The sequence below is a fragment of the Urocitellus parryii genome, chromosome 7, assembly GCF_045843805.1.
Source record: "Urocitellus parryii isolate mUroPar1 chromosome 7, mUroPar1.hap1, whole genome shotgun sequence".
NCBI classification, from domain to species: Eukaryota; Metazoa; Chordata; class Mammalia; order Rodentia; family Sciuridae; genus Urocitellus; species Urocitellus parryii.
Genome location: NC_135537.1, coordinates 138,730,576 through 138,791,090, shown reverse-complemented (window position 1 = coordinate 138,791,090; position 60,515 = coordinate 138,730,576). Strand labels below are relative to the sequence as shown.

Below are 60,515 nucleotides of genomic sequence, written 5' to 3'. Positions count from 1 at the left end.
TAATCCCAGCAGTTTGGGAGGCTGAGCCAGGAGGACCTCAAGTTCAAGGTGAGCCTCAGCAATTTAGGGAGGCCCTAAGCAACTGAGACCCTGTCTCAAAAACAAGAGAGGAGGGCTGGGCCTGTAAGTCAGTGGTAGAGCACTTGCCTACCACAGATGTGGCACTGGGTTAATCTTCAGCAACACACACAAAATAAATACATACATAAATGCTAAATTCTTAAAAAAAAAAAATCCCAGAGGCTCAGGAGGCTAAGGTAGGAGGATCTCCAGTTCAAACCAGCCTAGGCAACTTAGCAAGGCACTACGCAACTCAGTGAAACTGTCTCAATAAAATATAAAAAGCAGTTGGGGATGTGGTTCAGCACCCCTGGGTTCAATCACAGTACCAAAAAACAAACAAACAAACAAGTTCTTTCTCATCTTCCTATAAGCAACAAAATATAACCCTAGAAATCTGCTTTCCAAGCCACACAACACAAGCAAGGGTATCACTCATTTATTAGTACACCTAATATTTTAGAAAATTTCGGGGTTAAAACTTCATTTTAAGACAAAATACCACAGGACCTGTAATTAACACAAACTAGTTGCATTCAAATTATGACTGTAGGAAGTTTTTACTTAAATGATCCTGAAAGATGACTAAATCAAGCACTTAAACTTCAAGGGAAACTCCCAAACTTTCCAGCCCACAATTCTAGGCCATGGAAGGGACTAGGCACTTTCTGCAGTCTTCCCTGGTTGCCTACCTTACAAATTTTGATAGGGATCTAAACACCTGCTGGGTAAGGTAGACCACACCTGTGGTCCCAGCTACTCAAAAGGCTTGAGTTTTGAGTTCTAAACCACCCTGGATAACAGTGAGACCCTACACAAAAATAAAACAAAAAAGCCTGTACCTACCTCCTCTTCCATGCATTATTACCTTTATTGGTTTCTTTCTCCTTAACTAAAATTGCCACTTCTTAAAAATGCTAGAGGATTCCTCAGTTTTCTGACTACATAAAGGCTACACAGCCAACTAAATTAATCCTTTCACAAAGCAAACTCACTTGACAAGCCAACCTGACAAGATATGAGTACATAAGAGACTCTTCTGTTAAAAACAAAAATTAAAATCACTAATTCTGTTTACTTGGTCCCTTTATGTCCATGAATCAGGCATTAGTTTCAGTGTGGAGACAGTCTACAAAACCTGCATGCTATGAATGGTTTAAGAACTTGCAACAGAATTTTATGAATTCCTATTTTGGCCTTCAATGTAACAGTATCTGGCCATCTTGTGTTGGAAACAGAACAAATCAAATTGAAAACCTCCCAGGCTGCTCTAAATGGGTAGTAGAGAATGATTTGTATACAAACGTCTCCAACCATTTGATGAGAAAAGCAATTCATAAAATATTTTCTAACTGCTGGCAGATGATTAAGATAAAAACTACTAGAATGTTACCCATCTTTTTAATATCCCAAAACTTGGCTACTAAGAATTGAGGCCTGGAGTATACTTATGTCAATGTGTCATTTTAGGAAAAAAAGTCAAATGTGGTTAAGAATACATGTACCAAATAAAAAATGTTTTCTAGGACACAGGAAAGCTAGAAATGCATCTTACAGATGCAAATACTTAAGCAGAAACTATTTCAAGGGTATTTACTGCAGTACCTTTCATAATAGCAAGGTTGGAAATAACTTGTCCAAAAGTAAACTTTAAAAATACAGTTCAGGTGTACAGCAATGTTAAAATGAAGAGATCTAACTGCCCAATGTAAAATGACCAATATAATGTGAACACTGATGCATAAACTACCTCTGTAAGAAACTACTTACGAGTCTTTCTGGTAAGGGATAACAGAGAAAATGAATTTTTTTTTCACCTGCCACTGACCTTTTCAGGGAGGAGTATATAGTATATGTCATCCCAATGAGAACTATTTTGACACATTCAACCTTGTTTGGTTGTACACAACCCAACCTTCCATCATAGAAAATGATTGATAATTACACCTTGTGTTAAATACTCATGTTGTACTTTAATGATCAACATACTGGGTTGCTAACTGGTTTGGAAGACAGGACATGTAATCAATTGACTTAAAAGATTATTTAGTGTTCTTCACAACCAGATTACAGGCAGTATTTCTTTTTCCAAAATATACATCTTTGGGTGACAGATAAATAATTTATGGAAGAAAAAAGGAGAAATTTTTTCACATTCAGGCAAATGTAATACTGTCAATGTGTTTGAACTAGAGATTTTATTTTAGAAGTATAAAGGATGGAGGCGCAGTATATTTGGCATTTTTAATTTAGGTTTGTTTTATTTAAGTTTAATGTTAATTCCATGCTGTGTTTCAGTAAGAACAATACAGATTCTGTATCTGTGGCTCCAGTCAGATATCCAGTAGTACAAATTAGCTTCAAGTTACACATACTGAACAAAAGAGGTTGAGCGAGCGAAGGAGGGTAGGGGAGGCAGGGGAAAAGGGAAGGAGAAGAAACAAAGAATTGAACACGCATGCAGGCTTCTCCATACCACCTTCAATGCTAACCTGCTTCAGAGGGAGAGTAAAAAGTAGGCAAGAATGAGCAGCCACGGATTGTTGAACTGTTACCAGCACCACGCTTTTCAGCAACATTTCAGCACAATTTGAAACACTTTTTACAGCAAAACCATAACAACAAACCTCCCCCAAAACAACCTTTTAACCACCTCAAGCTAACACCCAATTAAGTTTAAACATTGGTATAAAATTCAAACAATTAGAAAAAGGAAAAAAAATGATACCACATATGCCTCTAAAGTGTGATCAATCTCTCTCTCAGATGCATCACCTAGAAGTCTAATGGCTTTCAAATATAATTTCCATTTCTAATGGTGATCTTGCCACTTCTGGCACGGAGACAATACAGTAATGCTGAAAAAGCCTCTATGCAGTCCTGTTAGTGTCTTAAAGAACCTAAAAGCTGGGACCAGTAAATCCACAGAAATTCACTCTTGCCTTTAAGAACTTTTGGAAACGGTTTAAAAAAAAAAGGAAAAAAAAAAAAAACAACCAAAAACAAAAAAGAAAAAAAAAATCAAAACAAAACAAAAACAAAACAAAACAAAAAATACAGGAGGGAAAAAAAAAACCAGGGCAGGAACCTAAATTCTGAGACCAAATGTAAAAGTCAGATTTGGTGGTTCTCAGTGACAATGGGGAACTTCCAAGGGGTGGGGCAGGGAGGAGTGGGGTGGTCAGAGATGGTTTCTCTTGTTGGCTTTTATGTCTCACTGATTTTCATCTTCCACATCCTGCAGCGCTTCTTTATTCTGCTCTTCACCTGTAAAGAAGAAAGACAATATTTCATGAAGCTACAATATTCATAAAGTTGTTGTTCCAACTCAAAAGACACATATTTGATACCATCAGTATTGAACACAGACAGGCAAAGGACTTCTATCATCCTTGATACCTGAGTGATGTCTAAATTAAGAAGGGCTGCTAATCACGGTCCTGAAATGGTCAATAGTCATAAAAAAGAAACTGATGCACAAATCAATGATTTTATGTTTAAAAGAAGCTCTTAAAAGTACACAGCCAAAGTAATCATAGTCTTAAAATAATTTTCAAGCTTTTATGTATATCTTGGGTCAAAATACTCTTTCTCAATAACCTCACCCCTTTTAAACCAAGAGTATTTTGCTTTTTTTTAGAGGGGAGGGGTGCAAAATCTAATTTACCCAGAAACTCATATCAGAAATGTCTCAAAAACTGAACTGAGTAATAAAATGCTCCAAAGGAGTTCTATGGTGTTTGGTGGGGGATATTCTGTTGTTGTAAATGAACACTTAACAATTTTTCTCTTGGCCAGATACATCAATCTATCATCAGATTCCTCACATCAGAGTGAAACAGCATGCTCCAAGTAAACCAGACCATTGAGGTTATTAAAGAAGGGCATTTGGACCAGTTTTCTCATGCTATTCTCTTCTTTTTGAACATGACAATTAGCCTGAGGAGTTCAACTGCACCATGACATGCAACACAAAGCCAGTCTTATTCACTAGAGGAACATCTTCCTATTAATAAGCATTAAACAAATCAGGCATAATAAAGAAACATGCAGAGGCTTTTGCTTAACAATAATAAAAGGAACAAACAGGTAAAATTACATTCTTTTGTACTTTAAACAAATCACTTATAACTTCTACAGACTTACTAGTTTCAATCAAACTAAATTTTCAAAAAAAAAAAATCAATTAACCAGAGGTCAGGAGGCAGAGCTCAGAGGCAGAACATGTGCTTTTAACACATGCAAGGCGGAGTTTGAACCCCAGTATCACATAAAAATAAATTTAAACACACACACACACTCTAAACATCTGAGGGTGGTCAGGTTGGGAGTAGTTAGGATTGAACCCAGGACCCTGCACAAGCTAGGCAAGTATTTTATTAAATTACATCCTTTAGTCCTTTTTATTTTATTTATTTTGGGACAGGCTCTCACTAAATTGCCCCAGCTGGCTTTGAACTTTGTGATCCATACCTCAGCTTCCCAAGTAGCTGGGATGTGTGCCACCACAGAGTTAATATTTTTTAAATCAATCAATCAATAATCATAAAATGTTCAGATCACAACCTACTCATTCATAATGCTCATTATTTAATTAGAATGGACAAATTAATACTGGATGTCTATAAATATGAAGTATTTATACTGAGAACATCTCAATCTTTTTAAAGACCTCTGTGATAAGCAATAAGTGCTATTATAGTATTATGAGTTAAGTAATGGTAGTTTTCAAATCTCCTGTGAAAAAACATCTGGCTTGATAATGTGGCTCTCAAGTTACCTCAAGAACATCAAAACTTTTTGACTTGTAATACAGAAAAAAATATGCAAAGAAAGAAAAAAGAACTCAAAAGACACCCAGCTGTTCCCCCAAAGATTCATTCTACAAATTGTTCCTGTGTTCAAAATTCAGGAAACATCACGGGAGCATTCACATTCACTCTCATTTCTAACAGAAATATATTGCCAATATAAGTTAACCCTAGGACATACTCTAATTACTCATAAGCAATCATTAGATTTGCCAAAAGTTCCAAATAACTTTGGCAGAAAAGTCCTACACATATATAAATCACATCATCGTGTAAGTCACACCCAGACATAGGCAGGGGTAGCAGGCCGATGACGTCTTAGAAAGTTTAGCACCTTGAAATGTAGAACAGGCAGTTTGTAAGCAACAAGATGATAAATATGCAGGCATGATTAGTGAAGAACCCAAACTGAAAGCAAAATTCACTGTGCCATGATAATGACTTACAAAGTAGAGTTTTTAGGAAAGGAAGAGTTGGATTTTCCTTTAGGAATCTATATTGCAAGGAGAGAGGGAGGGAGACAATCATATGAAAGCAACATTACAAGAAAAATAAACCAAGAGAGCAGGACAAAGGAAAACATCAATGATACAAGGGGAGTCAGATTTTGATCTTTCACTTTGTATATACTGCCCTCTAAAAAATAATCTAATCCTTCCTTTTACTTCTAAGAAAATAATATCCTTTTATAAAGTACACAGAAAAGTGACAGGTATTTCTGTGCCTATTCCTTCTAGATTTTGGAGGAACAGATAGCACACACATATTCTTTTGTATGAAACAGTCCTCTTAGAGAAAACGACTGAAATCACCCCGAGAGGAAAGCGCAGTGATCCCTTTAAAGAACTATGTTCCAAAACACTGGGACAGACATTAACATACACTGTAGTAACAAGACATAAAAGCATGTAAGTAAACTGCATACATTTCTTCCTTTAGAAACGCTCAATTCAAATCCTTCATGACACTACCTTGCACAGCCAGAAATAAAGGAGAAAACCACCTAAATAATACTTATAAACTAAATGCAAGTAACATTCTGGAAAATCACAAATTTCATGATAGTAATTCTATATTTAGCATGGAATCTATTAAAAATCACCTAAGAGAACATACAGTACTATATTTTTTTAAAGCAAAAGTGGTAAAAAATTTCCTAATGCCCTTAATAATTTAAACTTACTACAATATTAATGATCTTTTTTCATTATTAATATTATCATGCTCCTTAACTATAAGCATTTTTAAACAAAAAAATTTAATAACTAATGAAAATACTGTTTTTACTAAATTTGATCAACTGTTCAAATTATACTGAATAAGGGAACTGAAACAACTGAATTTCTCCAGTTTAAAAATAACTTTCACTCTCTGATTTCTGATCATCATATGAGCTCCTTCCTCTCTGCCATGATGTTCAGCCTCACTTTGAGCCCAGTCTGCTTTCTATGGATTGAGACGTCTGAAACCATAAGCCCCCAGATAAAACTCTCCCTCCTCTATAGTTGTTCTGGTTTCGTCTCAGAGGGAAAAAAGCTAACTAAAACAGAAGTTGGTACCAGCAGTGGGGATTACTGTTGACAAACCTGACCACGTGGGTTCACAACTTCTGGAACTTTTTGGAATTGGTTGGAGAAATTTTGAAATGTGTAGCGGTACAAGTTGGCCAATTCCAGTGGGAGCTCAGAAGACCAGAATGCCAACAGGACTATGGACAGTGAAAACAGGGCTCGAGGGGGTTTAGAGGAAGGGGAGAACACTAAAACTAACTTTCAGGATTAAAGAAAAACCTATGCTAAAATGTCACAAGCAATCTTTGTACAAAGAATCTTTCCTATCATGAAAATAGTTTAAAGAAAATATTCCAATTTTAAGATGGTCCACTTCATAAAACCATACTCAATAACCCAAATATGACAGTTAACGTTCTGTATAAAAATGGAATGATGACATATAGTCTACTTTTGACTAATCAACTCTTAATTATCTGCGAGAATGAGCTATAGGTGTATTAGAGAATATAAATTTAATTTATATTTAACTGGAAAATCTAGCAACTTAGATACTGTAAGGTCTGGCATCAAATGTCTTTAAAAAGGCATTTCAACCCAGGTCACCTCTGTTACTTTCAGCCTTAAAAACATGTCCCGAGATTGGAGGAGTAGAGTTTACTTAAAGGAAAGCAGCAATTGTTCCTGCTTACCAAACTCTCCACATGCTTTCCTTTTCATTTTGCTTTCCCTTTTATTCCCTCAAACAGGCACAGAAATACTAATTCACCGAGCTGCGGGCAACTGGCCATTCTTTCTAACGGTTATTGTCAAAAAATCATAGAATTTTAAAGCTAGATGGAACCTGAAGTCATTGTAGTTTAGATATGGGAAACTAGTTTTGTGTTCCAAAGAACTAATAGTGGTTTTCTGAAGTTTTGTTTGGAAAAGCACCCTTGGCTTCCTCTGAATTTGTTCTAGTCAGTTACATTTCAAATCTTATTAATTCAGACCTAGTCAAACACATGAAAACTTCATAAACACAGGAGCTTTAGAATTTAGAAGCTAAATCACCTCATTCTCATGTTAGTACCATAACCTAAGTCAGAAATTTAATTCAATCTTTGCAGAGTAAACAAACTGACTATATATATATAATACCCCAATACATAAGTATATTTCAGACATCACAGCATGTGGGTTTGGCCAACGGGACGATATAGCCATCCTCAAGCAACATAACATATACTTCAATTTGGATACTTTAGAAACTGCAGCTAAAACTGTCAACACACTTTCTGTTCTAACCCTTTACCACCATCACCAGCAACCATACAACTGTCTCATAATGGTCATATCACACTGTCCTCTCTCCAGCCCACCTTCAATAGGGGGAGAGGGTTGTAACACAGTGGTAGAGCATGAGTTTCAATTGCCAGCAAAATAAACATTATAAATTTGGATCTCCACGTTTAAAGTAAAGATTTGTACACATTCCCTCAATCGAAATTAAATTTTATAAAACACTAAGAGTGTTTTTTCTTAGTAACTGTGTGGAACTAAAAACCTTTCCAAGTAAAACTCCATCAGACCCCTTAAATATAAAATACCCAAGGACAAAACATTTCATTTCTCTACAGACTTCAGGAGGAAAATAAGTCCCTTTTTAGATGAAAGATTTCCAAACAAAGGTACATCAAAAATAGCTACCAATACCATCTAGTTTGAAATACAATTAACTTCTACCTCCCCAAACTGAATCTGAGAAGATGAAATTGTCTGTTCTCCCATCCCTCTTTCCCTCAGCCTTCAAAGAACTGTGAAAGAGGTAAACTAAGTTTAACAAAACATTTTTAATTAGAGGCAAAACTTTAAAATCTTTAAATATTAACATAAGATCCCCCTATTCTAAATATGTCTTTTATCTCTATGCTTTTCTTTGGTACCATTTCCTATGAAGGAAGTAATTGATATTTGGTAGCAGACAGGCTCTGAATTTATGTTGTATTTTAATGTTAAAAAAACAAGAAATTTAAAAAATGAGTAAAATGATCCAGCAACTCAGATATAATTTACTACAGAAAGTTTACTTACCATCACCCTGCATGTCTGAAGTCCATAGTGTCAGGTTATCACGTAACAATTGCATGATAAGTGTAGAGTCCTTATAGCTTTCTTCACTCAGTGTATCCAGTTCTGCAATTGCATCATCAAAAGCTGCTTTTGCCAACCTAAAATTAAATAAATGTATTACAAAAATTAACAGTGCAAAAATAATGAGATATCAATCTTACCCTTCCAGTTGAATAATGGTAACAATGAATTTTTTAAAAAGAATTATTTGGGGGGCTAGGGTTGTGGCCCAGCTGTAGAGCTCTCACCTAGCATGCTCGAGGTGATGGGTTTGATCCTCAGCACCACCTAAATAAAGAGGTGGAGTTCTGATACATTCTATAACGCGAATGGATGTTGAAAACATTATTTTAAAAAAGAAGAATTAATTTGGAATAAATATATTTTGAGCACTACTTTTTACTATGCTTTCTGCAAGCATCTTACCTCTGGCTACAATATACAGACCTAATTCTATATAGGCTAACAACATGTACAAATTCCAAGGGAAACCACCATCAAAATATATGCAAAATAATAAAAGCATTTTTGCAAGTTCTAGTTAATGGTTCAATTACTTAAGTTTTATAGCAACAGAAAGTCTCAAGACAATACCCAGGAACTTTGTAGTAAAACTGTACACTAGCATAAAGGGAACTTTAGGCTTAATGTTTTCCTATAAATCTCACACACACACACACAAATCACTTCTAAAAGTTAAATTTAATTGCTCTCTCCATTCCTTATTCTTTAAATCACTTCCATTGAAAAGAGGAAAAAAAAGGATTTTTACTGCTATAATATTTATTATGAAAGCTTTTATAAAATAAATAAATAGGAAGCTGAGGGTGGAAGCGTATGCCTGTAATTCTACTAACTCCAGAGGGTGACGCAGCAGATCACAAAGTTCAAGGCCAGCCTCAGCAACTTAAGGGAACTGTTCTCAAAAAATAAAAAGGACTGAGTACCACTGGATTCAATCACCAATATCACAAAAAACTGAGGAAGCCAGGCAGGATGACACATGCCTACAATTCCAGTGACTGGAGAGACTGGGGCAGTAAGATCACAAGTTTTAGACCAGCCTCAGTAATTTATTGAGGCCTTAAGCAATTTAATGAGACCCTGTCTCATTAGGACTGAGGAGTAAGCTCAGTGGTACAATGCCCCTGGGTTCAAGAACAAAAAAGTGGGAGAGGCTGTGGTAGAATAACTACCATGTATGAGGTTGTGTGTGTTCTCCAGCACCACCACCAATAATAAAATTTCCTATGACATATAATCAAAAAGACTTTACAATTTGTAATATAACAAACTATTCTTGGGCTGGGGATGTGGCTCAAGCGGTAGCGCGCTCGCCTGGTATGTGTGCGACCCGGGTTCGATCCTCAGCACCACATACAAATAAAGATGTGCCCGCCGAAAACTAAAAAAAAATAAATATTAAAAAAATTCTCGGGGGGCTGGGGATGTGGCTCAAGCGGTAGCACGCTCGCCTGGCATGCGTGCGGCCCGGGTTCGATCCTCAGCACCACAAACAAACAAAGATGTTGTGTCCGCCAAGAACTAAAAATAAATAAATATTTAAAAAAAAAAAAAAAAAAAGAGTCTCCTCTACAAACTTCAAAAATAAAAAATAAAAAAAAAATTCTCGGGCTGGAGATGTGGCTCAAACGGTAGCGTGCTCGCCTGGCATGCGTGCGACCCGGGTTCGATCCTCAGCACCACATACAAACAAAGATGTTGTGTCCGCCGAAAACTAAACAATAAATATTAAAATTTTTAAAAAAAATTCTCAATAAATAAATAAAACCTTAAAAAAACTATTCTTAAAATGCATGCAAAGAAGCTAACAAAAATAAGCTATAAACAATAGAACTGAGCCCAGAAGAAAACTGTCATATACATAACTGTCAGTTAACTTCATAAATTAGGGTACCAAAATCATTCAATAACAAAAAGCAACTTCAACAAAATGTTATTAAGAAAACTAGATATTCACATGCATGACAATGAACTCTTGCATTATTACAAAAATTTTTAAATTAAAAAAAAAATGATCAAAGGGCTGGGGATGTACAAGAGTACTTGCCTGGCCCACATTAAGGCCCTGAGTTGGACCACCAGCAGCAGCACAAGTATGTATATACACACATACACACACACACACACACACACACACACACACACACACCCCAAAGACCTAGAAACTTACAATCTAAAACTATGAAATGCTGGAAGAGAAAAAAGCAAAACAGGATAAAAACATTCATGGCACTGGATCTGAACATGGCTTTTTGTTTCTTTTTTTTTTGGATGGGCAGGGGTGCGGAGAGTACTGGGAATTAAACACCAGGGCACTTAACCACAGCCCCAGAAGTTTTCATTTTGAGAAAAGGTCTTGCTAAGGTACTGAGGATTGGCTTAGAACTTTGCATTCCTCCTGGCTCAGCCTCAATAGTCACTGGGATTACAGACATGCGCCACCATACTTGGTGTATTTTTTTTTTTTAGTGCTGTGGATTGAACCCAGGGCCTTGTGCATGCAAGGCAAGCACTTTACCAACTGAGCTGTATCACCAGCCCTGGATTTTATTTTCTTACATGACAAAGCATGGGAAATTTTTCAAAAATTGATAAATTTGATTTCATCAGATTAAAAACATTTAAACGTCAAAAAGTAATATCAAGCTGGGCATAGTCGTACAAAAGTATAATTCTACCTACATAAGAGACTAAAGCAGAGAGATTCTTTTTTTAGTTGTAGATGGACACAATATCTTTATTTTATTTATTTTTATGTGGTGCTTAGGATCAAACCTAGTGCCTCACATATGCAAGGCAAGTGTTCTACCACTCAACTACAACCCCAGCCCAAAGCAGAGGGATTCTTAAGTTGAAGCCAGCATGGACACCTTAGGGAGACCCTGTCTCAACAAATAAAAAATTTTAAAAAGCCAGGGTATAGTTCAACGATAGATAGAGCACCTTAGGTTCAAAATTCATAGTACCAAAACAATAAAAGTAAAATAAAAAAACAGCAGGTATTAGTAAAAACATGGAGAAAATAGAACTCTCAAATTTTGCTGATGGGAATGAAAAATGATTCACTTTCTGTAGAAGAGGTCGGACTCCTCAAAAAGTTGAAGCAGCATTACCATGCCCATCAATTCTAATTCTAGGGAGGATTAAAAACAGGGATTCAAACAGATACTTGTTATGCTGATTATTTAAAAAGACAAAAACCAAAAAACAAAACACAACTAGTCATCAAAAGATAAACTAAATGTGTTATAAATGGAACATTCAGCCTCAAAAAGGACTTCAGGGGTACCCTTCAAACCCCTGAAGTCCTTTGTAGCTCAGTGGTAAAGCACCAGCCCAGCATGCCCAAAGCCCTGGCTTCAAAAAAAAACATAGACAACTTTAGTAGAGATATATGCTATAATGTGAATAAATCTTGAAAATATGCTTATAAAATAAGCCATACAGAAAAGAACAAATATTATGATTCCAAGTATTGGAGGTAGGTAGAACAGGCAAATTCAGAAGCAGAAAATAAAATAGATAGGTGTGTAGTATACACCTATAATCCCTGCCCCTCAGGAGGCTGAAACAGGAGGATAACCAAGTTCAAGGCAAGCCTGGGCAATTGGAACTGGGTTAGAAGAGAAACTGGAGCAGAGTGCTGATGAAAAGTCTTGAAACAGAAAGTCAGTTACACAACACTGTGGCTATACTTAATGTCACTGAACTGCACACTTAAAAATGGTTACAAATTATAAAAACTCATGTGATGTGTACTTAACCACAATTTTTGAAATCTGTGTCTATAATAACTAAAAACACTAAAATTTATATCTACAATATCAAAAACTAGGAACAACCTAAAGTAAAAACAAGAGAATAGCTTACATTAATGACACTGAAAATTGTTTTTATTAAGACAAAAAATACTAGTAATATATTCAATAAGAGAATAATAATTCTTTCCCAGAGGTGCTGGGAATCAAACTCCAGGCCTTATGTCTGCTAGACAAGTGCCCTACATCCCCAATCCCAGAAAATAACTAATTAAAAGCATGCCCATAAAGACTAAAAGGTGACATACAAAAAAATTTTATTATGGTAATTCCTCATTCCTTTCCCACACACATTATGTTAAAATCTTTTGAATCTACAATTCAGATCTACAGAACTGAAACAATCAACACAATGATTATTAACTGCTATATGTCTATCTGTTACCCCAACAGTTTCAGCAAGAACCAAAAGAATTCATGTGACTAAGACTACAAAGATGGTTCCAATGAACAAAATAAGTATCTATCTCTTCCTCCAGAACCTTTTCACTTCACATTGAGGAGCTTCTGTTCTCCTCCATGACTTACCTGCAGGCACGGTCAGGGGAATTAAGAATTTCATAGTAGAATACAGAAAAGTTGAGAGCAAGACCTAAACGAATGGGGTGCGTTGGTGGAAGTTCTGTCATTGCAATATCACTAGCAGCTTTATAAGCCACTAGGCTGTTCTCTGCAGCCTCCTTCCTGTCATTTCCTGTGGCAAACTCGGCCAGATACCTGTGGTAGTCCCCTTTCCTACAACAAAACAAAACCAAAATTAGGAATGCATTTGAAATAGAAAAACTTTAAACTTTTTATAATATATAAAATAAAATATATAGCCCAATTAAAAAAAAAGCATTTAAAAACCCAGGAATGAGGAACTAGAGATCTGTCTCCTTGATCATGAAATAAATGCCTTTTTTTCCCCCCCATGCGGTACTGGGTTTGCACTAAGACCTTGAGCATGTGCTCTACTATTGACATCCCCAGCCCTCAAAAAAAAAACGTTTCTATATAATGGTTAAAACTGCTCCGTGGGCTGGGCGTGGTGGACCCTACATATAATCCCAGCTACTCAGGAGGCTGAAGCAGAAGGATAGCAGGTTTGGAGCCAGTCTAAGCAATTTAGTAAGACTCCTTCTTAAAATAAAGGGCTGGGGATATAGCTCAGTGCTAGAGCACTTGACTTGCATGTGAGACACGCCCCCACACACATTTGATTCCAGGAGTGTGGGGGGGTGTGGGTGGATGGATAGATAGTGAAGTGTAATCTATAGATGGGAGAAGAATCCCAAAGCAAAAGAAGGTAAATAAAGCAAAAGCCAATATATTTTTTATAATAGACTGATCATCTTAAAATCAATTCTATAATACCAGTGAAATCTGCAAATGAATACCAAGCTATTTAAGTTTTAAGAATCACTCCTCCCATATAACCTTCTAACATTAAATAATTTATTAAAACAAAAGCTGAAAACCTATGTAGAAAAAAATGTCATGATTCTAAGGCCAACTTTTAATCTTACATTTTCCCTTCTAGTATGGAACCTACATTTTATAATAGAAAACCTTGGACTCGCCAGTGTTAGCTGCTGGAATGAGGTGTTTGTCCAGTACATCCAGAATGTCACAACAGATTAACTTTAGCTCGGTCTCAACCTGGAAGGGTGGGGGGAAAAAAATCAGATTAGGTCTAGAAATTCTATAAAGTATTACACATTTGACCACCTACCTCTGACTTTAAGAAAGGAAAATCTAGGCCGGGCATGGCATATGCCTGTAATCCCAGCGCCTCAGGAGACTGAGGCAGGAGGATCACAAGTTCAAAGCCAGCCTTAGCAAAAGCAAGATGCTAAGCAACTCAGTTGAGACCCTGTCTCTACATAAAATACAAAAAAATAGGGCTGGGGATGTGGTCAATGGTTGAGTGTCCCTGAGTTCAATGCCCAGTACAAAAAAAAAAAAAAAAAAAAAAAGGAAGGAAAGTCTAGTATAAAGTAGAACACACCCCTCTCTTAAACCTCCTCCTTTCTTGACCCAAAATTACAGAAAGTCTCCAGATTATTAACTGTAACTTTTCCTCTCTGAATGCTATTCCTTAAGGGTGTACTTACACACGCCACACCTCTCAGTTCAGCAACAGAATTGCCAGTAATAATGTAACACCCGTTGCTTGCTTTTAAATGCTGGGCATTTACATGAACTACCAACTATTACCTCCATTTACAGAGGAAAAAAAGAAGTTAAGGTTCCTTACTTATCCTAAAGTCCAACAACAAAAACTCAAGTGGGCTGCAATTTGCCTCGTCCATCAAAACCTGGATTTAATTCCCCTCATATATGAACCCAGACGGGTACAAAGAAAAAAAAAATCAACAGTTTATCTTCAATACTCACATTCCTAACTATATTCCAAGAACCAATCACTTTAGTGGAAGTGATTCACAAACAGTTATGGCACCAAAAATCTGCAGGCCAAAGTAAACACTGCCACTCATTTCTTATCAATTTATAATGCCAAAAATACACAGTACCCCCCAAATATACATGATCACCTTGTCATCAATTTCCTATTAATTCTCAGTAATACTGTTAAACCTTCCTAGTTTGATCTCCTTTGCATTAATAAAGAATTCTCCCTCTTTCTCTTCTCCTAGTCTTAACCTTAACCTAAGTAAAACTAGCTGTCTTCTGAATAAAGTACCTGCCTGATAATTTTCAAGTAGAGAATGCCCTAGGAGTATGAAGACTTCTAAGTTCTCTTAAATCCTCGCCTATTGGATATGACTGCTTTTATTACTCCAAAGCAAATCTCCAGGCCCTTTCCCACATTCATGAAATATATATAGCCTACTTCTCCAATAACTGATACTGCACCAAGGTATTATCTTCCATGTTCCATTCAGCACAGCCTTTTTTTTTTTTCCTTGCTTGTGGTAATGGGGATTGAATCCAGGGATGCTCTACCACTGAGCTACAGCCTCAGCCCTTTTTGAGATACTATCTAAGTGACTGAGGTTGGCCTTGCATTCCTCCTACTTCAACCTCTAGGAATAACTGGAATTAAAGGCATGCACCACCAAGCCCAGAATAAACAATTCATTGATCTCTATCTATGACCTTAACTTCAACTGTGTTGCTGTATCCTAAATTCTAATATTCCAACTCTTAGCCTATAACTTCTTCTTTTGCTTTTTTTTTAACTCATTATTCCTATTTAGAGAGTGGGCAAACCTCCAGTCTATTGATTTCATATTCTCAAGTTATCAGTTATTGTGCTCAATTCATGCTTCCCTTCACTCATTAGACAAAATCCCACAACTAGCTCATAGTATTTTTCTTCATCATCTTTTCTCATTTCCTCAGCCCTCTGGTTCAAACTTGTCTACTGCCAACCCATATTATTTGTTTCACCATATTTGAGGGTGGGGGTAATGCCAATCCTAACTCACTACATTCTATGTTACCTCAATATGTTATTTAACACTTAGAACCTGTTTTTGCCATCTATACATTGAGATAATATCTGCCTTTTCAGGGTTATTTATTTATTTTGGTGACACTGAACCTAGGAACCTAAAGCATACTAGGCAAATTTCTTACCACTGATACATCCCAAGCCCCACCTTTATATGCATGTATAAAACGAACATGATCTAAAATAACCTCATGAAACAATTCTTAATCCAAAACCCTCTGATAATTTCTACTGTTTAAAAAACAATAACTAGAGGCTGGGGTTGTGGCTCAGCGGTAGAGCACTCGCCTTGCAGACCCTAGGTCCTGGGTTCAATTCTCAGCACCTTAAAAAAATAAAGGTATTGTGTCCAATTACCACTAAAAAAATATATATTTTTAAAAAATGACTAGATTAAGACTCCATATGGAGAGTGACAGTATGTTTCAAATTGTGTGGCACACAAGAAACATACAAAATTGCCCCTAAATGTTGTCAATGATGTTTTAATACTTATAATAAAAGCAACAATTAAATTTGTTCTCTAGTTGTGCTCTGATCAAAACTATACACAGCCAGACCAGGGCACATGCTTTTAGTCCTGAAATACTCTGTAGCTGTAATTTCTAATTCAGGTGAATAAAAAGATGAATATTCAATGTGTGCTACAGGATGACCTAAAACATTCAATGTCTAAGGCCAAATTACTTACAGCCATAAGCCTGAGACTTAAGCCACTTAAAAAAAAAACAAGCCTCCTTTCTCTTGGAGAATTTTTTTTTAAACAATAAACACAAACATAAAAGGCAAAAGTCAGGACACATTTAATCCCACACGCTTACCAGAGGGCCTGGGTCCTCCTGATCATGGACTGGAACCTCTAAAACTATGAGCCAAAATAACCTTTTTATAATTTAATTACCTAAAATATTTTGTTACAGTAAAAGAAGCTGACTAATTCAAGTAAGACTTTCAATAGAAGAATGCAACAAAATTCTACAAATTAACCCAACGACAACTTCTACATGTAAGAAATAACAATCATTTTCCTTGAAAAATGCAACCATCTCACCATTTGCCGATATTCCCGAATCATTTTTAGTTTGTCTTCTCCTCCCTTGTTTTCTTCTTTCTGTTCAATGCTGCTGATTATTCTCCAAGAAGCTCTTCTAGCTCCAATCACATTTTTATATGCAACAGATAGGAGGTTTCTTTCTTCAACTGTCAGCTCCACATCCATCCCTGCTACTTTCTTCATTGATTCCACCATTTCTAAATGGGAGAAAAAAAAAAATCAGTCCATACAAACTTAAAAATCTTTGTTAACATCCCTTTCACAGTGTCTACTCCCTTCGCCAAGTTAACAGAAAGCAAGAGCTAAAATATTTAACAAAAATAGGGGCTATGTGTATAGATCAACAGAAGAGCACATGGACCCTGTGGATCAATCATGGATCAATCAACAGCACCTCCTTGATGTTAACAAAAAAGAAATTTTAACAAAAATAACCTCATAATCATAAAAACTAATGGGACAGCAGGACCAGGAAAAAGCCACCTATAATCTTATCTACTGAGATTGACTGAAGTCAATCTCAGTCAAGCTCAAAGTAAGCCTTGGCAACTTAGCAAGATCCTGTCTCCATAAATAAATAAATATATAAATAATAATGATGATGATAAAATAATAATATACTGGGGATGTAGCTTAGTGGCAGAGCACACCTGGGTTCAATTCTTAGTGCTGTGGAAATAATAAAAAATTAGAAGAGGGCTGGGGATGTGGCTCAAGCAGTAGCGCGCTCGCCTGGCATGTGCAGGGCACTGGGTTTGATCCTCAGCACCACATAAAAATAAAGATGTTGGGTCCACCAAAAACTAAAAAATAAAGAATATTAAAAAATTCTCTCTCTAAAAAAAAAAAAAAATAGAAGAGCCAACAAGAGAATATAGAGCGTAAGTTATATGGAATCAGGAAAACTTCATGCAATGTCTTGTATGATTTATATTACGATTTGGAGGCATCTCAGATTAAATAAGAATACACACCTATCCATTCTCCAGTCAAAGTAATCAGGCTGGCAGTTTGAGAAAAAGATTAAAAATTTACAGGCTCTAGCCAAGCATAGTGGCACACATCTGAAATCCCAACAACAGAAGGATCACCAAAGTTCGAGGTCCCAAGCAAATTAGCAAGACTCTGTCTCAAAAATAAACGGGGTAGGGTTGTGGCTCAGAGGTAGAACACTTGCCTAGCATGCGTGAGGCATTGGGTTTGATCCTCAGCACCATATAAATATAAGATAAAGGTATTGTGTCCACCTTTAAATAAAAAAATAAATATTAAAAAAATATATAAAATAAATAAAGAGATCTGGGGATGTAGCTTGTGTAAAGTACCTCTGAGTTCAATTCCCAGTACCCCATTAAAAAAAAAAAAAGTTTACATGTTCTAAAACATGTTGCCTTACAAGTAACTACAAATTGAACTGTATTTCAAAAAAACCTACCAAAATCTCAAGAGGAAGGGAGGATTCAAAACAACAAAAGTATACTGAGCACATGAGTCACAAGTACAAACCTGTGATTGGGGTGGGGGTAGGGGATTTAAGTCAGGAGTACTTTACCACTGAACTATAATCCAATTCTTTTTTTCTTCCTTTTCTTTTAAGACATGGGTCTCACTAAGTCACTTAGAGCCTCACTAAATTGCTGAGGCTGGCCTCAAATTTGCAATCCTCCTTCCTCAGCCTCCTGAGTCACTGGGATTACAGTCATGTGTCATGGTACCCTGCAAACTTTTGATGTTTCTAACCCTCATTTTAGAAAAGCATGATCTACCTAAGAATTCATTCACTGGTAATGGTTACTATCTGTTACCACTAGGTGGCAAGCAAAGAAAAGGGCCCAAATAATCTTTGGAATATCCCAATACATAAAAAATACTACGAGAAAACAAAGGACCAAAAACAGCTCAATAATACCAAACAAATGTATTAACAACAAAAATGATGCTTTTAGAAAAGACTTAATGCCATCATTATCAAGTGGCTCTCCATGTTTACAGATTCAGAATTTTTGGTGATGAGACATAAAAATCTGTTTTTTTTTTTAAACAAGTATATATTAATTCCTTAAGCATAAGCATACCTTAACAAATAGGTAAAATGACAGCACCTTCACTGTTTAACAGTATGGTAAAAATAAGGAAGTCTTCCAAATGTGCAACCCCAGGAAAATGCCTCAAAAATTATCCCTTCAGCCGGGCACAGTGGTGTATAAATTGTACTCCCAGTTGCTGGGGAGACTTGAGATAGGAGGATTTTTTAGTTCAAAGCAGACTCTGAAACTCAGCAACTCAGTGACACTGTCTCTAAATAAAATTTAAAAAGGACTGGGAATGTGGCTCAGTAGTTAAGTGATCCTGGTTGAATCCCTGGTACACCCCCCAAAAAATCATTCCTTCAGAATACCAGAAAATAGAAGTATTAAGATGCAATAAAGCTCTTTAGAATACAGTTCAGCAGTTGTTTTTTTTTTTTAATAACCATTATGTGACCAAGCAATCACAGTTCTAGATATTATCCAAAAGAAATGAAAACATTATCTTCATAAAGACTTTTGCATTATGTTAATAGCAACCTGATTCTCCTAACAACAAAAATGTGAAAATAACTCAATGTGCATCAAGAAGTGAAATGAATAAACTGTGGTACACACCTATATTACAGATTATTTAAAACTGAAAGATAATTAAAGTAAATATCAAAAACACTTTTAAGTGAAAAAAGACATTGTATGATTCCATTTGTATCAAATTACTTAGTTAATTTATATTTGGTACTGGTAATTTAATCCAGGAGTGCTTCACCACTGAGCTACAACCCCAGTCCTTTTAAATTTTTGAGACAGGGCCTCACTAAGCTGCTGAAGTTAGAACTTACAATCCTGCCTCAGCCACCCAAATTGTTGGGATTACAGGTGTGTGCCCAGCACAAAGACTAAATTTGGAGGCAATGGAGTTCAGTTCAGTTCCATTCTAGCTTATTTTCAAAAACCAACAAATTAAACATACCTGAGAAAACCAGTAATTCAATTTTCCAAATTGGTACAAAGTATTAATAAAATAAAGTAACCCAGATATACCAGAAAGTATCATTATTTATTCTTTTTCATTGCAAGGTTATGCATTATGTATGAAAAAAAAAACTAAACACAACTATCTAATGTTATAAAGTTTTACCAGTGATTTCTGGATACTATTCCAAATGATTAATCTAAATCTATTTTTCATTTTGCTGTGCATTACAAAATTTCAACATTTTCTGGGGGGGTGGTGTTAAGGACAGAACTCAGGGCCTTGTACAAACTGAGCAAGCCATAAAGCACTAAGCTATAGCCCTATACCCAACAATGAACATTTAGTATTTTATAATACAAGGGGAAATGTATTTAAAACAGTGATAAATCTACTATTCTAAATTCAACTATATAATTACCTTCATTAGTGACAAAACAATGCAAAGAGTACTATGTGGTAAAACTACAGAAGCAGTAATTATCCCTTCATTAAATAACAGCTTTACTGAGATAAAACTTACATACTATAACCATTTACACATTTAGAGCACACAATTCAATGGTTTTTAGTATATTCATGTAATTCTACAACCATTACCTCACTTCTAAAAGAAAAACCCCAGAACATCATTTACCCCCAAATCCAACTACTGGGGTGAGGAGAAAAATCAATCTATTTAGTTTCTATAAATCTGTATAACCTAGAACTGTGCATGTGGTACTTGGTAACTGGATTCTCTCACATTGCATATTTTCAAGGTTCATCCACACTGTATTAATACTTTACTTACCTATGTAAATATACCACATTTTATTTATCCATTCACCAGATAATGGGACATATTTCCACTTTGCTATTATGGATAATGCTGCAATGAACACTCATGTAAAACTTTTTGTGTGGATATATGACTTCAGTTGTCTTGAGTACATAACTAAGAGTATAATTAACTCTTTGTGGAAAAATACACCAAATTGTTTTCTACAGGGGCTGTGCAATGTAGGAGGATTCTAAACTCCACATCCTCATCTACACTTGTACCCCACCCCCTTTTTTAAATGATCATATTGTGTTTGAAATGGTATCTCACTGGAATGTTGGGGGGAGGGGATTTGAACCAGGGCCTCAACCATTCTAGGTTGAGACCTCTACTACTGAGCTGCACCCCAATTGTTGTTTTGATTTGCACTTCCTTGATGGCAATAACGTGTTAAGCATTTTCATGTGCTTATTAGCCATTTGTGAACCTTCTTTTGGACAATGATAATTTTAGACATTTTGACTATTAGTTAATCTGTGTTACAGTTGCAGTGGCACACACACACCTATAACCCCAGTGAGAAGCTGAGGCAGCCTCAGCAAATTTATTCATTTGTTTTTTGGTTTTGGTACTGGAGACTAAGAGGAGCACTTTACCACTGAGTTACATCCCCAACCCTTGTTTTATTTTTTATAAATAGTCTCAATAAATCGCCAAGACTTCACCTTGAACTTGGCATTTTCCTGCCTCAGCCTCTTGAGGCGGGATCACAGTATTGTACCATCATACCCACCAAGTGTTTAGATCCTAACAAACTTTTCTTAGCCCTCCCATGTTTGGGAATTTAACCATTACTTTAGGTAGTGTACTAACAGCATTAGCATGAATAAGCAGCTTCTTAATACCCCCTAAATTCCTACAACACAGTACTGGGGCACTCTCAAGATTAGAGTGTCATTCTTATCCTTTTAACACCAGCAAAAGAAATAATATGAACCACAATATACCCCAAAATCTTATAGGAAAGCTCTGATTTATTCCAAACTCTAGAACCATGTCATTAAAGCCTGCATTAGAGCAGGGCACAGTGACTAAGGAAGCCGAGGCAGAAGGATCACAAGTTTGAGGACAGCATCAGCAACTTTTAGCAACTTGTAAGAGACCTCAGTGGTAAAGCTGACATAGGGTGAATGAGAGAAAGAAAGAAAGAAAACCTGAGTTAGAGTCAGGCAATAGCACACACCTGTAATCTCAGTTGTGAGGGAGGCTAAGACAGAGAATCACAAATTGGAGGCCAGCCTCAGCAACTTATTATAATTATTATTTTATAAAAAAGGGCTGAAGATGTAGCTCAGAGGTAAAACATCCCTGGATTCAATCCCCAACACCATAAGACAAACAAACAACAAAAAAACCTTCATTAGTACAAAATTAACACCACCTATTATATTGACATAAAATTATTCAGCACAACCAGCACATCATGAAATCTTTGCTGCAAATATTTTGTCAATGTGACAAACATTTCTGGTGTTGAGGAAAATTGTTTTAAGTATCTGCAGCAGGTTTGATCATAACTTGTAGACCAGAGAACTCCAACTCAAGCAAGTTTGGTATATGAAGTCTGGGAACAATGAAAATACCTGCTGTATAAATTCTGAATCATCTCAAGTTAAAGAGCATATTAAATCAAACACAATAAGTCTTTTTTTTTCATGGCTAACTTTCCTTCCTCCCTTTGTGACAATAATTTAGTTAGATATCTACAACATGGAGCCAGTTTACGTTACTGACTGAAGAGTCAAATGTTTCTCCACCTTGACCTTCATTAACTTTGATCCTTGGTTTTGTACATTCATTCAATAACTCATTCACAAATAAAACACACCATGCTTCCTAGGTATCGAACCAAATGCTCTGATTGTATTAATGCATTCAACAGACTTTTGGAACAAGTAACAGTACTCTCTCTCCTTTTATATGAGGAAACTAAAAACTATGGTTTTTAAACTTGTTCAAGATTACATCAGTGGAATAAAACTAGACAATCGAACCCAACTAGTGTCTTCATTTAATCACATTTGGATTTGAATTCACGTGTATGGGTATTCCATTATTTGTCCCAATAAGAACAGATGTGAGTGGCTAGGAGTAATGCTCAGTGGTAAAGCATGTGTTTAGCATGCATAGGACCCTGAGTTCAATTCCCAATACTAAAAATAAGAAAAATGAAACATTAATTAACTGGTTTTTATATCTACCAGAGGCACAAACATTTAATATAGTAAAATGTGTTTTGGGGGCTGAGAATGTAGCTAAGTGGTAAAGCAGTTGCCTAGAACATGCAAGACACTGGGATCAATTCCCAGTACTGCAGAAAAAAAAGTTTATTCCTGTTTATAACACATTTTTTTCTACCTAGAAGTTAACCCTATAGACCCTTATCTCCAAAAAGCTTACTCTCATGTCACTAATTTATTACTCTATATCAACATCCCAATAAAACATGATTTTCCCAGATTGTCCCTGCCAGCTAGTAAAAGAAAGTCTCTGGTGAGTTTTTAAATCACTTAAAGAAAGTTCAAAAAAAAAAAAAAAACTAAAAACAGTAGCACACACCTATAATGCCAGCTACTTGAGAAGCTGAGGAAGGAGGATCACAATTCTCCACAACAACCTGGGCAACTTAGCAAGACTCAAAACTTAAGGGCTTGGAGTGTAGCTCAGTAGTACACTTACCTATCATGGAGGAGGCCCTGGGTTCAATTCCCAGTATCACAAAAACAAAGAAATCAAAAAATGGGGCATCAAACTGACAAGTTATCAAAAAGCTCAATTCTACAGTTTTTAATGAGATTTAGGTCAGGATGGAAGCAAACAGTTCAGAATCGGTGATGGGAAAAAACAGCACCCTTTGTACTGGTTTACAGAATTAATTACCTCATACCAAAGCCTACAGAGTCATAACCCATCTTCTCTCAATGTGGGAAAAAAATGTGTCCAGTATTAGAACTACAAATCCTAATTTTAAATAAAGAAAACTGAAGCGAAGGGTAATCTGCTTTAAGTCACAAAACAGCAAAACCAAAATCCAAACCTAGACAATGTAACTTAAGCACCTGGAACCTAATCACCACTCTGACTTTCTGAACCAAGTATTTGCTATGGTTTGAATAAGAGAGGTTCCCCAACACATGTAATCCCAGAGGCGTAGGTAGCTGAGACAGGAGGATCCTGAGATCAAAGCCAGCCTCAGCAATGGTGAGGTACTAATAAGCAACTCAGTGAGGCCCTATCTCTAAATAAAATACAAAATAGGGCTGGGGATGTGGCTCAGTGGCCAAGTGTCCCTGAGTTCAATCCCAAGTACAAAAAAAAGAAAAAGAAAGAAAGAAAGAAAGAAAGAAAGAAAGAAAGAAAGAAAGAAAGAAAGAAAGAAAGAAAGAAAGAAAGAAAGAAAGAAAGAAAGAAAGAAAGAAAATTTGTCACTCAAGGTTCTAAAGAGCTGTTTGGTTTTTAAGTTAACTGGCCAATGACCCCTTGCAGAGGAAACTACTCATCCCAGCCCTCTGGATCAAATTAAAAGTCTTACTATGTGAAGCCTTCTTGCACTCTCATCTAGGTTCACACTTCTGTATTGAGGATTATTACTATTTGTCTTCTGATCAAATATTACCTTTCTACAAAGGCATGAACTATATCTTCATCCCTACATTCCCAGAAGAACATAATATCTAATTACAGAAAAGGCACACAGGGGTTGGGGTTGTGGCTCAGAGGTAGAGCACTTGCCTTCCATGTGTGAGGCACTTGGTTCGATCCTCAGCACCACATAAAAAAATAAAGATATTATGTCCACCTATAACAAAAAAATAAATATTAAAAAAGAAAGACACAAATATTTGATGAAAGAATTAAGAGGCTAGATGAATGTGTTAGAAATAGAACATATTTTAAGCCAGATGCAGAGATGAACACCTGTTATCTCAGCTATTTGGGAAACTGAGGCAGGAGGATTGCAAATTCAAGGCCAGCCCGGGCAACTTAACGAAAACCTGTCTCAAAAAAAAAAAAAAAAAAAAAAAAGCTGGGACACAACACAGCTTACTGGCAAAACACCCATGTATTCAATCCCCAGTGCCCCCCCACAAAAAAAAATTAAAACACATGCATATTTATTTATTAAACTGACCTATATGTCCTAAAGTAAAACCTTTGTAAGGATCTCTCTACACAAAAACAGAATTCTAATACTTTCTGGGCAATTTCAACAAACCCTACTTCTACAGTGCATTATTATTTTATGGGAAATTTAGTTGTATCTGTCCCTAAAATCTCTAAGACCCCAAAACTCATTTGGAGGGTTAAGGTCTATTCATCAACTATGTGTTACAGTAAAATTTAATATTATGTGTCCTATGTTACCAGTTTAGCAAAAGTGCCTAGAGTCATAATATTTCCAATTAACATGGGGTTATCACATCTACAAAGACATTATACAAAATATCTACTATTACATAAATCTTATCTTAAATCCTATACATGGAGTAACTAAAAGAAAACCAAGAAGATTTCCCAGAAGAAGAAATTAAGGCATTCTGAGATATTCTGAGAACTAAAAAGTATATATCTAGAAGCTTGCTGATTTTTCTAATATTGTATCAAAAAAATAAGACTGTGTAGGGTTACAACTTGTCTTCACACAGAAGAGTGGCTACAGTAAAAAGGGAGAGAGAGACATGAATAAGCCCATCAACAATATCCAAAAGAGACAGAATGAACTGGGCATGCTAGTGCAGCAATTTGGGAGGCTGAAGCAGGAGGATTTCAAGTTTGAGCCTTAGCAACTTATCGAGGCTGTGCCTCAAAATAAAAAAGAAGGGCTACAGATGTGCCTCATTTGCTAAGTATTCCTGGGTTCAATCCCCAGTACCCAAAAATAAAAGAGTTTCCTTAACTATTATGTCAAATGGAAAGAACTCAAAATTACTTTAGAGATGGTGCATAACTCTGGGGGCCAGAAATATAGCTCAATTGTGCCTCCCATGCACAAGGCCCTGGGTTCAATACCCAGCACGGCCCCCACCCCACCCCGCAAAAAAAAAAAAAAAAAAAAAGGATGGTACAGAACTATCATGGGAAGAGCTAGGGAAAACAGCAGAATACCACTGGGAATAGTGAGGCACTCCTGTAATCCCAGCAACTAGGAAGGCTGAGGCAGGAGAATTACCAAGTTAGAGGTCAGTTCAAAGCTTTTAGCAATTTAACAAGACCCTGTCTCAAAAATCAAAAGGACTGGGGATATAGCTCAGTGATAAAGGGTCCCTGGGTTAAATCTCCAGTACCAAATTTAAAAAAAAAAAAAAAAATTAAATCTCTGTAAATTGTAAAACTGTAAAATTCACCACTTCACAAAAATCACCTCAGAGTCACCTATAAACCCAGCAGTTTGGGAAGTGAAAGCAGGAGATCACAAGTTCAAGGTCAGCCTCAGTAACTTAGCAAGGTCCTAGGCAATTTTTTAAATATTTTTTAATTATAGTTGGACACAATACATTCTATTTTGTTTATTTATTTTTATGTGATTCTGAGGATCAAACCCAGGACCCTGCACTAGCGCTCTACCACTGAGCCACAACCCCAGCCCTAGTCCTAAACAATTTAACAGGACCCTTCCTCTAAATAAAATATAAAAAAGAGCCGGTGATGTTGCTCAGTGGCTATGAGTCCCTGGATTCAATCCAGGTACAAATTAAAAAAAAAAACATCTGGGTAAAAACCTAACCACATCAGTTTACTGCTATCTGAAATTGTAACTTTTAAATCTAGCCTGGGGTTGTGGCTCAGTGGTAGAACACTCGCCTGGCACATGTGAGGCACTGGGTTCAATCCTCAGCACCACATAAAAATAAAGATATTATGTCCATATACAACCTAAAAAAAAAAAAACCCCTACTATTTTACATGCACGTGATAATGGAAGGAGTGTATCCCAAAGAAAAAAATAATTTAAAAGTAACTCAATGAAACAGAAGCTCTACAAAGAGTTAAGTAAATCCATTGTTGAAATAGAAATGTCAGCATTAAGACCTTCACTTTTAATAAAGTCTGTCATGTATAATTAGAAGAAATTAAAGTCATTGTCATTCCCTCAGATTCCTTTATATCATGATGGTTACTATTTTAGACGCTTCACAAAATAAGCCTCAAAATATTATAAACATACATGAATGAACTGCACATGTGGTGTGACTGTACACAGTATACAACCAGAGAAATGAAAAGTTGTGCTTCATTTGTATACAATTAATCAAAATGCATTCTGCTATCAGATATAACTAATTAGAACCCCAAAACTTGTATATATAAACAGAAAAAAATTCCACAAGAGAAAGCTATTCTTCAAGTAGAAAAGAACAAGAGGAGGAGATAAAATAAAAGCATTTTTTAAGTTGCTGCATAATAAAAAAAAAAAGGATTTGGTCCTTTGATGGAAATGAGAGATACAGTGGGAGTAGAAGGAACATCAGTAGTCTACATTTTAGGAATACTTCAAGCTTAAGCTTATCAGAGAAAACCTGTTAACACTGAGAGCTTAAGATCACTGGATGGAGAGGAAACACTTTTTACACTACAGAAAAAATGTTTCCGAGAAAAAAGGCACAAGAGATAAGGAAATCTGATCTATCATGGGGGCAAGGGAGATCCCAAATGACAGAAAAACCAAATTGGTGCTAAAAACAACATGGGGAGGAATGCCTATATTGAAGACCAAGGGAATATTAAAACACCAAAGATGAAAGAGCTCAGATGGACAGAGAACTCCATGAACTAGAGAACCAATACCTTCCTTAAAGTCACAAGTTTCAAAGTAAGTGGTTTAGAAAGGGATACAAAGGATCTTCACCAGAGAACTAGGCTGCACCAGGGGAGTTTATGATTCACTCAGAAGCAAGCCATGAAATACAAACGTCCTTTATATAGCATGCACATATTTAACGTACCAGCCAAAGAATTGTATTCATTCTTAAGAGAAACTGGTACATAATTTTGGAACAGCTTTGCCTCCCCTAAGATTCTATAAGGCAAAGAAGCCTGGATGTATTATACTTGGAATCTCAAAATTGAGAGCATAAGAGACAGTAAAGATGTTTTTAACAATTCTAAACTGATAATTCAGGTTGGGGATATGTCCCACTGGTAAAGCATTTGCTCAGCCTCACATGTGCTAGGCAAGTGCTCTACCACTTTTTATGTGCAAGACCCTAGGTTCAATTCCTACAGGGGTGGGGGGGTGCGGGTGGGGGTGGACTCAAAGTTCTGATTTGGAAATAAGAATTCTATATTTCCCCCAATAGGGGAAATGAATTTCAGACCACTGAATTCTGAACACAACTAAGGCTTATTTCTTCCTCAACATGTCTGAAGGTCCACCATTTTGTAGCTATAGTTGTACCACCTGCTACTTGAAGACACCCTGGTCAAAAAACCAAAAGAACACAGAATAACCAGGAGACTTTCAACCACTTTTGCATACACTTCCTGCTCATATTTTACTAGCCAAACACTCACATGATCCTGTCAATTAAGTAAAAGAGGCTGGGAATTGGGGACACTACAATGTTGCCATGTGCCCCCCTCAAAAGCCAATTAAACCATACTTTAAAAGTTTGTGAGTTGGGCATGGTGGTAGGTGTTTGCAATCCCAGCTACTCAGGAGGCTGAGGCACGCAAATCTCAAATGTAGGACAGTCTGAGCAATTTATGAGACCCTGTTTCAAAAAAACAAAATAAAAAGAGGGCTTGGGCACATATATCAGTGGTACAGCATTTGCTTAGCATGCACAAAAGCCTGGGTTCAATTGCCAGTACCACCAAAAAATATATAAAAAGGTAAAAAGGCTGGCAAATCAGACATCATCATCATTTAAAAGGAAAAAGACAGACATGAACTATGATTATTTAATACAATCGAAATTTTGTATACAATTATTATTATTATTATTATTTTTGAGAGAGAGAGAGAGAGAGAGAGAGAGAGAGAATTTTTTAAATATTTATTCTTTAGTTATCGTCAGACACAACATCTTTGTATGTGGTGCTGAGGATCGAACCCGGGCCGCAAGCATGCCAGGTGAGCACGCTACCGCTTGAGCCAAATCCCCAGCCCCTACAATTATTTTTAATTAAAGCAACAACTTGGAGACTGGGGCTCAGTGGTAGAGCACTTGCCTAGCACATGTGAGGCACTAGCCTTAATTCTCAACACCACATAAAAATAGATAAAGGTGTTGTGTCCATCTACAACTAAAAATATTATATATAAAAAAAGCAACAACTTGAAACATCACAAGTTAAATCATTTATATTGTAAGGGAGGAATATAAATTTGCTAGGGAAAAAAATTTCCAAGCTACTAATTCTAAGAAATTTTAAAAGTAGTCAAAAGAAAATGTAATGTTTGACAACAGCAGCAGTCTTTGAATGGATACTTCTGACCTCATGAAGTCAGGCTATTTATGCAGAAAGCTAACAGGAGGGTCCAGGTGATATGTTGCTTTTAATCTCATTAAGTTCATACATCCTCCAAGGAATGAATGCAATTATCAGGCAAAACTTTGACACTTAGTATAGTTAATTAACAGATAATTAAATGGCAATTAATAGTCTTCTTTATGGAGTTTTAAAACAACACAACTAGTTTTGTTGTTTTTTGTGGTACTGATGATTATTATCCAAATACTTTGATAATGAAGAGACTATTCTGCTGTTAATAATATTTATACAGGGGAGAGTACCACACAACTATTGTAACACCCTGACAAACACTCTATTGGAGGTATCAGTTCTGCACCATAAATCATATTTTTAAAAATCCAATTTGGACAATATTAAGTGCAAGTATTATCAGTTAACTATTAAAGATATTCAGTATGACCCCTAAGGAATAATTGATTGTTAACAGCTGCATGCTAATGAGTCCATCAGATTAATAAACTAGTTACAAAACATTCTAAGAGGATAAAACAGACATATTGATTTTCTTTTTTTTTTTTTTTAAAGAGAGAGTGAGAGAGAGAGGGGGACAGAGAGAGAATTTTAACATTTATTTATTTTTTCTTAGTTCTCGGCGGACACAACATCCTTGTTTGTATGTGGTGCTGAGGATCGAACCCGGGCCGCACACACGCCAGGCGAGTGCGCTACCGCCTGAGCCACATCCCCAGCCCCGACATATTGATTTTCTAAACATTAAATACTTGCCAAACTTGACAAGTTTTATTATAATTCGGCTTCTTAAAACTTGTTGAAGCTCAAGCTGAGCTCAAAGTTTTTCATGTCATCACTTTAAAAAGTTGACTATGCACTCATGTAAATTGCTTCAAAATCACTGGAAAATTCTACAGGATGCAAAGATACAGCATTTTACATTACTCAAAATGTAATTCAAAAAACTTTACATCAATCGTGGGTTCTACTCAATTAAACTAGTAAAATATGATATATATCCTACAGTATGTTAAGACTATGAAGAAAGGGGATGCTGAAAACAAAATAATGGAAGGTATGGGAAGCTCCTCTGAAGATACCTAGACAATCTACTAACATTTTCATTATTTCTGTACTTATCTCATACTACTTGTACTATTATTTATTAGGTAGACCAAATAACACACATTTGGGGAAACAGCACAGGAAAATACCATCATAGCCTAGGAAACACACAACCAGAAAGATGCAAATTATATTTTCATTCTCACTTAACATGTTGCTTTGTTGTTTTTTGTGGTACTGAAGATTAAAATCACAGGCACTCTTAACACTAAACTAGCTCCCCCAGCCCATTTTATTTTTGAAACTGGGTACCCCAGGCTGGCCTCAAACTTGCCATCCTTTTGCCTAAGCCTCCAGAGTCACTGGGATTATAGGCATGTGCAACCACGCCTGCCTAGCATTAAGACTTCTTAAGCTTAGAAAACCTGAATGGGAACTGAGGACGCAGCTCAAGTGATATAGTACTAGCCTAGAGGAAAAAACAAAAAAGTAATTTAACACTTTAAATCACGTTTTCCTTAGTGAAATAAATCTATTTGTTAAAAGTTTCCAGACTTGATACAAGGATCTCTAAAATAGCTGCCAATCAAATAGTCTCCTATCTCTTTATAAGTCATACAAAAGTAAAACATCAACAGTACCACTAATGCACCAAAATTCTTTCAGCTCTTAAAACAGTGGAAAGAAAATTGGGAAACACTGTGTAGTTGTAACAGAAAAGGATAACAGGTAAAAGTATCAAAGAGAAATGTTGGCACCATTTAAAAAATGAAAGATCAAGGTCACAAAAGCAAGCAGAGGGGCATACCCCAAGGTGACATTTCCCAGATCACGTCCTAATCCCCCAATAAAACTAATTATCTCTCACACACATACACATGTGTAAGCAAGCAGCAGTATGATGATAATGGTGACCAGTTATTACTCTAAGAAAAGAAAGACAGTAAACCAGGGTGAGGTAGTGCGTATCCTAATCCCTACAACCCTGGAAGCTGAGCAAGCATTGCAAGATCAGCCTCAGCAACTTAGTGAAGATGTAAGCAATTTACAGAGACCCTGTTTCAAAATAAAAAATAAAAAGGACTGGGGATATAGCTCAATGGCAAAGCTACCCTGTGTTCAACCCCTAGAGAAAGGAGAGAGGAGAGGAGAGGAGAGGAGAGAGGAGAGAGGAGAGAGGAGAGGAGAGGAGAGAGAGAGGGAGGCGAGAGGGAGGAGGGAGAGGGAGGAGGGGAGGAGGGAGAGGGAGGAGGGGAGAAAACAATATTAGAGGAAAGCCCTGTGCTCATTCCCCCACATCCCTGAAAATTCATTTATAAAGTTGAGGGTCAGGGTTGGGGCTGTAGTTCAGTGACAAAGCACTTGCCTAGCATGTGTGAGGCACTGGGTTAGATTCTCAGCACTGTAAATAAATAAATAAAGGATCATGCTGCTGCACTGCTAAGTTCCAAATCTTTTTTTTTTTTTTTGGTTGTAGATGGACACAATACCTTTATTTATTTTTTATGTGGGGCTGAGGATCCAACACAATACCTCACATGTGCTAGGCAAGCCCTCTACCACTGAGCTACACTCCCAGTCCATAAGTTCCAAATCTTATCCAGTCTTTTATAAAACTTTAATCCTGTATATTTCAGAGTTAACAGTGATATTTTCTTTAGCTCATCAATTTTCTATTTTCTATTTTTTGGGGCTCCTAGGTGATTTGACCTTGAACTCCTGGATTCAAGTGATCCTCCCACCTCAGTCTCCCAAACAGCTGGGATTACAGGTTTGCACCATCAGCTCAAATGCTAAAAACTTTCAAAACACAATAGTCTACTAGCCAGGGATGGTGGCACATGCCTGTAACCTCAACAACTGGGGAGAATGAGGCAAGAGGATCCCAAGTTCAAAGTCAGCCTCAGCAATTTAGGAAGCAATTTATCAAGATCCTGCCTCAAAAAATAAAATAGCTCAGTGGTTGAGAGCCCCTGGGTTGAATCCCCAGTACAAAGAAAAGGAAGGGGGAAAAATATCCTACAATATTTTTCTTTATGGGAAAGTCTGGTGCTGGGTATTGAATCACACTAGCTAGGAAAGCACTACTACCAATGAGCTACCCCAGCCAGCCCAACATGGATTTCTGTTTTTGTACTGTGTATTTAACCCAGGAGTGCTCAGCCACAAATTTTTTTTTTTTAATTTTGAGAAAGAGTCTCACTAATTTGTTTAAGGCCTTACTAAGTAACTAAGGCTGCTCTTGAATTTGCAACCCTCCTGCCTCAGCCTCCCTAGTGGCTAGGATTACAGGCATGCACCACTACCATACCCAGCTCTGCTGCTGCCACCTCCACCCACCCACACCATTTTTTAGGAGAGGGTCCCAATAAATTGCCTAAACTGGCCTGGAACTTGTAATCTTCCTGCCCAATCTCCTTAGTAGCTGGAAATACAATTGTGCACCACCATGCCCAGTACAGCTCAATAATCTTAATACCAATAATACATTCCCTAAAAAGAGGACAATGTAAATTGTTTAGCCTTAAAAGACCTTCCTCAATCTCCTACCAAGATTCTACAATTTGGGGTGGGGGTGGGGGAATCCCTCTTACTCCACTGAAACAGATATATCCTAGAATACCCCCTGCAAGGAAGCTAGTTGGCCGCAGCAGAACCAAAAGGCTGAGGCTCCAACAGAAGTTAGGGATAAAAAGTAGAGACTAAGAAAATAAATGACCCAAAAAATTAAAGTATGGAGAAAAGGAGGAGAGCAAAGTCAACTCTTTTTTCATCATTTTTATTGAATTACATCATCAAAAGGTAGGTTATCAGAGTTGGGCATGGTGGCACAATCCCAGCAATTTGGGAAGCAGAAGCAGAAGATCTCAAGAATAAAGGTCAGCCTCAGCAACTTAAGAACCTGTCTTGAAATTTTTTTAAGGGGAAGGGGATCTGGGGATGTAATTCAGTGGTAAAGCACCCATGGGTTCATTCCCCAGTACCACCTCTGCCTCAAAAAAGAGAAAAAAAAAAAAGATTATCTTCTAATATGATCCTAGTAGTTCAGTACCAAAATCAATTATTTGACTTTTCACAATGGATAAAAATGTTTCATAAGGGGTTGTAGCTCAGTGGTAGAGTTTGTCTCACTTGAGTGTGGCACTGGGTTCGATCCTCAGCACCACATAAAAATAATACAACTAAAGATATATATTTAAAAAAAATACAAGTATTATGTTTTGCAATTTCAGTATTTTCTAACAACCCTGTTAATAGACAATGCAGACATTAATCTCCATTCTACAGATGAGGAACCTAATAATTCCAAGATTTTTGCATTTTACCATATCTGCCAAAATATGAAAGGCATAACTCCTTATTCATAATATAATGTCTCCTCCAAATATTGTATGCAAATGAAGAATTAAACATACTTCATATTGCTTTATATAAAATCCTGACTTAATTATAAATCAAGACTTTCTATGACAGATTTGCAGTTTCTTTCCATTTAAATATTTTTGTAGTTGTAGATGGACACAATATCTTTATTTTATTTATTTTTATGTGGGCTGAGGATCAAACCCAGTGCCTTACACTTGCTAGGCAAGCACACTACCCACTGAGCCAAAATCCCAGCCAGATTTGCTGTTTCTGAAGATCACTTGAAAATGCTCTGTTGAAGATCACTTGAAAAGCAATAAATTCAAGATTAAATTTCAAAATCCATAAACCAGGGACTGGGATATAAAGCCTGGTGGTAGAGTACTTGCTTAGGATATGGAGAGAGGCCTTGGATTCAAACCCCAGCACTGCAAAAAAGGAAAAAGATAAACCAGGTATGTTTTCTGAATTGTTCTGTATAGGATTCATTGTTCTAGACAGAAAAGTCTCAAAATAAAAAGGGCTGGGAATGTGATTCAGTGGTTATGCGACCCTAGGTTCAATTCCCAGTACCCAAAAATAAAAACAAGGGGCTGGGGATATAGCTCAGTTGGTAGAGTGCTTGTCTCGCATGCACAAGGCCCTAGGTTCAATCCCCAGCACCACAAGGAAAAAAAAATGTGGAGAAAAAGTTCTGATCTTAGCACGTTTGCTAACATCTGGATCTATTACATTCTAAACACAAAACTACCTCAAGGTACACATAAAGAAACCACCAATTTGACTTTGACACCATCAGACTAACTGGTTCTATGCCAGCCAGTAAGTTCTATTTTCAGCCACCACCATATCTTTGACTTTTTCCATTCCCCTTCTGATGGGTAAAGGGACAAAGGAAATCTTACACTTTTCCTTGTGTTATGCTAAATGCTAATCTTATTTGAAAAAGAAAAGAAAAAAACTTCTGGGGATAAAGAGCTAATATGTTAAAGAGATGAACAAAGTTTAGGAAATCTGTCTGATTATGAGAAAACTAGCGTAAGAAAACAAATGGCAATAAGTAGGATGACTTAGGGCAAGTCTGTGGCCCAGGATGATCCCAGTTTTCATGCCAGCTTTTCCAGAACAATTATGAATTAGTATCCCCTCTTTTCAAAGTGTTCTTATTTGGAAGGTAAATTAATTAATTGTTGCATTATTAGTTGGTACTATTTAATATATTTAGATGAGCTTCTGAAACTGTTCCTAGGGATGTGATTAAACACGGACATTTGGATAATGAGGTCAAACCACAATATTATATTGACAAGTATTTAATGGTATCCAAGTGCTAAATGCTCATTTCAAAAACATTAATAATTTTTTTGGAGGGTAGGGGGAGTTTACTGGGGATTTAACACAGGGGTGTTTTAAGAATAATGATTTTAGGGCTGGGATTATGGCTCAGTGGTAGAGCGCTTGCCTAGCATGTATGTGTGAGGCACTGGGTTCGATTCTCAGCACCACATACCAATAATTTTTTTAAAAAAATTCATCAATGAGTAAAAATGTTAAAAAAAAGAATAATGATTTTAGACAGGCACACACCAGACTTGACTTGGTAGGCTGAAGCAGGAGGACCTCAAGTTTGAGGTCAACCTAAGCAACTTAGTAAGACCCTGTCTTAAAAATGTAAAAAAAAAAAAAAAAAAAAAAAAAAGCAAAGAACTGAAGACAGAGCTTAGTTGTACAAGAGCCACTGAGTTCATTTCCTACTAACTCCTTCCACCAAAAACACCATTTGTTGCTATTCCTCACTGTTCCTTAATGGATTGTTTTACAGAGCTACACAACTTGCAACAATATTTATGAATCATACATATGCCAATGGTATCCCATCCTCAAAGTTCCGGCATCTTTTAAAAGTATTTGCTAATATAAAACAAAAACTCATGCCATCAGCCACATTCTAATGTAAACACCACGATAAACTAGTTTTTAAGAAAGGTAGGGGCTGGGGATGTGGCTCAAGCGGTAGCGCGCTCGCCTGGCATGCGTGCGGCCCGGGTTCGATCCTCAGCACCACATACAAACAAAGATGTTGTGTCCGCCGAGAACTAGAAAATAAATATAAAAAAAAAAAAAAAGAAAGGTAGGGGTTATGGAACCTGCATATGAACACACACATTCTCTTCTGAATAGATTTTTTTTTTCTTTTTTCTTTTTTTTTTTTTGGGGGGGGGGTGTTGGGGACTGAACCCAGGGCTATGTGTACATGAGGAAAGCACTCAACCAACTGAGCTATATCCCCAGCCCCTCTGGGATAGAATTTTAAGTTCTCAAAGACAGCACACTTTCTTTAGAAAAGTGTGACGATATTTTATCTATAATTACAGTGGATACTAGACAAGTCATAAACATAAAGACGCTACTTGAGGTAATCACTAAATGAACATAACCCATTTTGCTCCCAAAAGGCTTACTTGGTTACTAACAGAATTTTTATCAGTGGGTAAAGAGAAAGAGTGCTGGTCTGAAGGTCAGCAGACAGACAAATTCTGACTTTACCATTTAATAGTTGCCAACAGAAAAATCTTCGATATGGTTTCAAATTCAATTTCCTGAACCATAAAAGGAAAATAACAACTCTACCTTAGTTCAATATTGTTACATGAATTAAGTAAAAACTTTCGTGAAAATGGTCTGTGAGTTATGATGCTCTATATAAATGTGATATTTATGCAGGCACAGTGGCACATGTCAGTAATCTGAGGGACTCAGGAAGATCTCAAGTTTGAGGACAGCCTCAGCAACATGGCAAGACCCAGTCTCAAAAAATAAGTAAAGGAGGCTGGGGTTGTGGCTCAGTGGTAGAGAGCTTGCCTCGCATGCATAAAGGACTGGGTTCAATTCTCAATACCACATAGAGATAAATGAATAAAATAAAGGTCTATCAACAACTAAAAAAAAAAAAATTAAAAAGAAATAAAGGCGGGATTGTGGCTCAGTGGTAGAGTGTCTGCCTACCACGTGCAAGTCACTGGATTCCATTTACAGCACTGCATAAAATAAGCTAAAAAATATTTTAATAATTTTTTTTTTGGTACTGAGGATTGAACTCAACCACTGAGCCACAACCCCAGTCCATTTTTATATTTTATTTAGAGACAGGGTCTCACTGAGTTGCTTACCACCTCGCCATTGCTGTGACTGGCTTTGAACATTTGCTCCTCCCAAGCCGCTGGGATTACAGGCATGCGCCACTGTGCCTAGCTAATAAATAAAAAATTTATAAGGGCTGGGATATGATTCAGTGGTAAAGCATACCTGGGTTAAACCCCTAGTACAAAAATAAAATAGTATTTAATAAATACAACATAAAAGTTTTAAAATTTAGCCGTTATCTTATGCCTGTCAGTTTGTGTATACACATGTACTTCATTTTCTTCCCTGCAAAGTTAGTATTATAATCTTTTCCGAATTCATACTTCAGATCACCTTCTGAAAGTATTAAAGCAAATTTATAAAATTAGATACATTTATTTACTGGGCTGAAATTTCACTTATCAGAATCAGCTTAAAGACAAGAAACTTTAAAATTATTTTGTAGGGCTGGAGATGGATGTAGCTCAATGGCAGAGTGCTTGCCTGAAGTACGCAAGGCCCTGGGTTCAATCCCTACAACTGCTTAAATAAATAGTAATGCTATTCCTTTGACCAAGTTATAAAACAATTATGAAAAGTCCGTTTATATGGATTTTCAATGTTTGCTTGCACTTAATGATTTCAAAATTTGCTCAGCTTAAATACTTGTCATAAATGTTCTTCCTGTACCAGGGTTCAAATTCAGACCATTTTATAGGAAGGTTAAGAGTAATTACAGTATTTAAAATGTAGGGCTGGGGATATGGCTCAAGCGGTAGCGCACTCGCCTGGAATGCGTGCGGCCCGGGTTCGATCCTCAGCACCACATACCAACAAAGATGTTGTGTCTGCCAATAACTAAAAAAATAAATAAATAAATATTAAAAAAAATAAAAAAATAAAAAAATTTAAAAAAATTAAATAAATAAAATAAAATGTACTCATCCACCTTGAATTGCAATGTTTAATGATTTCATTATAATCCAAAATTGTGTAAACCAGAATAAAAATGAAGTATGCATGATGCTGTACAAAGATCTAAAGTAGGGGCTGGGGATGTGGCTCAAGTGGTAGCGCGCTTGCCTGGCATGCGTGCTGCCCGGGTTCGATCCTCAGCACTACATACAAGCAAAGATGTTGTGTCTGCTGAAAACTAAAATGTAAATAAAATATTAAAAAAAAAAAAAAAAAAGATCTAAAGTACAGGGGCTGGGGTTGTGGCTCAGTTGTAGAGAGCTCACCTAGCATGCCTAAGGCACTAGGTTCAATCCTCAGCACCATATAAAAAAAAAAAATAAAAAATAAAGGCATTCTGACCATCTACAACTACAAAAAAAAAATATATCTAAAGTACACAGAAGAGCAACCCTTCTACATAGTCTAAAAACACCTATAGAAGGGATTCTTAAAATTGTGTTATTATTATGCAGTTAAGCAGGAGGAAAAATAAAATTTATTCAATATAGCTCATTAACTGAAATAGCAATAAAAAATTATTACTGGCCTATATTTAAGAATTGGTAGTCTAAATGGTTTTAAACACTATTTTTTCCCTAACAAGACATTCATTAAGGAGTTCATTCAAAACGTGCCCCCATTTTGCACCCACCAGCAGAATAAGCTGTTAAGGCTTTGGGGTTCTCACTTTCTTTTTTTATTTAGTTGTAGGTGGACACAATACCTTCATTTTATTTTATTTGTATGTGATGCTGAGGATCAAAACCAGGGCCTCACATATGCTTACGCAAACGCTCTACTGCTGAGCCACAATCCTACAACCCAATCCCTAAGGTTTTGAGCCACAATCCCACAACGCAAGCCCTGAGGCTTTAGGGTTCTTACAACTCAAAAGTTTCTCAGAAATTCTGGTGTTGATATACTCAGTGAGCCAAAAATGACTATCAAAACCTCCACCAAGCTGTGCACACTAGCATACAACTGAAATCCCTGCAGCTCAGGAGGCTGAGGCAGGAGGAGCTGGAGTTCAAAGCTAGCCTCAGCAAAAGTGAGGAGCTAAGTAACTCAGTAAGACCCTGTCTCTAAATAAAGTACCAAGTAGGGCTGGGGATGTGGTTCAGTGGCCAAGTGCCCCCCAAGTTCAATCCTAGTACCCCTGTTTCAAAAAAACCCCAACACCCATAGAGCCAATCTTGACAAGTGAAGATAGGTTAGGAAAGGACAAGAACAGCAACTGCCATACAAGCCCCAAAATAGTGTATGTGAATATCTTTACTCCCCTTTCCCCTGCCAAAAATGAAGGAAGTATTCATTTTCCCCCCTCTATTGTCCTTACTTTCCTATAATAGTATGTTTCATATATAGGAAGGCAAGGCAAGATTGGTTTCTGGAGATAAGAGACTTGCTTAATGTGGCTACAAATGATTCAAAAAACTATTTCTTAAGACTACTGACTTATAAGGGAGGGGATGTTAGATTTAATCAAAGCCCTAGCCCCAAACTTCAGTATCATTTATATGCAATCCTAAAATCATTTCATTCCTGAATACAGCTTAGCTTTTTCTGGAGTACCATTAGTTAATCTATTAATTTCTTTTTTTTTTTTTTTTAAAGAGAGAGTGAGGAGAGGGAGAGGGAGAGGGAGAGGGAGAGGGAGGGAGGGGGAGGGGGAGAGGGAGAGGGAGAGGGAGGGAGGGAGGGAGGGAGGGAGAGAGAGAGAGAGAGAATTTTTAATATTTATTTTTTTTAGTTCTCGGCAGACACAACATCTTTGTTGGTATGTGGTGCTGAGGATCGAACCCGGGCCGCACGCATGCCAGGCGAGCATGCTACCGCTTGAGCCACATCCCCAGCCCTATTAATTTCAATTCTCCATAAAATTTCAATTCTCCAGGTTAGAATTAAATGAGAATGAAGTTTAAGCACTAGGTTCTACAAGATGCAAAATAATAAAAGATAAGCCTAGGGCAGTAACAAAGGGAAGGGGCTAATGGAAAATCAACATTTATAACCAAGTACCCAAAATCTAAATTATTACAATGCACTCTCACTCCCCACACCTGATAAGTTCTGTAATAGCTACTTATTAGTATCCCTTCAAACAAAATAAATTATTGCAGTCAATAAAGTAGTGGACAGGGGCCAATTTCCAGTGACTGTCTTCCTCTACTACTTTTCCACTGAATCCCTTCCTTACGCCCTAAGTCACAGGAGTACCTTGTAAACCCTATATATCCTATTTTCTCTTCCCTGTTTAAACCCTGATAGGAACAAAACAAACATTTGGCTTTATCTTAAGAGAAGAATCCTATGAAGAGCTTTGGTCAAAAATACTCAGCACTCAAATCCCAAAAATGACGATCATTAAATCTGTCATTTATTTAGAAGCTACTATCATGGGCTTCCAAATCAGTTTTTTAAAGGAGTTAAAAAAAAATAAAAATAAATAGTGGAGGGAAAAAAAAGAAACTTCTCCTACCTGCTTTTCAGTTACTATATCAAGTTTATTCACAGCCCAAATCCCCCAAAATCAGAAAGCGTGCAAATATAACTTCAAGTTTCCTCCCAAGGGCAGGAGATTATCAAGGGAATCTATGTGCAGCATGGGGGGAGGGGCAGGGGGCAGTGGGACTTCCATACAAGCACACCTACACTTGTTTGATTTTTAAACACTTTGAAATAAAGACAAAGCTGACCTTGAGCTGTACTTCCCCATCTTATTCCCCTCCTCCTGCCAACAGGGACTTGTTCAATATAAACAGCAATTTAAAAATCCACAACACAAAATTTCAATCAGCTAACTTTCCTAAATTTGAGTTTTGGAGACCTTCTCTCCTTTTCAAATTCCAGAACGCTAATTTCTGATGATATACACCTGGACTGACCCTAAAGTTATTCACATGACCAAATTGGCATTCAAAGGAGAGGCACTACATAATATTTTGAAAAGTGTAAAGTGGCTTAAATATTAAGAAAACCCTAAGAATAAACGGTTCATCCCACCTCTCCTCACAAAAGCATTAAAACCCGTAGCCACATTTTTTTTTAACCTTTTTAGTGCTAGTTTAACAGAGGTGGGGATAACTCAAGTATCTAGATCCCAAACGTGGTGGACCATTGGGAGGTGGGATTAAACAATAAAACTGCTATAACTGAGTAGACAGACATAATAAAGTTCTTAAAAAGGACTAAAAAAAAAAAAAATCAAATGAATAAGGGGGTGGGGGTGTTAGCTCAGTGGTAGAGAATGCTGGGTTTGATTCCCAGCACCAACCCTCTGAGAAATTTGTGGGTAAAATCATGTACTTAAAATGAAAACAAGAAAATAGTAGGATCTCCTACATTCATAATCCCAAACCCCAAACCTCAGCTGACTGCCTGGAATACGTTAAGATCCCAACACGAAGTAGGAACACGCATTCCAAGCCTGGGAAGTCAACCAAAATCCAATTACCGAACATTATTTGAAATAACGTTATTTCTCCACAGGTCTTTCCATGTGTCATAATGGTGCGTACAGTTAAGTCAACATTTTTACAAATGGGTAGACAGAGGCACGGGTGTTACAAAGGCTAGAACTAAGAAGTCTCCTTGTCTCCTGTTCTATCCATCAGAACCTAGTGCTCATCAAGCCTGAAAAATACTACAGAAACTTCGGCCTCTGCCATTTAGTCCGAGGGAAGGGTGCACGAGTGAGGTTTTTCAGGACATCCCCCAAAAGCCGAGGCTGAAAAGCCCAAAACCCCGCACTGCAAGGTGTGCCGGCCTAAGGCAAGAAATCGGATCGCACCATCTCGGCTTGCCTCCACCCAAGGATGATCTGCTGTGATTCCCACTCTCCCATAAGACTACCCACCACAGTAAGCCCAAAGAAGCCCTCCGCTCGGAAGGATTCTCCTTTGTGAGACTCCACAGCCGCCGCCCCACACTGGGCCTCCGGGGAAAAGCCACCGCCCCCACCCGCCATATTTCCCTGAAAGGCGCCCGCGCTACAGCTCCCAGTCTCCGCTCTCTCCCCCATGTGGCGGGTGTTTCTTCCCCCTTCATCCCACCCAATTGTTCATCATATCTCAAGGCTGTCCCTGAAGCTCCCTTGGGGATTGCTCGCCCGGAGCCAGCACCCGCCATCTCCTCCCCCTCCCCCGCCCGGGGACTCGCCCTCCCCCCCAGCCGCCATTTTACAACCAACACCTCCACCCTATCACCTCGGCCTCCCGCCTCAAGAGTGTCTGCAGCTGAGGACAGAGAAGGGGTCAAGTCCCTGGGCGGTGGGGCCTCCCATAGCTCCAGGAGCGCACAGGCCATTTCCTACTTCCCGAATCCACGTCCCCAGGCCAAGCTCGGAGACGATGCCGCCATTTTGTCTCCCGTTCCCGGCCTCTGTGGGCGGCGGCAGAGGGTCCGAGAATTCCAGTTCCCCGTTGCCCCCCCAACTCACCGTCGTATCGCTCAGCCTGCTCGGCCAGCTTCGCCTGATACACCAGATCCTCCCGATCATCCATAGCGGCAGCGGCTCCGGAAGGGTCTGCGCGACGGATGGAAGCGGATAGGGTCTCCGACTCTCTCAGCCTCTCGCTCCGCGTCCGGGCAGCAAAAATGGCGGCGCCTCAATCCGGGACTTCCGCCTGCGCACGCGGACAACTGCTCAGCTCTATGGCAACCGCTCCCTGGCAACTGGCGCGGGGGGCGGGTCCTGGAGCTCCGCGCCAGAAGAGGCTGGAACCAGTGAAAAGTTCCTCCTCCGTGAGCTCAGCGGGCTTTCCAGCACCAAGGCGGGAACTGCAACTTCGGTAAGGGAGAACCCTCCCGAGGGAGCGAGGGAGGTCGAGACAAGGTTGGCCTAGGCTGCGCCTGAAGAGAAGGAGCGAAAGAGCCTTGACCACGATAGAGGGCCGAGGCCTGGCCTGCGGGAAGAGAAAGCGAGAGGCTATAATGTATAATGGTTTTTGGTAATGGCAGGCCTTTCTCACTGAAGTCAACTTATTCTGCTCTATCTTGCCCCTTTCTCAGGCAAGCCTAATTCCTGGGACATTTTGAACCTATTTAAACCTGGGGTTAAAAAAAAAAAAAAATGGGCCTCTGGATGAGGATATAGCTAAGTGATAGGGCACTTGCCCAGTAGGCATGAGGCGCTAAGTTGGATGCCCAGCACTTTTAGGAATCGCCATGGATAGTAGCAAGTAATTTCTTAGAAAGTGCCTGGTCTAGGATAAACGGGGCAAAAGAGTTGGACCAAGATCAAGTTCAAATTCGGGAAGCAGGAACAACTCTGAAAAGGAATTGCTTCACAGGTTAATGACCTTGTCTGTTTTGTTTCCCAATGGATTCCTAGCACCTTGTACTCTATAAAAACCTGTTGCCAACTTGGCAAAACTCTATCTCTACATATAAAATGGTCTAGGGATGTGGCACAGGGGTAAAGTGCCCCTGGGTTCAATCCTCAGTACCAAAAAATAAAATAAAAAAATGCAAAACATCAGGATATACCTATTTTAAGAGACAGGTAAATGCTCTTAAAATCTAGCAGTTGAATTCTTGATGTTTATTCCAAAGAACAAGAAAGTTGAAAACACAAGTTTCTACTCAGAGATGTGTTAGAACAGATTGATTTCATGGATTGAGTTTGACATGACTGAAGCCATCATGAGCTGTAACTGCCATGATCTCCCTTGTGAGACCCTGGTCAGTTTTCCCTGTGTAGTTTTCCAGCAACCATAAATAAAGCATTAGAGTGATAGGTGGAGCTTTATTACTGGATCTTGGTAACAGGTATGTTCCTGACAATAATATTAAGATAAATTTGGGGCTGGAGTTGTGGCTCAGTGGTAGAGCACTTGCCTGGCATGTGTGAGGCACTGGGTTCAATTCTCAGCACCAAATATAAATAAATATATAACTAAAATATATGTATACATATAAAATTTTTTAAGAGAGAGAGAGGAGAGAAAGAGAATTTTAATATTTATTTTTTAGTTTTCGGAGGACCCAACATCTTTGTTTGTATGTGGTGCTGAGGATCAAACCCGGGCCGCACGCATGCCAGGCGAGCGTACTACCGCTTGAGCCACATCCCCAGCCCTATACATATAAAATTTTTTTAAAAAGATAAATTGGGTACATTCCAGCACAGATGAAATAACTTTCCTCCTGCCTAATATACCCTGTGGAAAGCAGTGATTTGAATCATGGTCTTTCTGGCTCCCTTGTGACTGCATTTGCACTGGGAACTTCCTATGGGAAGGTGTAGGTCAAGATGGCCCAGTTGCTATGGTGATGCCAGCCAGAAGAAACTCTGCAAAGGCGCAATTATTTCAGTCGGGACCTTGAGCTCAAGTACCAACTCCCAGGGATAGAGAATTCTGAGCATAACAAGGTAACTCTAATGTCTTACTAGTCCTGCATCCTTCAGATTGCCTGTTTTGCTAAAACTTTCCCAGAAATAACCTTTTGATGAACCTCTATAATAAATATGCTGAGCTTAAAAAATGAATAAATAAATAAGAGAAAGGTAAAAACAGAAAAGCCAGACAAGAAGACTCACTGGCTCCCTATTCCATTCTTACCATAATTTATCAAATTTCAGCGGTAAAAGACTAAGAGTCAAGGAGGCACACTGGCACATGCCTATAATTCCAGCTACTTGGGAGGCTGAAGCAGGAGGATCTCAAATTTGAGGTCATCCTCTGCAATTTAGCAAGACCCTATCAAAAAAATTTTGGTGGGGCTGAGGATGTGGCTCAAGCAGTAGCGCGCTCGCCTGGCATGCAGCGTGCGGCCTGGGTTCGATCCTCAGCACCACATACAAACAAAGATGTTGTGTTCGCTGAAAACTAAAAAATAAATATTAAAAAATTCTCTCTCTCTCTCTCTCTCTCTCTCTACTCTTAAAAATAGGTAAATGGCAAAATCTTTTGTTATATGTATCTTACTATGGGGGCATAAAAAAAAGCAGGGGACACCTTCCACTTGGCACATATTGTGGCACAGGCCTGTAATCCCTGTATCTGGGATGTCTAAGGCAAGAGGATCAAGTTTGAGTCCAGCTTCAGCAATTTACCAAGACCCTGTTTGAAAACAGAATGTAGCTCAGTGGCAGAGTACCCCTGTATTCCCCATTACTGCAAAACATTAATAAAAAAAGGCTGGGTGTGCAGCTCAGCGATAGAGTGCTTGGCTAGCTTGCATGTGGCCCTGGATTTAATCCCAAGTATAACAAAAATAATAATAGAATCAGGAAGAATGAAATGTTTACGAATAAATTTAACCAAGGAGGTAAAAGACTTGTACACTGAAAACTAAATGTTGCTGAAAGAAATTAAGTATCTGGAAATTGAAAGACATCCTGTGTTCATTGATCAGAAGATTTTTTAAAATATCTATGAATTTTTCCTGGACCTTTATTTTATTTACTTTTTTTATATGTGGTGCTGGAGAATCAAATCCAGTGCCTCGCACATACTAGACAAGTGTTCTACCACTGAGCCAAAACCCCAGCCCTACAAGATTTGATATTAAGATAACACTACTATTCTTTTAACCTTAGCATCATCTTAGAAACCTCTGCACCATGAGAGCCAAGATGAGGAAAAAGTGAATGTGCAGAAGTTAAATTCTTCAGCCAAAAGAAGAAAGGCAAAGCAGATACTGAAGCTAACTTGTGCACCCATGGAGTCCAAAGGAGCAAAAATAGGGAATGCCAGAGTACTGGGAAACTGGTTTAAATTGTTGGACAGCATGCTACTGTCCAGATTGGTCTCAATGATCTAGAATTTCCATCACCATCAGATCACCAAGACCACCTCTAAGAGACCCCCACCTTGCTCATGACCAAAACAGTCCCTATTGATCCTTTGCCCTGAACCTGTGGCATTTTGAACTAGTTTGTTATTGGTTGTGTCCAAGTGTAACATGTGCATAGTAAATCATCTCTTCTACTATTTTAGCTGAAGAATAAAAAAAAAGAAAAAAAGATGACAGTTACTACACAAAGTGATCTATAGCTGAGAGTGGTGGCATGCCTATAATCCCAGTGGCTCACGAGGCTGAGGCAAGAGGATCACAAGTTCAAAGCCAGCCTCAGCAACTTATCAAGGACCTAACTCAAAATTTTAAAAAGACCAGGGATGTGACTAAGTGGTTAAGTGCCCCTGGGTTCAATCCAGTACCAAACATACATACTCACATAAAAAGTAAAAGAACTGGAATCTGTATTAGCTGACCTCTCAAAATTCCTTCCAGCTCTGTAGGACACATGAAAGCAGGTAAGGTCATGGGTTCTGTTCTTCAACTCCTTTAAGCCTCAGTTTTCTCTCCTATAAGACAGGAATGAGCTGGGACACGCCTTTAATCCCAGCAGTTTGGGAGGCTGAGGCAGAAGGATGGAGAGTTCAAAGCCAGCCTCAGCAAAAAGCAAGGCGCTAAGCAACTCTGTGAGATCCTAAATAAAATAAAGTCTCTAAATAAAATAAAACCACTGTGGCTCAGTGATTAAGTTCAATCCCCAGTACCAAAAAAAAAAAGGAATAAAATTTTCCTTACACAAATGAGAATTAAGTGAGAAGTGCCTTATACTCAATGAATATTAGGTATATTTACTAATGTTTCTTTGGTCCAACCTTGAGTGAGCATCAGAAATTAATATAAAATTGGGCTGGGGATGTGGCTCAAGCGGTAGCTCGCTCGCCTGGCATGCGTGTGGCCCGGGTTCGAGCCTCAGCACCACATACAAACAAAGATGTTGTGTCCGCCGAAATCTAAAGAATAAATATTTTTTTAAAAATTAATATAAAATATATAAGTGTGAAAATAAAGGGAATGGTCAGACATTAAATTCTGTAGCAACATCAAGTAAGATTAGAGATCCAGGGGAAAACTATTGGATCTAGCAATTAGGTCATTAGTGACCTTCAAGAGCAGTTTCGAAAGGATGTTGGGAGCCAGTCTGTATTTGACTAAAGTACAAAGGCATTGAGAAAGTGGAAGTCGCAAGTGCAGAGGTTTCAAGAGAATAAGAATGGAGAGAGGGCTGGGGATGTGGCTCAAGCGGTAGCGCGCTCGCCTGGCGTGCGTGCTGCCCGGGTTCGATCCTCAGCACCACATACCAACAAAGATGTTGTGTCCGCCGAGAACTAAAAAATAAATATTAAAAATTCTCTCTCTCTCTCACTCTCTTTATTTTTTTATTTTTTTTTTGAATTTTTAATATTTATTTATTTATTTTAGTTCTCGGCGGACACAACATTTTTGTTGGTATGTGGTGCTGAGGATCGAACCCGGGCCGCACGCATGCCAGGCGAGCGCGCTACCGCTGAGCCACATCTCCAGCCCCTCTCACTCTCTTTAAAAAAAAAAAAAAAAAAAATTCTCTCTCTCTCTCTCCTCTCTCACTCTCTCTTTAAAAAAAAAAAAAAAAGAATGGAGAGAGAGGGGGCGATAATTCATGACAAATGAGTAACTAATGGGAATGCACAAATAATAAATTTGGTTCTCCTTGTTCACAAAACTCGCCCTACTCTACAAAACTGGTTCTGCCAGACTGACTACAGGGCTGTCACAGACCTGCGGATATTAGGAGTAACCTCCTTCCACCTACTGGGTCTTCTTTTCCTCTCCTGTGGGGCTGGGGGTATGGCTCAGTGGTGAAGTGCTTATCTAGCAAATTCCAGGCCCTGGGTTCAATCTCCAGCAACCACAGGGAAAAGGGGAAAAAAAAAAAAAATCGACAGAAAATCTCCTGAACAGCGTCTCCCAAGACTAGCTGAAGTGTATCCAAAGGTGCTGCTTCCTAAGAAACTGCTGAGAAGGCCGAAATCTTAAACCTAGATTGATTCTCTGTACAGGCTGTTCTCTCAATAAACAGAACTAAAGGGGACAGAGATTGTTGATGGGGCACCAGATTATAAACAAATATTTTTGATACAGCATCTGGGATCATAAACAAATTTTAAAATCCCTATAGTACACTGAGGTGACTCACTATAGGACACTGCATTTCTCACCATTGAAAATCCTTTATAATACTCAGTACTTCATTAGGTTGCACATTTAACTATTTATTTATTGAAGTTTCCATTTACTGAAGAATTCACTTTAATAGAAACAAGAACTCACTTGACCCATCCATAGATACATGGCAGTTTGCTAAGCACAGTGAGATGGAAATGAGATGTTAAAAAAATATATATGATTAGTCATTGACTTCAGGAATTTGCATTTAGTGCTTTTACAAAAAAAGTCATTATCACTATTTTGTTGTAACTTGTAAAAATATGCTAATTATTTTTATTTTATGCATTAAATTTTGTTTCTTTTTAAACAATATATACTGCTGTTTTATATAAATTTATTTATGAACATATTGTCACAGGAAATTTCTCATGATGTATGAATTAGTATAAAAATGAGAAATAAAATGACATACTCAGTATTATTGCAAACTAAAAGTACTTAGAAAAAAGGTCATACTTAGAAAAAAAAGGTCATTAAATACATCAAGAAAAGGTTAAGGACTCAGTAGTAGAGTGCTTCCCACATCCTTTTCAACAAAGGGCATTACCCATATAAAAATTTGCAACAATTTGATGAGTGAAGTAAGAATTATGTCTCATTAATAATATGCATTTCTTTGGTTTCTAAGAAGGATGAGGATTTTATTATTCATTTGTGATTTTCTGTAACCTGTATTTTATTACCATGTTCATTTTCTACTGGATTGTCATTTCTTATTGTTTTATAGGAAGTATTTTTGTTTTTTGTACCAGGGATTGAATTCAGAGGCACTCAACCACTGAGCCACATCCCCAGAACTATTTCATATTTTATTTAGAGACAGGGTCTCAGTGAGTTGCTTAGCACCTCGCTTTTGCTGAGACTGACTTTGAACTACTGATCCTACTGTCTCAGCCTACCCAGCTGATGGGTTTGTAGGTGTGTGCCACCACACCTGGCTGGAATCCTTTAGATTTTATGAATGTTAACTCTTTAGCTGTTTTTTTTAATATGATGACTTTTTTACCTTTTTTTCCCCTTGGTACAGGGGATTAAGCCCAGGGTTCTTAGCTACTGCACTCACCCCCAGCCCTTCTTTTTGTTTTGTTTTGAGACAGGGTCTTCTAAATCCTCCTGTTTTAGCCTCCTGAGTCAGTGAGTCACTAGGATTACAGGTGTCTGCCACAGTGCCAGTGACTTATAACTTTTTGATGACTTTCAAATTAAAGAAGCTTCAAATATTTTGTAGGGGCTGGGGATGTGGCTCAAGCGTTAGTGCGCTTGCCTGGCATGTGTGTGGCCCGGGTTCGATCCTCAGCACCACATACAAACAAAAATGTTATGCCTGCCGAAAACTAAAACATAAATATAAAAAATTCTCTCTCAGGGGCTGGGGATGTGGCTCAAGCGGTAGCGCGCACGCCTGGCATGTGCGCGGCCCGGGTTCGATCCTCAGCACCGCATACCAACAAAGATGTTGTGTCTGCCGAGAACTAAAAAATAAATATTAAAAAAAAATTAAAAAAAAATTCTCTCTCCTCTCTCTCTCTCTCTCTCTCTTTAAAAAAAAAAAATATTTTGTAGTTGGTTCCTTCAATCTTTTCCTTTTCAGACTCTCAGTTTTGTGTCAGGCTTCAAATGTCTTCCAGATGCTCAGCACCAGGCAGAGGTACACACCTGTAATCCCAGCAATTTGGAAGGCAAAGGCAGGATCAGCCTGGGCAATTTAGTGAAGTCCTCAGCAACTTAGAGATCCTGTCTCAAAATAAAAAAGGGGTAGAGATGTAGTTCAGTGGTACAGTACCCCTAGATTAAATTACTAGCACCATACATACCAAAAATTCATTTCCAGACAAAATAAAAAGTACTGGGGATGTGGCTCAATGGTAAAGTCCCCTGAGTCCAATCCCCAGTACCATCAAGAAAAAAGTATTCCAGATCCTTAACAGTATAAAAATGTCTTCCTATGCTTCATTCTTGCTCTATTCTAATTTTAATTTTAAATTTAGATAGTTTAATATATTTAAAATAGTGTATGTTGGAAAGGTTGAGAGGTTTTGTTTTTTAAATATTTCTTAGTCATAGATGGACACAATTCCTTTATTTATTTTTATGTGGTTCTGAGGATCAAACTCAGTGCCTCACATGAGTGAGGCAGGTACTCTGCCAACTGAGCCACAGCCCCACCCCAGGTTGAGAGTTTTAAACAATCAAAAGGCAGCTGGGTAGTGTGTGCCCATAATCCCAGTGTCTCAGGAGGATTGTAAATTCAAGGCCAGCCTCAGTAAATTGATGAGATCTGTCTCAAAATTAAAAAATGAAAAGGGCTGGGGGATGTGGCTCAGTGGTAAAGCATCCTTGGGTTCAATCCCTGGTTAAAAAAAAAAAAATCAATAGGCATGATGCCACTTTAAAAAATCCATCATAACCTAGCCAGGAGCAATGGCACATGCCTATAATCCCAGCAACTCAGGAAGCTGAGGCAGGAGGATTTCAAGTTCAAAGCCAGCCTTAGCAATTTAGCAAGGCCTTAAGAAATTTAGGAAGAACTTATCTCAAAATATTAAAAAGGGCTGAGATATAGTTTTAACCCTGGGTTCAATCTGCAGTAACAAAAAAATCATCATAACTGATTTAAAATGGTATCTTCACTCTACTAAATTTTCTTATGCCTCAAAATAAAAAAGGACTAGGGATGTAGTTCAATAGCAAAGCACCCCTGGATTATATCCCCAGTACTAAAAAGAAAAAAAAATCCACTCATACTATACTTTTATTCTTCCAAATGAACTCTAAAATCAGCTTGAAAAGTTCTCACCCAGATTCACTTGCATTTTGAATGGAATGCCCTGAATTTCCAGATTAATTAGATAAAAATTGGAAATCTTCCCACTCAGAAATACATTATTCAAAATTCTTTTCAAATATTTCTATATAACCTTTTCTTTTCCTTTTTTTTTTTTAATCCCCTTTTTTGGGGATGGAACCCAGGGATGGAACTCAGGAATGCTTAACTACTGAACCACATCCCCAACCGTTTCTATTTTTTTGAGATAGGGTTTTGCAAAATCGTTGAGGCTTGCCTTGAACTTGATATCTTCCTGCCTCAGCCTCCTGAGCCACTAGAATTATAGGCATGTGCCATAGAACCTGGCCCACCATTTTTTTTTTATCTCTAATACTTCACCATTAAGAATGATAGCTTTTAGTCAGGTGCAGCGGTACACACCTATAATCCCAGCAGATCAGGAGGCAAGAAAATTACAAGTTGGAGACCAGCCTCAGCAATTTAATGAGGCCCCAAGTAAGTTAGTGAGCCCTGTCTCAAAATAAAAAATAAAAAGGGCTGGGGATGTGGTTCAGTGGTCAAGTGTTCTTAGGTCCTTGGGTTTGATTACCAGTACAAAAAAAAAAAAAAAAAAAGATGGCTTCTGAGCTGGGCTAGGTGGTGTACACTTGTAATGAGGCCCCTCCCAGGATCCTGATGCAGGCAGATCCCAAGTTAAGACCAGCCTGTGCAATTGAGCAAGACCCTATCTCAAAAAAAAAAAAAAAAAAAAAAATTTAAAGGCAGCTCAGTGGTAGAGCATCCCTAGCTTAAATCACCAATACTGCAACAATAAATAATAAAAAGAATTAATAAAAAAATTAAAAGGGCTAGGAATGTAGTTATGTAGTTCAGAGTTATAGCACTTGCCTAACGGTATGTGAGGCCCTGGGTTCAATCCCCAACACCTCGCAAAAAAAAAAAAAAAAAGGTTTACCTTTTTTTTTTTTTTTTGGTGTGTGGCTCTGCTGGGAATAGAACCCAGGGCTTTGTGCATGCTAGCCACTACTACCCAGATCTACTTAATTTCTTAAATTAAAAAAAAAAAATATATATATATATATATATATATATATGTGTATTTTAGCCAGGCACAGAGTTGCACACCTGTAATCCCAGAAGTTTGGGAGGTTGAGACAGCAGGTTCATGAGTTCAAAGCCAGCCTCTGCAAAAAAGAAGTGCTAAGCAATTCATTGAGACCCTGTTTCTAAATAAAATATAAAATGGGATGTGGCTCAGTGGTCAAGTGCCCCTGAATTCAATCCCTGGTACAAAAAAAAAAAAAAAAAAAGACTAACAAGCAATAATCAAATTTTTTCTAGTACTTAGGGATAGAAGCCAGGGCCAAGCAAATGTTAGAACAGGCGCTCTACCACTGAACTACACTCCAGAACTTTGAAAATTTTGAGACAAGTTGCCAAGGGCTGGCCTCAAACTTGTGATGCTCCTGCCTCAGCCTCATGAGTAGGAAATAAATATTTTGTGTGTTTCGCTGTTCTGGCCTTTCTGTTAAACTTTCAGTTGTCTTCTGAATTCCATTCAGATGTATTAACCTCACTGTCTGGCTTTTTTGCTTCACTCATATTTCTCTCATTAATTTATTTTGATCCATTTATGAGAACTGTATTTCTAGTTTTGTGCTTATTTTTTTTTACTATATATGTGTATATATGTATGTATATATATTTCTTTTTCTTTATTTTTATTTTTTTGTAACTGGGATTGAACCCAGGGGCACTTAATAAATTGAGCCACATCCCCAGACCTTATATTTATGACAGGGTCTCAGTAACTTACTTAGGGCCTTACAAAGTTGCTGAGTTTGACTTTGAACTTGCCATCCTCCTGCCTCAGCCTCCAGAGTTGCTGGAATTACAGGCATGCGCCACCTTCCTTTATTTTCTTGCTGCACATACTCAGTGCTGCCTCATCTTCCTTAGTAACCAGATCTCTACTGCTCTTAGATTGAATACCAGTTTCCTGCTACCCCATAGGGAACTTTTGTAAGACTCATAAACAAGACTCATAAACCCCTTCCAAGCAGATGCAGCCCTGGGGTCTTGCAGCTTGGTAAACAAAATATGTTCTTGTTTGAATAAAAAACATGAGCTTCCAAGCAGTCAAAGCCAGGGAAGGTCCTGCTTCCTAGAGAGCAGAGAACAGGCCAGATTTCACTCCACTCCTGTCTCTCTGTGTGTTCTTAAGTGGGACTCACCTTGCACATCCACAAGCAGCAGCACTGCCAATAAGACAAAGCATTTGGTCCTTCACAGTGTCTTTTACAACACTAAAGAGAGGCTTACTATCATTCTTGCTTTCCTTTATCATGTGGGATGCAGTCCTTGCCCTTAGGAAGCTTACTGTCAAGAGCCTTTCTATGGCCAAGGATGTAGTTGAGTGGTAAAGTGTTTGCCCATTGTGTATGAGGCCCTGGATTCAGTCCCCAGCACCTCATACATGTATGTAAAAAGTTTTCATTCACAGTAACATTGTCTTCTGTCTCAGACAGTCCTCATGACCCAGTTCCAAACATTTACTTTGAAAAAGACTAAAAATGATACTTCCAGAAGCTGGGGTTGTGGCTCAGTGGTAGAGCGTTCCTAGCATGTGTGAGGCACTGGGTTCGATTCTCAGCACTGCATATGAATAAATGAATAAAATGAAGGTCCATCAACAACTAAAATAAATACATATAAAATAAAAACTATGAACATTTTCCAGTAAAATACTTCTCAGTAATCTGTGCCTCTTCACACATTTAAGTCAGTTTCTTTGCTTATTATGGGGTATCTGAGCAGATTGTTAAAATGGCCTCAATATTTCACTCTTCTTATATCCACACCCATTTTCAATATGATTTTACAGTCCCTCCCATCAATGACCTAGAGGTTAGCCAGGTGTGGTGGCGCATGCCTGCAATCCCAGCAGTTTCGGAGGCTGAGGCAGGAGGATCTCAGTTCAAAACCAGATTCACCAACTTAGCGAGGCCCTAAGCAACTCAGTGAGACCCTATCTCTAAATAAAATATACAAAAGGCCTGGGGATGTGGCTCCAGTGGTTAAGTGCCCCTGGGTTCAATCCCTGATACGAAATAAATAAATAAGAAAAAATACATGGCTGATGTAAATCAGTGGTAAAGCACTTGACTAGCATTTGCAAGATCCTTTTGTACCTCTACAACCCTCCCAATCCCTGGCATACACATATCTGATATGTATCACATGGGCTGGATGTCAGAAATACAACAATGAACAGAGCCTTAGTATTGTGATGGGTGCATGTACAGGCAATTTCATTTCAGTGTGATGTTACCATAGTAAGTATTTCTCAGCAAGAAAGGACATAGAAGTTGGGCACCACGATATATACCTGTAATCCCAATGACTCAGGAGGCTGCAGCAGGAAAATTGCAAGTTTAAGGCCAGCCTGTGTAACTCGGCAAGATGCTGTCTCAAAACAAAAATAAAAAGGGCTGGGAATGTAGCTCAGTGGTTGAGAGCTTGTCTAACTTGTGTGAAGCCCTGGGTTTAATCCCCAGCACCAATAGAGAGAGTGTTCATGCATAGTTTAGTTACCTAATACAATCAAATAAGACTGGCATTTGAAGCCAGCTAGAAGTACAGAGTGTTTAAGAGCCTGCAGGGGAAAGCAGGTGGATCAGGTAAAGGAAGGTTAAGAAATTCAGTATGGCTGGAGCCTAGAATACAGGAAGGAGAGTAAGGAAGGATGAAGCTGAAGAGGGAACAGGAATGAGAGCACAAATAACTCTGTCTCCCTTTACAGGGTGTTTAAATATGTGCTGAAGGAGAATCATAATCTCCTGGCACATGAATTATAGGATGCTTATGAGGGTTGCAGTATGGAGGGGCCGGAAGATCAATTAGGTGACTTGTCAAGGTCATCTAGTTGAGATTGGCAGTTGGAATTAAGGTGGCAGCAGTGGATACAGAAGGAAATGAACTGACTTTAGATGGCCAAGAGTTAAAACTTGGTGACTAGATATGCGATGAAGAATGAGGGGAAAAAATAAGGATGGTCTATAGTTTTGAGCTTTGACCAAATGGTGATAGATATTGAGACAGGGAAAGTGGAAGAGGAACAGATGGGGAAAGGGATGATAAATTCAGCTTGGAATAAGGTGCTTTTAGGACTTCTAAATGGAGACATCTATCCAGAAAGACCTGACAGTGTTTTCTATATTTGCTTATTATCCAACTTTTAAAAGGGAAGGATAGGAAGTGCTGATAGTTGAGGAGTCAGGGAACTAGAAGCCTCCCTGGAATTGAAGAGCAAGGACAATGGAAAAACAAGGACAGAAATGGAAGGCTAGTGGTAGAAGTCAGAGAGTAGGACATTTAGTAGTCAAGGAGTGTAATAGTACTGGATAATGGACTTTAGAATGGTCCAAGAGGGCTGGGGCGGGGGATCAGTGGTAGAGCACTTGCCTAGCATGTGTGAGGCACGGAGTTCAATTCTCACCACTGCATATAAATAAATGAATAAAATAAAGGTCCATCAACAACTAAAAATATACTTAAAAATAATTTTTTAAAAAAAGAATGGTCCAAGAGAATGAGAGAGCCAAGCCAGGGGCCATGGCACATGGCCCACATTCCCAGCAATTCAGGAGGCTGAGGGAGAAGGATCACAAATTTGAGACCAGCATGGGCACTTTAGCAAGAACCTGTCCAAAATTAAAAATCAAATGGATTGGGATATAGCTTAGTGGTAGAGTATACCAGTGTGCAATCCAAAGTAACACACACACACAAAAGAAATGAGATGTTGGGGAAATAGTTGGTTCCCACTGTATGATAAGCAGACTCTGGGGTGATATAAAAATCTTCAATAAGTGAGGAAGGCTGCCTGATGACAGTAAAGGGTGAGTATGACCGTAACAGGATTGCAAGAGTTTCCAAGATGGAGTAAAGTACAAAATTATGGGTTTGTATGGCCAAGAAATAGAAAGCCCAGAACAGTTTAAGGATACCAACAAAAAGAGGAGAAGTGATAAGGACTTACACTCCTGGTAAAGATGACAGGAATGTGGGCTATAAATGCACTGGCTGGCCCCAGCTGTCCTGATATGGATTGCTTATGCTTTGAAGGGAATTCTGTTCCTTTGCAGGAAAGAGCAACACTCCTGTGCAGGAGTTGATAGGTTTACCTAATAAAAATACAGGGTGCCAAGTTAAATTTTAAATTAAATGGATTGGGGGTGTGGCTTTCGGATATTACATGAGACACCTATACAAAAAATTATTCTTGGTTACTTGAGATGCCTACAAAGCTTGGGCACCATTGTGGTAATTACAGCCTGCCAGTTGGTTAAATTCTTACGTGTCCATTTCAATTCCTTCTATAAATCTGAATAGAATTGTTGTAACTATTGGCCCTTAATACTCAATAGTTGTACAGTTTATTTCTTGCTAACTAGTCACAAGCTGGAGAAGCCCTTCTCTATGCAGTCTTTTAGGGCTCCAGTGAATAGAGACTGCCCTGGGTGTTATCAATTGTGGGGGTTTCTACAGGCCAGTCCTGGGAGTGGTGAAGGCAATTCTGTACATAGTCCATTGGCAGGAACACAGTCCCATAGCAGTATATGATAGCAGGGAAGTATGGGAAATGTAGTTGAGCAGTGTGCAAAATGAATTTGTGTTTAGGCTACTGGGGATATAATTCAGTTGGTAGAGTGCTGGCTTTGCATGCACAAGGCCCTGGGTTCAATCCCCAGCACCACCACCACCAAAAAAAAAAGACTTCCCTTTATCATATGGCAGAGCCTATGCTAAGGAACAAGCAACTAGGTAGTTCAGACATTAACCTAATCCCACAGGCATGCCTGAGAACTGAGAAACTGGGGCAACTTCTTTAGATTCAAAAGAAAAAGTGAGGGCTGGGGATGTGGCTCAACTGGTAGCGCACTCGCCTGGAGTGCGTGCGACCCGGGTTCGATCCCCAGCACCACATACCAACAAAGATGTTGTGTCCTCCGCCGAGAACTAAAAAATAAATATTAAAAAGTAAAATTCTCTTCTAAAAAAAAAAAAAAAAACAAAAGAAAAAGTGAAAGTAGAAAAGGCACTTTGATTCTAGTGGAAGAAAAGAAATGAGCAAAGAATGTAAATAAATAATTTCCTCTTGTTACACTTTTTTTTGTGGGGTGATGGTGGAATTGAACCCAGGGATACTTTACCACTGAGTTGCTGGAATTACATGGGATTACAGACATGTACACGATGCCCATGCCCAGATATACTTTTTTCTTTTTCTTCTTCTTTTTTTTTTTTTGTTACCTGCCTCCTAAAAGGACTTGTCCCCAAACTTATTTTGTGCATCTTATTTTGAATCCACATTGACATTAGGATGGGGACAGAACCTTAATCGTTACGCACAGAGATAATTCACAAGGACTTTTAACTAAGTCCTTGTTAACTGCTTTCTTTCTTTTTTGGTACTGGGGATTGAACCCAGGGATACTTAACCACTAAGCCATATCCCCATCCTTTTTTATTTTGAGACAGTGCCTCAATAAAGTGCTGAGGCTAGCTTCAAACTTGTGATCCTCCTATGTCAGATTCCTGAGTTGCTGGGATTATAGGCATGCGCCACCACATCTGGCAGAATTCATATTTTTGCAACAGAAAAGACCTTCCTTATTGGGGTTTACTCTAATATTAAAATGATCCTAGTATTTGAATATACATAAGACCAGAGATGCTAGGGAAAGTGGCTGAGAGGTGTCCTGCTGGGTTCCTATTTCCCAGCACCACACCATGTTAAAGAAAACAGTATTCATTCAACACTATTTCTTGTTTGCTGAGGTAGGCTCTGTGCTGGGCTCTGGAGATATAATGAGTAAAATTAGATGTTGCTGTTTCCTGGCTGGAGTTATAGTTGAATAGAAGAGCTAGAATTAAATAATCATGGAAATATATGATTAAATTCTGTAATGAACATCGTGAAGGTAATGTGATGTTTATAAGTGGGATTCAGACATTTCTAATGAAGTGTCATTCAAGTTGTAACCAAGAGAATAAGAGGAAAATAGAAAAAGGGAGGTATTTTTTGGAATGGGAAAGTTTTCCAGTTTGAGAAACTGAAGGAAAAACCTGCCAGAAACTCAAGAGAAAACAATTGACTGAAAGAAAAAAAAAAATGTCAACACAGAGAAGTAGGCCATTTTAGAGAACACAGATGGTTTCTTATGATCAACAGGTTGAAATAAGGGAGTGCCATGATCAAATAGGCTTGTAAAAGATTATACTGGTTACTCTGTAATGAACCACTTGAGGAAAGAGGATAAGTCTGCTTGTAGAAAGATTATCCTGGTTACTCTGTAATGAACTACTTGGGGAAAGAGGATAAGTAAGAAGATTGTTACAGTTGTCCAGAGAAAAGATGGCAGCTATTTGGATGGTGGTAAGAGAGGCATAAAAATGAGTGACAGAGAATATTTTGGAGGTGGAGCTGACAGGACTTGGAGATGAGCTGGACTTGGGGGAGAAGGAAGTCTATAAGTAGCCAGCCAAGTGGAACAATGAAGCACAATAATCAAAGCTAATATTTGCTGAGTGCCATGTACAGTTGTGCACTATACAAGGAGGATCAGCTGAAGTGAAAAGGTTTGAAATCCAAACCAGCTGGGCATGGTTGCATGTACTTGTAATCCTATGAATTTAGGATGAGGTAGGAGGATCAAAAGTTCAAAGCCAGCCTCATCAACTTAGTGAGGTCCTAAGCAAATAAGCGAGACCCTGTCTCAAAATAAAAAATATAAAGGGTTGCAGATGTGACTCAGTGCTAAGTGCCCCTGGGTTCAATCCTTGATACCGGTACCAAAGAGAAACCCAAATCACAATCTTGCCTGCCTTTGTGATGCCCTGAAACAGGCCAAACATTTACTTTTGTAAAGCCACCAGAGGCTGGAGGGGGGCAGATTAAAGATATGGGTTTTGTCCCATCTTTCAGAATGTAAGATTCACAAGGGCAGTCTATTCCATAGGACCTACCACACTTAGGATGTTATAATTTGATAAAATTCCTGTTTGATGAAGTACCCAGTCAGCCCTGATAGCCAACAAAAGATGGAGTCAAAGCCTTCTGGTAATAAAGGATGTTTGGTTTTTTTTTTTTTCCCCAGTATCAGAGATTGAAACCCAGGGGCTTGCACATGATAGGCAAGTACCCTACTACTATGCTACATCTCCAGCCTTATATTTTGAGAGAGGATGTCACTATGTTGCCCAGGTTGCCTCTAAATTGCAATATTCCTGCCTCCATGGCAGAATGCCTGCTAAGCATGCCATAAAGCCCTGGGTTTGATCTCCGGCACCACAGGGAAAAGATTTTTTGAAAGATAATGTTAGGGGCTGTGGCTGTAGCTCAGTGGTAAAGCAATTGCCTCACACATGAGGTACTGGGTTCAATCCTCAGCACCACATAAAAATAAATACATAAAGTAAAGGTATTATGTCCAACTAGAACTACAAAAAATAAAAAAAAAAAAAATACTTAGTGCTTACTAGTCCAGGATTCAAATCAAGTGAATCAGGCCAACCATAGAAACACTAAAAACATTCCATTGACCAAAGGCCAGATGGATGTGCATTATTCCTGCTAGTTTTCCTCCTGTACTTCTGGAGGATTCTTTACCACTATTTTTCCTTTTTGCAGTATAGGAAAATGAACCCAGAACCTCGCACGTTAAGCAGTTGCTCTGCCACTGAGTTACACACCCAGCCCAGCAGGGATCTTTTTTTTTTCCCTTAATCTTTTTAGTTGTAGATGGACACAGTACCTTTTACTTATTTATTTTTATGTGGTGCTAAGGATCAAACCCAGTACCTCACACATGTGAGGCAAGCACTCTGCCACTGAGCCACAATCCTAGCCCCAACAGCAGGGATCTTTTTGAATCTCAGTTCTTGTTGGCTCCCCGCGCCCCCTCCCATCTTTTCACTTTGTTTTTCTTCAGAACATGGGTGGCAGCAGAGCTCCAAATTCTTAGCCTCCTCCACCCCAAACTTTGGATTATTTTTTTGCATTTTTTTCTAGTAGAGGCATTTTCTCTCTTCACATCTTCGAGAGGAATAAAATGTAACCTGAAGGCCAGGGTCATAAAACGTGAGCTGATAGGAACACTCTACTCTAAAGGAACCCAACATTCAACATATTAAAACAAGATTTTGGCAGGGTTTTTTTTTTTTTTTTTTTGTCATACTGGGGATTGAATTCAAGGGGTGCTTTAACATCCTTTTTTATTTTTTTGTTTTGAGACAGGGGGTTCCTAAATTAATGAGGTTGGCCTCATAATTTGAGATACTCCTCCTGCTCAGCCTCCTGAGTCACACCTGGCTGGTAGTACCTTTATTATTGACAAAAAATTGAAGCATACTTAGATGGTATATACCTACAGAATCAGTGTGCAGTAGTGCATACCTATAATTCCAGCAATTCAGGAGGCAAAGGCAGGAAAATCCCAAGTATGAGGCTAGCCTCAACAACTTAATGAGACCCTGTCTCAAAATAAAATATAAAATGGACTAGGGATGTAGCTCAGTGGAAGAGTGCTTGCACTAGGCCCTGGGTTCAATCCCTACCCTCACACATAAATTAAACATACTTAAATCTAAACTCATGCATGCTGAAGGTGGATCCTCTTAGAGGAATTGCCTTTACCTCTGGGTTGACATAGTGCTATTTCTATGCAGTAACTCTATGTTCTGTTTTAAGTCTAACATAGAATACTGCATAAGTAATAGGCAAAATTTGTCCTTATTTTAAAATATTACCAACAGGTCTCAAAAAGGTTGACCTAAAAGTCAACCTTTTAGGTATACAGATGTACACATTTTGTGTTTCTGTATACATGTTTTGAGAAGAATGGCAAAAATATACATTAATGTTTAATCTACTTTTTTGTTATTTCCTATATTACCTATCCTGAGCATGTATTACATAAAAAAGAAGAAATTAGATATCTACACTAATATTTTAAAGACATGACATTTAACACCAAATTTCTCTTTTGCTCTAAAAAGTCCCCTAACATCCTTATTTTCTTAAGTCCACACATATCCA

At 38.2% G+C, this 60,515-nt stretch overlaps 1 protein-coding gene across 3 annotated transcripts; it reads right to left on the bottom strand.

Annotated features, from left to right (window-relative positions):
- Positions 1 to 2,239: 2,239 nt before the first annotated feature.
- On the bottom strand, positions 2,240 to 42,253 carry Ywhae (tyrosine 3-monooxygenase/tryptophan 5-monooxygenase activation protein epsilon). Of its 3 annotated transcripts, none has more exons than XM_026388988.2 (7): positions 42,056 to 42,253; positions 16,848 to 17,047; positions 13,871 to 13,977; positions 12,865 to 13,071; positions 8,456 to 8,592; positions 5,318 to 5,364; positions 2,240 to 3,327 (listed from the first exon to the last, which is right to left on the bottom strand). In XM_026388988.2, exons 1-6 carry the CDS (start codon positions 42,117 to 42,119, stop codon positions 5,357 to 5,359), a joined length of 723 nt encoding a protein of 240 aa, XP_026244773.1. In that variant the 5' UTR covers positions 42,120 to 42,253; the 3' UTR covers positions 2,240 to 3,327; positions 5,318 to 5,356. The 3 variants fall into 3 exon arrangements, with proteins under 3 accessions (XP_026244773.1, XP_077656609.1, XP_077656610.1); XM_077800483.1 differs by lacking the exon at positions 42,056 to 42,253 and adding an exon at positions 41,823 to 41,937; XM_077800484.1 differs by lacking the exon at positions 42,056 to 42,253 and adding an exon at positions 37,449 to 37,466.
- Positions 42,254 to 60,515: the final 18,262 nt, after the last annotated feature.

Excerpts from the sequence above, each read along its gene's own strand:
- Ywhae (XM_077800483.1), bottom strand. The coding sequence starts at position 41,922 with ATGGCCTGTGCGCTCCTGGAGCTATGGGAGGCCCCACCGCCCAGGGAC. Across the intron at positions 13,072-13,870 it reads AAGGTTTTCTATTATAAAAT|GAAAGGGGACTACCACAGGT; the intron begins GTAGGTTCCATA and ends GTTTTGTTGTAG. Across the intron at positions 8,593-12,864 it reads TCCCCTGACCGTGCCTGCAG|GTTGGCAAAAGCAGCTTTTG; the intron begins GTAAGTCATGGA and ends ATTTAATTTTAG.